Source organism: Elaeis guineensis, chromosome 8 (genome assembly GCF_000442705.2).
Source record: "Elaeis guineensis isolate ETL-2024a chromosome 8, EG11, whole genome shotgun sequence".
Classification (NCBI taxonomy): domain Eukaryota; kingdom Viridiplantae; phylum Streptophyta; class Magnoliopsida; order Arecales; family Arecaceae; genus Elaeis; species Elaeis guineensis.
In genome coordinates, this window is record NC_026000.2 from 7,321,879 (window position 1) to 7,393,967 (window position 72,089).

Here is a 72,089-nt window from a genome sequence, read left to right on the forward strand (position 1 = left end):
TTAAACGTGGTTATATTCTCACGATCGATTCTTTCCTAACTTTCCATGATCCTAAGTACCTTTTATCAACCCTTAAACGAGCATGGTTTGAAGTCGAGTGTTAGGGCAGTAAACCTATGAAAACCAATCCCAATATCCTTTCACCTCTTTCTTAACTCTTCGTGGTCCAAAGTATTTTTTTATTAACTCTTAAATAAGCACATTGTATATTAACGATTGATGATTATTCATGTATGCCTCTACTTGTTAATGTGCTCAAGCACAGATTATATGCAATCCCATCTACTTTCTGATGTGGATGCATGATTAAATTAATTTTTAAAAATTGTCAACATGATTAAATTTTCTTAGTTATTTCCTAACTCTTCATAGTCTTGAATACCATTTATTAATCCTTAACGAGCATTATTGATGATTGATGATTTTACTTGCTAATGAGCTTGTGCATGAGTTACCTGCACTCCCGTGTACTTACGGCAATGTATGATTGAAATTGACTTTTAAAGATTTTTAATAGGATTGTATTCTCTTAATGTTTTTTAAATTAAATGGCCCGTGACAAAAATATAACAATCATAATAAATTTATTTTTAACTTATGCTCCCCATTTTTCGCTCTACTTCATTCGTTGTCCCTGCCAGCATCATTAAGCAAATAGCCCCTAAGAATGGAGATCCTCTAGATATGGAGGAAAATTATAACATCGTACGCTTATATATCTCTCTCTTATTTTCTCCATTTTCTCTCAAAATTTTATCCAACTTAAGAATCAAAAATTCTCCAATTAAATATATTTTAATGGTCTAAATCATTTTTTTATGATTGCAAAATAGCTCAATAATGTACCCACTCCTCGGACTCGGTCGAGTAAAGCAACTCATACGTTAGATCAGATTTTGGGTAGTAACAAACTTCATTCAGATGGCCCGCCAAGACATGTTTATCACGTAAACCATGCTCTAACCTTTGGGTTAAAATGAGTAGTGAAAAAAAAAAAAAAAAAAAATCTTATTCTTCTTGTTATTACTTAATTCATTTTTCCCTCGCCTGACTGGCGGTGACGATACCGTGACCTCCATTCAGGTGCAACAGGAACTGGACACGTGTCGTCTTCACTGCGCAACTCCATTCAGAGCGCCAAAATCCTACACTTCAGCTGCTCGCTCTGCGGCCGGAACTCAAAAAAGTATCAACTGTTAATAATTTGCGTTTCGGAGTCCGCCCGTTTCTCCCGTTCTTCGAACCCCGACTGCGCTCTCTCCACCCCCACCCCACCCCCCCGGTGGCTTCCTCTCCCTACCGATCTCCACGAAGCTTCTCCTAATTCCCTCTGGCGTTTCGAATTCTCGATCAAATTCGCTTCCGGGCATCGAACTGGATCGGTTCTCACGGTAGTTGGGTAAAGAGTGATGTCAGAAAGGTAGATCGCTCGGTTCTTGATGCGTTCTCGGCCTAGCGGAGGAAAAGGCACGTTCTTTTCTCTTCTTCGAAGCGTTCGCAGCGTTTTCTAGGGTTTCCAACAGAAGAATTTTCTCTGTGGGAGGACCTGGCCATGGAGTATGATCCCTCCGATAGCAGCGGTAAGCGGCATCGACCTTTCTTGTGGTGTAATGGCAATTTCTCATGTGTTTCCTGGGTTTTTAGTGCAACGTTTGGAAGAGTTTCTTTTCAATTCTTACACTGGAAAGAAACTGGGCGTGGATTTGTTGCGCTAGCTCGGAAAGCTTGCGATTATTGCAAGATTGAAAAATTAGGGTTTAGAGATTGATTAGTTTAGAAATTGGGTGTAGCTTGTTCGATCTCTCATTTTGTGCATGAAAAGTTTCTCCTTTTGTCTGTGTATGCTAGCTAGGTGTTTGATTTGTAAGCCGGATGGATTGAGCACTGGGTTTTGGGAGAATTTGGGATTTTATGGGTTAGACTTCATGGTTTCGTGTTCCTTTTGCATCAGGTAGTGGCAGGAGACAAAATCAGATAAATATATTTTTATTTTTTGAGGACTAAGGATTTAGGACATTCTCACTTGATTGTGAAATCTGATCTGTGCTGGGATGTAAATATTTTGCATTGAAGGCATCTTGAACTTTAAGTTGGGTGCAGAGTGAAATATACTTGTATTCAGTTCCCGTGCGTTATAGCTGGAAGTATTAGAAGTGGGAATCGAAGCTGTATATGAAATTCAATCCGTAGCTCATAGTTTACAGACTCATTTTCCTATATTTAGAAGCTAGAAATAATTGTGCATTTCTATAATTTTCTATTGCAACCTGTGACAATGATGTGGTTACCATGATAAGAAGTGATTTTGGGAGCAGTGCGAGAAATAGACTTGATAAATCTTAAATTGTAGTTTGGATTGAAGTGAGAAATGTAGTATGTGAAGCAGGATTTCATAAATATTTTTGGGGAAATAGGTTTAGTGGTGAATAACCCTGGCTCATGTCATCCAAACAAACACGTGTCTGCATGTCCTTCAAAAGTTGATTTGCCCGATCCATGTTATTACATGATATGGTGGAAAATTAAGTCTGCCATAAAGGATGTGAGTAGTGTGATCTAAATATCACAGAACATGTTAGGCATAAGATAAATATCCAGAGTCATTGGCAATTGCAATAGCTTTAGGATCTTTTTTCCTCATCTCTAACCTACAGCAAGCTCCTCTATGGTTTCCTCATCTATGAATGACAATTTTCATGGGCTCAACTTCGTGGGTTTAACACATAACTAGCAGGTTATGCAAGCTTACTGTAGTAACATTTATAGTGCTTTCTCGTAGAATTTTTCCAAATGTTGGAGATAATGCAAGAAAATCGTATGTTAACATGGAAACAAATCTTCAGAGGCTTGACATCAGATTGGCAGTTGGTCTGTGAAATATGTTCATTTCTGGATATGGACTTAGTGTAGTACTTTTTAGGTGACTTCATCTGTTTGGAGGAAAGGCTTGGTTGTTTTTTCTAGGGTGAGACTATATGTTTCGAGAGTCTTAACAAACAATTTATTTGTGATCCAGACAGTATGATATTGAATAGAAGGATGAAATGGAACTTGTCACCTAGTAATGGATCAAGGATGTGGTTCCCTTTTAGACACCTATTTCATGTGTTATCATTTTCTTTTTGGAATCCAAGGGAAAAGCTGATACCGTCAATTAGTTGGACCTGAGGGTCGTTACACATTGTGTCTTGAACTAATCAACAAACAATTAATTTCTTGCCTGTGTGGCTGTTATCTTATGATTCACATTATCCACATGGTGGAGATTTTTCACCAGTTCTTTGAAAGTTAAGGTTGACCGGTCTTGTAAGTAAGTTTTAAGGACCTGCCATGTTAGGTAGGAATGAACACTTTATAAAAAGCTGACGCTGGGGAAAGAGTCCAACTAAGTTAGAAGACTATCTTCACTCAATAAGAGTGGCCTAGTTTCTCACGGTTTAGAACTATTCATGTTGCTAAAGGCGGTTATGAGGTCTTTTTATTTATAACATGTCATGGTACTTTCCATGTATTTGAGGGATGGTCATGACCACCGGATCTTGTCTCTGATACATTGCAAAGTAAGTACACAATCTGCCCATGTGAGATGCTGATATGTGCGATAATATGAAATGTGAGAAAGATGTGAATATTTGATTCATTTTATTTTCGATACTGCTAACTAATCATATTTTTGAGTTCACTGGGCCTATTTCATATATCAGTGAAGGAGACTAATTAACTGACATCTAATTGGGATTATTAGAATTTTATGTAGTTAACTGAAATCTAACTGGGATTATTAGAATTTTATGTAGCTAATCAACTAGTTTATTGACATTTTTAATTTGTTATAAGGTTCCAAGGTTTCCAGTTTTATTTAATCAAAGGTCTTTTCATCAAAGGATGCAATTAAATGTGGTTCTGTTGAACTAGAAGAAGCAGATGAATCATGTCCAAACCTTTAGAACGTCTTCCATGGGATAAGTTGCATCTAGTGATTTCTCTTAAAGGAACTTAAAATTTGCATTAATAAGTAACTTAATTGACAATCTGTCCTCCCATGAATATTGGGAGTTAATTCATTTAATTGGATGATGTACCACAGCATTAGAGAGTGGTGTAAAAGGGATGATGGAATTCAAAATGCTGCTTGAACAGTATCTTGCTCATGTTTCAGGTTCAGACATGATACTTCAATAAAAGTGAACAAATTCCTACAAGTACTAAGGACCTAAGGTCCAGCGATTTAAGGTGGATTTAAGATTTAAATTGGGTTCTAAGGCCTAATCATGAAGAACAAAAGAAATTACAGGTTGCCAATATTTACTTTGGCAAGGAACACTAGCAGTTTGTGTAAGCAGCAAGGTTATCAAACTGGCTAGGCAAGGCCAGGTGACCTCTTGTATGACCTAGGCAGGTGCCTAGGGTCTACATGACCACCTAAGGATGAAGATCCTCCGAGCTTTTCTTATACATGCCTTCAAACATAAATAATTATGTGCCCGTATCATTTATGAACACTCTTTTCTTAATATACATAATCATGAAACCTAATTTTCACACTTAAAATTTCAAAAAATCAAAATCTACTAGAAGGAGAGCAGCAATAGCATTGTTTCTCACTCCAGAAACCAGCAAGTCGCAGGACATACCCAAGTAGTCTTTACAAATGAGGAAGCAGGAGGAGGAGGAGGATGCCAGGGAGCAGCAGCCAATAGGCTGCATAGTGGGTGACAACCAATGGTTACCCATCAAGGAGGTAAGCAAAACAAAAGGGAAAACTTAGAAAACAGAAGGCTGAAGAACGGCCAGATGTAGAAGAGTAGGAGTAAGGAGAAAGAAATAAAAAAACAGAATAAGGAGAATAAGATGCTGAGATTGGTTGAAAGAAGAAGAAAGAAAAAAACATAAACTTGGCACTAATACTGCACACTGCAGCTGCATCTGCTACTTGTAGCTGCCGTTTGACCTGCCAGTAGACATTGATTAGTTTACTGGCTTCTACTAGGTTGGTCATGGCTTTCACTGTGTTGCCACATGCCACACATATGGATCAAGTAGGGAAAGAAGATATGAAAAGAAACCCTTAAAGTATGGTTTAAGTAGGCTTAGCCTAGGCAGCTCCACCAACTAAGCACCTAGGCTGCCACTTTTAAGAACACTGATAAGCACTGCAAGAAACCTTCATAATATTTATTGTTGCTTGTGGTTAATGCACTACAAGGAACATAAAATCAATGAATAAGGTAGGTGATGTACCTGTGGCCCCATACTATGCTTTGCAAGCTTATGTATGTCCATTGTGTAGAGGAACCATAGGATCCATCAAAGTTCAGTATAAAATATTATTGCATACAAAAGCAACCCTCTCCTTATAGCCTTCAGCCCTAATTCTAGCCTTTTACTGCAGGCAAGATCTTGTCACAACAAATGTGCAAAATTCTTAATACCACATAGTTCAGATTCCTGTGGGACCCCATACTTAAAAACATCAAAAGTACTTCGAAACAGCCAGATGACCTTAAAAACATTTCTGACCGATCGCATATATAAAGGACTTATAGACATTAATCCTACGCAAAATAAAACTTCAAAACTACTACTAATAGTTCTGAAGTTTGATCAAAGAAAAAACTTATATGTGCAAAAATTGCTTTTGCATCACTGGGATATCTGGAAATTATAGAAGCAATTTCTAGATTGATAGTGTGAAAATCTCATTTGCTGTATGTAGAATAAAACATCAACGCTTGTCACAAGTACCGGGGTTGGCTTTACAAGCCCTCCCCTCTCTAGCATTCTCGCATATAAGTCGGTGATAGCAAACAATATTAGGTTTTGTATATTCTGCTTTGATAGTAGAATCCATCAACTTGTCATGATTTCTGATTTGAATAAAGTCATATGTTTAATTCATGATCCATGCTACTACATATTGGAGTTTGAAACCCCCTAGCTTCTAGTGAGTTAGGTCAAATTAGCTACATAAATGATATATCATAGATACACTGCTTTGCTTGCTCTCTAACTGCCATTTTTTTATATTTTACCATGCTACCCTGCTCTTTGCCTTCAAGTCAATGTGGCATAACATTTTTTGCAGTTTCAGAGCACTTTTGGTTATGTGTTCATGTTTGTGTGGCAAGAGAGACAATTGTCAACCATTCAATGATAGAAGGTCTAATGCTGGTACTGACTTTTCAATGGAGGTATACAGTACGTATAGGGGCCTAATGACTGTAGAATATAGTTTATGGAGTAAGTCTCTTCAATGAAGGGAATTCAAATATTCTCATGGAGGTTGGCATTGGCAACTAGAGAGTTGTATTATATTTGCCACTTTTCCATGTTTTTGATTAGTTATGGAGTTGCAATAGGCTTCAATTGGTTAGCTTTTAGGGATATACTTCTCTAAGAATAAATGCTTAGTTTTAAGCTTTTACAGTCTAAGGTTTCCTAGTTGTGGAATGGAGAGCCTTTTTGACTAGAATTTTTCTAACATTTACTTTCGATGTGCAATCTGTGTTGGGAGACTTATGGTATAGTTATTATCATCTTTCAAGTTTTAAGCTTGTAGGCCTTTGATGCAGTAAAATTTAAACTTTGGTTTGAGCAATACTGTTTTGTGCATGCATTTGGAGAGCAGCAAGTTGCTAAGCTAAATCCTCAATAGTTATGACTTGACCTCTTGTAATCTGCAATTATGTGCAACTCCTCTTAGTCCTTACCTTTTTTTAGAAATCCAAAGATAAATACCACCTTAATTCAATTAGTAACTCCATTTTGCCATGCCCCTTGAGATTTCTTAGTATGATTGAAATTTTTTTTTCCTTACATACTTACACTGGTGTTTTTGATATTGTAATGTCCTTCAATTGATTGCAGGGACTGATGATGACCTTCCACCATCACATCAGAACAGGGGTGCAAGAGCAGGGCGTGTCACTGGAAATGGAAGAACTATCATTGCTGCTTTTTCATACCCCAGGGTACAGAATGATATGGAGACTCAAATACACCTGCTTGAGCAAGAAGCATACAGTTCAGTTCTTCGAGCATTTAAGGCTCAGTCGGATGCCATTACTTGGGTATCCATCCAACCATAGTCTTATCCAGATAATGTGTCTTTTACTTCTTCCTGCTGATATTTATTGGCAACCTAGTGAGATATTTGATTTCTACAGGAGAAGGAAAGTCTTATAACTGAACTGAGAAAGGAACTGAGAGTATCTGATGAGGAACACAGAGAACTGTTAAGCAGGGTTAATGCCGATGACATTATTAGGAGAATCAGGTTTGTAAATGAATGAATCTTATTAATTGAACCCAGAATCCACTTAGATACACAATATGTAACGATGAATTTTGTTCCTTTCACTAATTGTTAGTGTGAATTTTTTGACAAATTTTTTATAGGGAATGGAGGGCAAGTGGACACCAAACTGGCTTGCTTAATAGTGCTCAAGCCGCACATGATCCAGTACCCAGCCCCACTGTTTCAGCTTCTCGCAAGAGACAGAAAACATCTCAGCCTGTGCCCTCTCTATCTTTGGGTGCACCATCTCCTGGACTTCATGCACAACCAGTTGCCACTTCCATGCAGCCATCATCAGCAGCGTCAAAACGGGGAACTGCAGCAGGAGCAAGGGGCAAGAAGCCTAAATCAGTATGTTCATGATCCCAAGCATGAATGTAGTGTAAAGTAATCTGCATTCATTTTCTTGTTTTTTCATATACCTTGATATGTTAATTCCTCCAATTTTCAGGGCCAGACATTGCCAGGTGTATCTTCAATGAAGTCCATGCCATATCCTTCCACTGGTCCGAGTGGAAGGGGACAAGTTGCAAACAGGAGTTCTACAGGTGCTGTTGCAGAAGCACCACCATTCGATCCACTAATCGGACGGAAAGTCATGACAAGATGGCCTGAAGATAATAACTTCTATGAGGCTGTAATAACTGATCACAATCCAGTTGAGGTGTGTTCGATTATTTTAGTGCTCATCATCTCTGCGTTGCAGTTGTGTATTGCTAAGCTTACCCTATTCCAATTATTGTCAGGGTCTCCATGCTCTGGTTTATGATATAGGAACAAAGAATGAGACATGGGAATGGGTTAATCTCAAAGAGGTGATTCATATTCATTCATGGCAGAGATGATTAGAACCATAACAGACTAATTTGTTCTACAATTGCATGTTGCTTTGTAGCTCTTGACAATGCTCATATTTAGTTTGGTAAAATTTTAAATAGTAAAGTTCATGAAGTTTCTTTGTGTTATATCTTTGTGTGAACAACATACAATCACCAAAAGTTGCTCTCTCTGTAACTGAAATTATCAATGATGAGACACGCAAGAATGTATGCTGGGAGACTAACCCATAGGGATGGGTTAATGTTTATTGAAATTTAGGCATGGATTTAAGGAATTTCTTTGGAGATATTTGTAGTTGTAAATTTTAAGAAACTTATTGAAAAAGAATGTGGAAGATCTAATTCTTTTAAACATCAAAGAAAATCTAGAATTAATGCATGCTGGAGTTTTGCTGGTTATGCTGTTAACTCTCTGCTGTGGAGGCCATTTATTTTTTATTATTAAATTGCAGGTTCGTGCAACATGGTATTATGTTTTGTTACCCAGTTAGGAGAAAGACTGTAATTTTCTAGCATGTTATTTGAACTGAATTGGTGATTATTTGATAATGTATCATTTGCGCTACAAGACTTGCTAACATATTCCTATATCACAGTTTGTCCATGGCTACATTACTATGATTTTTGCAACAACGGCATATTATGTATCTCGTGGTCTATGTTGTTTGCTGCCATTTAGCATAATTTTTATATGCTTGTTGAATTATATTTTTGACTTAGCTGACATTATTAATGCATTTTATGTGAAAAAACTGATGGAGTTAGCAACTTGCCATAGGAAGCTTTTTTTTTCCTGGTGGATATAGGAAGCTTACTGTTGCTGAATCACAGCTAGTTAGCAAGCTCTGTTGTGTTGATTTGTTTGTTGAATTGATGGCATATGTGGATAGTGCAAAATAAGATACAGCTGGTAAGGTGCTGGATGATCGGAGGCTAACAATGAATGATCTTTGCTACATTAAAGTTTGACAAGATAATTTTTTTTTGAATGTGTCCAGCAAATGATTGCAGTTATGGGTCTCCACAGCTTGTTAGCTGAATCATATACCAAACCTGATAGCTAAAGGAATATAAATTGTTTTAACAAACAGAGGGTAACGGCAGGAAAACAAGGGATGGATTGGGAACAGTATTTTAAATGAGTAGATATATGCTTATGACTTTTAATTTGCATGCACTTGACAGGCGCTTGTCTATACTCAAGAAAGGTAGCTCTTGGTGCAATTTAATATTGAAAGGAGTCAAAGGACTAAGATGGTTGTTTTTTTTGTGTGTAGTAAGGATTAAGCTCTGACTGTTAAATCTTAAACCTCAGTATTTAAGAATTATAACAAAGATGGACCTGTGTCCAACTTCCTGCAGTTCGAGAATCATATGGATAAAGATGGTGGATTGGAAAGCAAATTCTGCTTTCATTACATCTCCCCAGAATATACAAGGAACACAGGAATTGTATTTCTGTCAGCTTCCTCATATGGGTTTTGGCCCCATCCATCATCCTTTTTAGAATTCCTCTTAATTTCGCATAAGCATTTGAATGCACTCTTCATTGCTGATAAGAAGGAATATGGCTATTGGTTTCCTTGTAAGGTGGTTATGGATAAAGCTTGTATTTAGTTGGTTTAATCCTTGGCAATATTATTCGCTCAGTTTTGTCCTTAGATGGAAGTGATGGATAAAACTTGCATTACTGTTTCCAGTTCTCCATGTTCTTTTATTGTTGCCATGTACATTATTTGAACTCCCAATGGTTTAGATCTTGTTCCTAGAGGAACACATCACAATTTAATCTCCACTTGGTAAGCGGCAGGGCATATGACTCCACAGGATCATCTTTAATCTTCTGCTCCCAAAAAAGTTTCTGATGGCATTCAGATTTTGATACATGCTCTCAGCATTACTGAGTTATCCAAGTATTGTATGGGGCTGCCTGAATATGCAGCTGTTTTCGCAAATTTGCCAGCTCTTCAAGTGATAAATCAATTTGAATTGGCTGCTTCATAATGGAACTTATATTGCTGGGTACAGAATTCATCATGGGGCAAATTAATGCTTTGAAGGGGGAAATTGTCTGTTGTATCTGGATTTGGAATAAAAATGGGCATCTGTTTATCAAATCTATCTGGAAGATACTTTTCCCTTCTTCTAGTTCTTTTAGTATCTGTGCCCAAAAAAATGTACATACAACAACATGAGATGGAGAGTATGACATGGGATTATGCAGTTTCAGATTTTGTAGATATGACTTGTGACTTGTCCAGTTCCTTTTTGGTATACAACAAAGCTAAGCCCAAAAATGGTACAGCCATGGATGACATTATGAGATGTGATTATGAGGCTAGCCCCACGCATCTCCATCTTTTTTGGGCACTTTTGGTGCAGAATTATTTTCTTCCTCAAAGTTTGAAAATAACTGCTACACTTGTCAAGAAATAAGTTTTCCTGTTCCGTCCTATGATCTGCTTCTATTTTAGCTGTTCTAGATGCTTGATTGTGAAACCAATAGATTTTCCACCACAGCTCTTGCTTTATCTCAAGCTTTTGCTTTCTCATGTTTCCTGGGCCATGAGGTAACGTACAGGGTAGAAGCTGAAAGAAATATTGACTTCCAACTGATTGCCAGTGTATAATTCAGTAGATACTAAAGGTTAGGCATTTTTATTATGTGATGGAATTTCTTTTCTTCATACATGATGTTCCATTTGTTAGTCATCCTGCTGGTAGAGTTTCTTACTAGCATCTCTTTGATGCTCGTAGCACTTGCATACCCTCCAACAGCTAGTATATAAAACATGCAGAATGTTTTCATGCTCCTATCAGAGCCATTTCATTTGTTGAATTTTGGTTTTGAGATTGAATCTGCATATATGCTACCTGTCACTGTACCAGCATAGCTCCATGAACATTATTCTATCAGCACTGTGGGTTTGGCTTTAACACCTTGAAGAACTTCAGTAATTTGCTTAAAATTCAGTTCATGTCATCTAGGTTCTTATAGTAGAACCTACTGTATAGGAGTGCGTTCTGTGAATCTATCTAGGGGCAAAGATGTTTTTTAATGTCTTATTAACAGGAGATATTGATTTGTATATGTACTTCATTCTGGTACAGGTTTCCATTAAAACTGAGCTAAGTGAAGAACCGTTAGATTTCAACACTGAAAAAAAAAAAGAAAAACAAAAGGAAAAGGAATACTCTTGAAATATTAAAAAAAGAGGAAAGGAACAATAGAAAAAAATTATCTTATTTATATTCCTACTATGTAGGATCATCTAGATATTGTTTCATCATTATCAAATCATGGGGGCTTCCTTATCACATTTAGCTTCTCCAAATGCTCTGCTAGAACTTGTCATTTTCTATTGTTGACATCTGCTGGGTTAGAGTATTTACGAGTCCTCATTAGCAAATGTTTCTTATATTGCAAGTCCATCTAAAACTGTTCGGTGAAGTATGTGATTTATTATGCAAGTAGTCACATGCAATTTTTTTCATTTGGTTTAAAAATTTCTCTAACGCAGATTTCACCTGAAGATATTAGATGGGAAGGTGAGGATCCAGGCATCAATCATCAGCCAGGTCGGGTTGCACCAGGTCGTGGGGCTAAAAAGTCTACAGGCCGTGGTGGTGCCATTCCAGGTGCAGGAAGGGGAAGAGGAACCTTGAAGAATCAGTCCAAGAAAGATTTTGCCCCATCGCAGAATGGCATTGGGAAGAAACGCACTGATGACATTGAAATACTTCATACAGACACTCTAATAAAGGAGGTATGCATTTGAGCAACCTAAAAGGCATTGTGGACTGCAAAAATATTTTGATTTAATTTCTGTTTTTCTGTTATTTCATTTCATGGTGTCAAGCAGGTGGAGAGGGTCTTTGGTGCAAGTCATCCTGATCCCTTTGAGATCGAAAAGGCAAAGAAAGCGTTGAAAGTAAGATAACTCTCATAAGCTGTTATTTCACAGATGATTATTGTATTTGCCAACAAATATGGAAGGTACTTGTTGTTATTGCAGGAACATGAACAATCACTAATCGATGCAATTGCAAGGCTTGCTGATGGCTCTGAGGGTGATAGTGGTAAATACTGATAGGCCCGTCTTTCTGTTCAATTTTACATGATTTCCAGAATATCAAGGCCTCTTGATAGAAGCTACTCACTTTCAGTTAATTCTAGATAGAAGCTTTGCACATGCCTTGTTGACATGATGAAATGTGGAAACAAAACTAGTTAATTTAATAATATTTTTCCTCAATGGTTTAAGCACTATAGCAATGTGTAAGAAAGTCTTTATACCATCAACTGAATGCATACTTTTCATTTGCTTGGGACTCCAACCTCACTTGTTGGTATGATTTTACTCTACCAAAAACAAGAATTGCCACATTTTTCTGTACCATTTAGAATCTGATGCATTGGTGAGATGGTTGCATATCGAATTTTGATTCAACTTATATACAGTGTTGCATCATGCTGAATGTGTTTTGCAGTGCGGAGGAAATAACCCGATGTCACATTGTGAAGGCAGCTTCTTGATAAGCCATCACAGATGCATTTTAAATCCAATATGTTACTACATTTGTAGGACATTTGACATTTATCTGATTGAGTTCTAATCGAACAATTTTCCATGATGCAGAAGAGGGAGGCCATCGGTACTTGCATGGGCTATCCATGGACCGAGATCAAGGATGGAGGAACCAGCAATATGCTGGGAACCAACATGGAGCAAACTATGTGGACATGGCAGGTGAAGGTAGAGAAGGTTCTGATGGTGACCACATGGTTGGGGATGGTGTTGCATCAGACTATCGGCATGATGGTGACGACGATGACATTTAACTTGTGGTCAACCAACCTTAAATTGACATCCAGGGAAGCCCCATGCTCTGTAAAATGCGGTCACTAATATTTATTTCTTACCACATGGAAAAGTAACAGCGCGGGAAGGATATCTCTGATCAGGGTCCAATCTTGGTTGTTATTATTTTAGTGAATAGGCTGTGACATGTAAATTGTTTCAGTAAGCTAGAGTTTTCATGTTGTAGGTTGCATCAAGCTGGTTCTGTAGGTTTTGTGTCATTCTGATTTTATGTTTTCATGCAAAGATTCGAGGAAAGAGCCATATATAACAATGAGGTTTACCCCGATGGAAGCTCGTGATATGCTTTGCAAATTTTTTTTTGACATAGTCAATTGGTGGCAGGAAATACTAACTTTTATGAATGATGTGAACTTGGCATGGGCTGAAATGAAGTCAAACTATTTTAGGATCATTAGCAGGTCACCAGTACTTGGAAATGACGCAGCTATTTTTGAACAAACGGTATATTGGAATGGCCATCTCCACATTTTAGCTCATCATGCAGTGATTGCATTCGGGTCCCGATTCTTTCCAATTCGGGTTCGAGAGGACAGGTCCAATCTTCTTATCATGGTTGTCCATGATCATGCAACAGCTCTGATTGAGTGGCCTCCATGCAGCGTGTAGAATGGCATATCCATGATATTGGATGTGATATGGTTTAATCAATCATGGATCCAATGAATCATGGTCATGTTGCGAAATGTACATTGCTGTGATTGGCCTGGACCTCCAGGTCAGTCCCAGTAGAAGATGGGATAAGCGGAAGATAGAATTCTCCTAATATAAAAGGGTAAACTAAGCTCACAAATCCAATGGTCCGTCTATCAAACTGATCCTGCAACTGGTACTCCTGCACGGTTGTTGAGAGAGTACCAGCACGGTTGTTGAGAGAAAAAGAATAGGTTCTGTATACAGTAACACTAGGGGTGATCTACATTATTTTTATCCAATAGAATAATCAACTTGTGAGATAATGTAAGGTAAGAAGATGCAATATTTTATCTAAAAAGGAATAATTTCTAGAGGAAATAGATCATCAATACTAAAATGCTATGTGCATCCTTAGAAGTTAAACTGCCCATCGCAAGAAACAAATCTAAGAATGGCGATTTTATGGTATAGTGGGTCCCCTCAAAATTTAACTCTGTTGATGGTGTTGCAGGAGAGACATTGCATGAATTCAATAGTGCATCCGCATTATTTTGAATCTTATAATTCCACCAATAGCCACTGTGCTTCCTAAAATTTCAGACAGTGGGGAATGACTAGCATGGCCTGGTGTTTCAGCGGAAATAATCATCGGATTTTCAGTCCATTATGAAGCAAAGAACATGTTAGCCGACACCTTGCAACCTTATGGTCCTACATGTTTCTGTATTCTTCTTATATTGTTTTGTTGGTTTTTCTGTTAAAAATATAAGTGCAAGTATGCTGGTTTGTCATCTTTTTGTGTGTGATCTCGTGCCCCAAAGGTATATACTAGTTCCTAAAACTGAATAACTCTCTTTTGACGAAGTTCCATACATAATCTATATTTCAGTTAGTTGTAGTGTGCGCAACATATAAAGAATCACCCTCATCATCTCCAAACTCAATCAAGTACCCAGGTTTAATACATCCTCTCATAATCAAAGGTCTTGAGTAGCTGTGACATCATTATGTGTTCTTTAAAACTATGTCTGACAATTCCTTCATAGATTAATAGATTACATAGAGCAAGACTTGCAATAGTATGTTAAAAGACCAACAAATTAGATGCTTTATTTCTTGAACAGATTTATCAAATTAGAATTATGATAATTTAGCACCCTTTCTTTTAGCCAGTAATCATTATGGATATCTCCCAATTCCTGTCATTATTCAAAATCCCTAGTGCTTATTTGAGAATGTCAAGTAGAATCTATCCATAGCAGCCGGAGTAATGATACCAATATCTAGTCTACCCACACATGTAGCAGGCATATCATTCCCAATTGAACCTCCTCAATCATGGATCTGGTCTTTGCTAGTTAAATCTTCAACCACATTTTTACAATATTTTGGAGATCACCAACATAACCATTGCTTATTGGCACAATCAAGACATCAAGACATTGAATTATATAGGTCCAAAAGAATGAAAATTATTTATTTTTCAGTCCTTTGTATCGGTTGAAACATGATATTAGTTGACATATGAGAAGTCCCACAAGAATTTTGAAGCTTCTAAAGGCACTGGATGTTGGCTTCTTTGGAGCCTTTCGTTACAGGTAACCTTAGGCTTTCATCTGCTAACCCCTTGACCAAAATCCTTTCAACTGCCTCTAGTTTTTATTGACAAGCAAATTTTGTCAATTGGAGTTGCATTGTCTTCTGAAAATGCCCGCTCAACATTGACTTCTAAACCCATAAATGGGACTTTCTTTGATCTAAGTCATTTTGTATTCCTGTATCGGGGTCCTGCCCCCTATCCACCTAAATATCCTGATATTTTCTTTTCTTCTGTGCTTATACCACCATCACTGTCCAACTGTCTGATTCATATTTGAAGTTCAACTTGAGTCTCATAGGGAAGCAATATTGACACGATGTTAAAAGTACAGCTTAATTTGTAAAGTTGAGTACGACCATTATATCTCCTCATGTTTATATAGTTAGCCTAAGTTTACAAGATGTTTAAGTAGAGGAAAACATTTCTGGTCGAAGAGATATCCCCTCTAGAATCTCACTTCATACACACTCCTTGAAGTGCATGCTATAACCAGGTTTCTTCTACTAATCAAATTATAACTAGTATACCATCTAATATTCACACAGATACGACAAAAAAATATATCACTAAAATCTTTTTAGAGAAGGAATCCAATCAGCACAAATCAATCCACTTATCCACATGCAATGTTACCAAAGAACCGAGGGAGACATAATAATTAATAAGTGCTGCAAATCCGTTCTGCACGAACTACAAACATAAGTTCGCACATAACTATTATGCTAAATGATGTCTCCATTTTGTTGACTCTCCACTATAAAAGAGTATTGATTATTATTATGACAAATCAACTCCAGAGTTTACTGGTTGAGTAAACTGATTATCCTGTAGATATAGTAAGCAAGTAGAACTAGAAGAACAAAGATTGGTGGGACGCAGGATTGAATATTAATAAAAGATCAACAATAGTTTGGAGTAAGGATTTATTCTAGATAATGAACTAAGCAATTTGGTTTGCAACTAGAGGACTAACTAATATGGAAAAAAAATGAGAAGGTATAGAAATTCATTCTCAGGCAAAAGTGCTATTAGAGAGATTCAGTGCCAAGATAAGAATCTAGTTACCTTGATTCCATGAAGACAGATGGTATGAGAAGTGCTAAAAATTTGACTTCATAGTTCTAGGTACAAGAATATCAAATGGCAAAACCAACCATTGTGAGGGAAGGAAAGGGGAAAAATGTTTGCTGATGAAAGAAGATAATAAGAATAGATGAAAGAGAAGAGAAGAAGAGAGGAATGTAGCATAATAGATGCATGGCATGCACACAAACATATATGAAGGATAAATTGATAAAGGTATTGTCTGGCCCCACTAACAATCATATTTATCAAGGCAGTAAAAGAAGGGCACAAAAATTCAAATTTGAGAAGATATATAGGTGGGTTGTGGTGTAGGGGGGAATAGATAATCACCCTAAACCTACCTGAAGAGGAATGCTGAATTTCCCCTCAAAGTCAGACAATGAAGTCACTACTTTGACTGCTCAGCCTAGTCATTCTAGATTCTTAATTTCCTTTGAAGATCCACCCATTTTATTCTTACCTATTCTCTTACATATAGCATGTCAAAGTAAATCTTTATTCAAGTATGTATTTTGATTATAACAAAGAGAGAATCAGGATGCAACTGATAATGGTAAAAATGATAACCCTTTTCAAATCCTCTTAAGAAGGTAGAAGAGATCATTAAGCGAGAGATCATCCTGTATTTTATAACAAATCTTGAACACCATATCCATATTAAATCCTCTTTTGTGAGGTTATTGCATGTAAGGATCTCTCAAGGGTGACAAGCCAAGCTAAGGTTTGGTTCTTAAACCCAAAAGGAAAGCTGCAAAACCCTTTTTCAAACTATAAATTTAATTTTTTCTATTTCATGAGATCTGAACAAAAAAACTTTGTGAATGAATCCCTTATAAATGCCCGCACCTCAAGCCTTCTTCTTTGGAAACAAGATTAAACCTCATAGGTTATACAAGGGGGAGGTAAGCTCCTCAGCTTTCTTATTTTCTGAGACTTCTTGGAAAAGGCAGTATAATATTCACTATCTGTGCCCTAACTACAGTCCTAAGGAGTGACAACTCTAGACTTTCTTATAACTTACTGAGATTAAACATCAATACGACAATTATTTTTTTAAAAATATAAAAATGACAAATAACAACATGAAAGATCTGATTTCCTATAAATCTTCAATTTAATGCATTTCAGATCAACCACAACTTAATTTTGATGATGATAAGTGCTATTCTAATCACAATTTCAAGAAGGGCAAATGACCAACACCTTGTTACCTACCACACATCTATGAGGTCACTTACAGAAAGGCCAGAAACAGAACAACTGGATGCATTTTTCTGAAATATTGCAAGACTCATGACCATTACCATCGATCCTCTTCAAATCCCTGGACACCAGAATAATATGCTCATATTCTATGGTAAACTGCACATTACGGCTTATTATGTTAACCGGTGTTAAAAAACTTCATGACAAATCTTCTAATAAATTTTCTGTTTCCCCATCTAAGTAGTCATTGTCTCACCGAGCAGTTCAGTTTTTAATTTTCTGAAATGCAGACACTCTAAATATTTATGTTTGTGTTTTTGTTTATCTACAAATTAGTGTAATTCCATGTGAGATTGACTTGGAGAACAGCATTAGCACAAAACTTCCGGCGTTCCTTCCATGTAGTTACACTCTTTTCTAAAAGCATTCCACAGGTTCCGGACGTTTTCACTTAAACAATTTTAAAATGTTGTAATTGCTACCCGAAACAATTAAAAAGACCAAAGAAATATGAAGCCCTAGTCAGTAAATTATGCCACAAATCACTCACCCAACTCAACGTAATACAATAAACAAAGTAAATTGCCAAGCCGTGATTGTATCCACCATAAATCTCTTTCGAAGATATCTAAATAAGCATCGATGAAAGATTAATATCCAAATTCGGGGCTTATCAAACATGAGAGGGGGCAAAAAGAAGACATCTCGAAGAGCACCATTTCAATTCTCCACAAAACAGTTCAAAATCTCAAAAGAGAGAGGGAGGAAGAGGAGAGAAGGCAATACCTGGGGAACAAAAACCCTGGGGAGAATCCCATCAGGAGATGGTGACGGCGTCGTGGATCAGGGAACCCAGAATGGAAGAGAAGGACTTCTCATGGCGGTGGATGGAATCAGATGCCGGTGAAATGGCGGAGCGCTCTGAGGGCCTGCGGTGCGGCCGGTGATTGGTATGCAATGCACGTGAAAGAAAGCATACATGACATGACCCAGAGAGATATTAAAAAAAAAAAAAAAAAAAGAAAAAAAAGGAAAAGAAGAATGTATTCTTACATGATAAGCAAGAATTAAATTAATAGTGGTGAATCTTTATCAAATAAAGAAAAAGGAAACATACATTTTTTTGACTCATTGTACTTTGCCTGGGTTTATCTGCATGGACCCATTCCAACGTCCGTCTGTGGTAACTCGGATCTTTACTGAAAAAACCACGTGACCATCACGTGAGTTAAAAGTATTTCAAAATTTCTAATAAACCCTCCCCCATATCTAATCACATGCACAACCGTCAGATCACACAGGCAACACAGCTGGCAGATTCTTTTTTTCTTCCTATAAAATTTAGACAGATCCACTCCAAAATTATTTTTAAATATTTATGAACATAGACCGAACGCGACCTATAACCTTATAATTTTATTGATTTTAGTAGCTCAACTTATGAATTTTATTAAATTTTCAGCTCAATAATTTTGTTGTCCATATACAATCAATTTAGAAAGGACCCATATTATTTGATTGATCTCAACATGTAATTTATTTCATATTTGAATACTAATTTTATTTTAATATATTTTATTTATCCAAAGTATCTAAACAATAGCATCATGCTAGGCATGCTAAGCGTTGCCGTGTGATCTTTACCACTTTTTTTCCCATCCTTTTAAATATGCACTTTACATGTTTTCCATGCCCGGGCAGCGGCCTGTCATCGATTATGCCCTGTTGGGCGAGGGGGTGCCGACCAACATTGTATGCTAAATTTTCCAGGAAAGGAACGATGGCCGAAGGTAGAGATAAATGGGCAGTACGCGAGATTAAGGAGGCAATGAAGTCTGGAAAATGACCGAGATGGATCAATTGTATTGACCTTGGGGTTCAATGGGATTGGCCTGCTGGACCCACTCACACTGGACTGCTTTGGAGTTTTGGTTCATGGAAACGAAGGGTCAATTATTTTTCTTGAGTGCAGAAGTTCGTTTGGAATTTTGGATGGTTTTGCCCGAACCTTGCACTATAAACTGCAATCACTATAAATTTAGAATTGGGATCAGAATCACAATAAAATTTGAATACTAAAAAAAAAAATATGAATTGAATTTTTTAGAATTAAGTTTTTTTTTTTTTTTTACTCTTAAAATTACAATACAAATGGAACTCCCTCCCACCAAATAGTTGAAATTGGAATAACCCATTCCCATTTCTATTTCGTAATCTCACTCCCCCTAACCTAAAGTATCCTAAATTCCCAAATTCTTTTTGGCTTACAAGAGCAACCTAAATTTGTGTGACCTCCCAAATAGGCTCTAACTTTTATATGTTGAGGTTATTTATCTAAGCTAACGTTAGTTTAGCATTTCCTCAGTCCACAATCCTCATTCTTCTGATTCACCAGGAACAAAACCTCTCCCTCATGCATATTTTTGCAAAATAACTAGCATATGCTACTTGGACTTCCATATAAAATGAATCTTGGCATTACATTGTTTCATACGGAAATGTCTGTTTTAGAAACGGGACTTCATATTCTATCTCACAAGCTGAAAGGCACCGTCGTTGATTTGAAGGAGACGATATGAAGATTATCTGGTCCAAATACTTAAAAATGCCTCCAGATTTTGAACCTGCTTCCAGTTAGAAGATACAGCTCAGGTTTTTCTGACTTCGTACATTAATTCTACTCTGCGGAGCCAACGGGACCGCCACACTTGCCAGGTGAGTCTGGATCCTCCCCACAAACAAGAGAATTCCAATTTTAAATCATGACTCATCCATGTATTATGCAATGGTCCGTGATTGGATGGGGCCTGCCATGTATGATTTGCGGAATAGGTGGGCATCGTTTCATCATTTCGATGAGACCTCTTCCGGTCAAACCCAAACAGGAGAGGATCCTGGTTCGAATTAATTTGTCAGATGTCATATTAGTGTTTTACCTAAATCAATACCGTGTAAGTACAGAGATATATGTAATTATTACAGAGTCCAATTAAGATTATCTATTATTTTTGCGTAAACCACCATTCAGTGCATCCAGGCAGAACATTCCATGTAGGTCCACAACCCTCAGCACCCACTTACACGTCGAACATCGGGTGGGGCCAAAACAAAAGAGGCCATGTTATTATAATAGCGCAGAGATCTGTTGCTTAGGTCAACTTTAATAGAAATAAATTTCAAACAATAGTGCTGCATCACAAAGGCCGTGCATATGACGTCCACAACCAAAATAACAGCATGGATCTGATGCATGAACTAGACCATAAAGCGCTATACAGCTTTCAATAATGGTCATGAGAAGATAAACGATCATCAAACAAAATTATCCATAAATATGTACCATATATATATATAATTGTCCATCTTTGATGATTGTCCATCTTCTTATGATAAAAAAGTTGTGCAGCACTTTACGGTGCGGTCCGGACATCCCAGTGTCGCAAAGTATACCACAACCTTGCGGGCGTCTGAGTGTGGTTCACGTAGCAGTCACCACGTAGCCCCCCACTCGACTGTGAAACACACCTAGGCCACTCAAAAAAAGTAATAATGCTAGCGCGACTTTATTCCACGTGACTCGCCATGCGAGACTCTAGATCCAGTTGTGTTGACAAACAGAAATAGTAGCCTTCAGAAACTACGCACCCGAGTTACACGTGGAGTCCGGTGACATGGAGTTAAACAGGTACTTTCCTGGCCCAAAGAGATACCCGATATTACAAGCTTTGAACTACAAAGTTGAGTTCTATGCTTTTGCGGATATAGTTAGCAATACGTATTTTTCAGAGCAAATTTTGGATAGAGCAATACCGTATGTTTAGAATCAGCTGAGGGCCGGATCGAAACCAAACCTTCGTCTCACTACATCAACTCAATCTCCCGGTACCTCCAATATCAATTTGACAATTGGCCAATTATCTTCAGCTTAATCCGACCAATAAAATAAAATATTAGGAACGAAAAACCAATAGAATGGAATAAAATAAAAAGATATCTTTTTCATAAAAAAATTACATAAAAAATAAAATAAAAGGATATCAGGAGACGGTTGCGACAAAACCAAGCCTTCAACACGGTACATAAATTTACATACTTTGCCACCCAGATACAGTCACCCTCTCGCTCGTTTCCGTAGCATCCTTCCCGCTTCTGCCTTAGCCTTCTTCGCCGGACGGGGAGGGGGCGAAGCAGCCGCCCTCCCGGGCGGCCTCCCCACGCTCCTCTTCGCTGGGGTGCTCAGCTTCGCCGCCCGCTTCGACGTCGCAGCGCCGGAAGAGTGACGGGAATAACGGTTTCTTCGATCCCCACGCCCGACATTCTTCACCTGCTCGGTCCCCTTCCCACCGTCATAGGAGGAGGCGCTGCTCCTCCGCGTATTCGGTAGCGCTCCGTTGGACGTCGGCAAGCTCCGCTTCATCCGATTCATGATCTCCCCCGCACCCTTTCTCTTCGACGCCGACACGGCTTCGCCACCTCCGTTATTCTTCTCTGATTTCGCCGTCGCTTCCGCTGAATTCTCGACAGCGATGGATTTAGTCGTCGAAGTGGAGATAGGATTGGGGCTCTTCGATACTCCGCTGCCCCTGTTTCCCGCATTCCCACCTTTTTTCTGGCTCCTCAGGCCTCTAGACCCGGACACGGCAGATATCTCCCTCTTCCTCTTCTTGGAAGGGGTCTCGTACTCCTCCACCTCTCGCTGCTTCCGAACAGTTCGGAGCTTCTCTTTGTCCTCCTCCCCCCTCTTCGTCTCCCCCGCCGCGCGGCCGGAAAGGGAGCTCCGTCTCCGGCAAGCAATAAAGTGACCCGATGAGGTCGGCTTCTCGAGTGGTTGGCTCACACGATCCGGATCCGATTGAAAACCAGAAACCGGCGGCGACGGCGGAGGAAGAAGATGCGTCGGTGGGGTGGGTTCATCCGCTTTCGGCGGCCGGGCCGGCTTCCGGATGGTTCTGGCCATCTCCTTGGAGACGAGCCCACGGAGACGGACGGCTGCGATGGACTCGGGGGAACTCTTCGGGTAGAAGACGATGGCGTTGTAGCAAAGCAGCAGCAGATCGCGGAAGAACTCCGCGCTCGTGTACGCCTCCGCGCACCCTCTGCGTTCCATCTTCGCGCGCACCATCTCCAAGTCAACGTGTTGTCGTATCAGGGTCTGGTAGTTGAGGCTCTCCTGAAATAAATTAAAAACCGTCTAAACAAACAATATGGAGTAAATATAAATACGCTCTTTTTGGATCAAGTCCACGCCCCGTTACATAGCCCTGACTCCGTTAGTCCGTCGATGTGCTCGCGGTGCATCTATTTAAACAAGAGATGTCCGTAACAACCGATAAGATTGCAAGAGTACGCGGGAATTGGAATACTCGGAGGGAATTTCGGAATCTGATGAAATGTTCTACATATTAGCAGGTTGAGTAAGGCACGGCTTCTGGCCTTCCATACTTCAGCTGTACACGATATGTAACCACCCCAAAGCCACGAGCGCACGAGCCAAACGAGACCAGGCTAGCGTGGCACGTTTAAACCTTGGAATGCCTCCGTATTGCATGCACCAGGTGCAATTGGACCGCACAAATCCCACGGTGGATGCATATGCTCCGGGATTTGTCCTGGTTCGTCCTGGTTCACTTGCACCATCTAATGCATGCAATAATTTCTCCCTTGGAACTTATCTGACGCGCTCCTGGGCTGACAGGGTAAATGGCTATACTCTTCCACCATAACCAGTCATCCGTGTAAATGCGTAAAAGAGAAAATCTACGGGGATGTAACGTCGAATATCCGTTCAGATGGTTCAAAAGATAACAAAAAAATCGTGGTATTTTTCAAGTTTATTTATTTTAAAAATTTATTTATGATATTTCGGTCTTTCAACTGCAGTCCCGCGCAAACCACGTGTTTTTTAATATTAATTTTGTCCCCCCTCAGATTTAGAAGGGGATATCCGATTAATCGCGAAACGAAACGCGACGAATTGGAGTTACCTGGCTCGCGAGCCGGCGCTCGAAAACGGATCCGTACTTGTGCGCCTGGATGACCTCGAGGAAGGCGATCAACGGCTGGGATTCAGCGGCAACACGCTTACCGACGGGGGACACGGCGTCCGCCTCCGGCTCGTTTCCGCCGTTGCTACAGCCGGAGACCACCTTCCTCCGCAGCCAGAGGCGCCGCGGCCGCCTCGACGGTCTCGCCGAGCTCTGCAAGTCGCTGGTCTCCTTCGCCCCCTCCGCTTCCGCCTCGCCGCCCTTTGACTCGGCTACGGACTCGCCGGACTCGCCCAGACCTGGCGGCCGCGGCGGGTTGGCCTCGACCGTGGCCTTCGCGATCGTGTCGGAGCTCCCGTTGCAGGACGCCTCCCCGGCAGACTTCGCGTCTGCGCCAGCGGCCGGATCGGCTATCTGGTCCTCGGCCCCCGGCGCCGCCTCCGTTTCCCCAAATCCCGCGGCGGGTTTCGCGTCCTCCTCTTTCTGATTGGTCGAGTTGGACGAACGGCTGGAATCTTCACCGGAGATCCGGTCTGAGACGTTCACATATCCCGGTGATTCGCCGTCCTTTCTCTCCTCCTTGTGGTTTAGATTCGGTTCGCCGTCCTCCCTCTCTCGGAGACTCCTTTCGCGCTCTTCGTTTAGATTTTTTAGCTTTAATTGCAAGGACCTGAATTAAAAAAACAATAGAAACCCTTGTTAATTTCCAAGATCACCATACGTAAAAAAGACCAGAACCGTCAGATCCTTATTCCACGGCTGATAAAAGCCTAACTAAAAATCTTTTAAAAAGAGACAAAACAAACGGGGAGATCGATTTATTTACACGATGCAAACATCGTGGCGCTGGACCTCGCGACGGAGCTCGGCGACGCGGAGCTTCCGCAGCTCCTCGAGCCAGGGGATCTCCATCGCCGGCCGGCCACACCCATCGCCGCCGTCTCTATCGACGCCGATCTCCCCGTCGGCGGCGGAGAAACGGCACTGGAGTTTGCGGTACCGTTTCCTACAACCCTCCGGCGTGAAGAGGAAGCGGTTGGTGGAGGGGCTCCGAGTCCGGACCTCCATGGCCACGGAGTCCCATCTCTGAGTCCCATGCCGACTCACGGCGAACGCGAGGAGGAGCTCCTCCAGCGTTCCCCAGATCTCCTCCGCTGCCTCTGGATCGGCCGACCTCGCCATGGTTCATCTCACCCGGCTCTCCAGACCCTAGGGTTTTCCCACCTGTTCTTCGTTCCTAGGCTTAGGGTCCGTGTTCTTATTTCCCGTAACCCTTTTCTTCCCTCTGTGAGGGGCCGCAGAGGTACATAAGCGGGGTTGAAAATGGGCACGCGATCGAAGCAACTTCCCCTGCCCTCTGGGTAGAGGACCTGTGGTTTTCAAAATTACCAAATACCCCATGGAATTGGGGCATTTTCACGCGGCCTACCTTATAATTTTTGGAAGGTTACCATCTCAAATGTCGGTATTGCCTCTGCTGGTGAATTATTTGTCGTTTTGTCATGGTAAGTAAAGATGAGCGTTTGCATTACGGAAGGCGAAAACGTGATATCCTCGTTCCGGATTTAGGTGGCCTGGTCGCTGGTGGAGGGATCGTGGCCGTTTGGTTGGGTCGTGTTTTGAGCCGTTGATATGTTTGGGTGGATATTTAGAGATCGGATCGGCTGGATGGGTTGAACACAGAGGTGAGATTTGCTCCCGGGAAGTGAGACTTTTTTTTTTTTTTTTTGGTAAAGCAAATGTGCCAAAGGCTATTGATTAATAGATAATCTGAACGCTTTGCAAAATTTCAGACATAAGATACAGGATAGGAGAGGTGAGATTGATTCGTAAAGGTTGTGTTGCATATAAATTTCAGGGTCGCTTTAGCTGATGTCATTGGAGAGAAATGATAAATTGTTGATGAAAGATGGAGAGATTAGGCAATCCTTATATTGAAAGGAAAACGAGAGAAGGTTAAACTCTTATCTATGCAAACCATAGATCCTCCATGATGTGCATATGGCATCACAGGGTGCAGTTCTCCTGTGAATGACATCCATCACAAGATAAATGGCCGAGCATGAGCATAAGCCTGCATCATGCATGTTATTTGATGGCCATCTATCTTTTGATGGATGCTACCCATGGATGCATCACATTCTGCAATGCTATACATGCACCGCAAGAGATTCATATTTATCTATACATATCTATAAGGCGAACAAACAAAAGAATGTAAATTTCAAAAATTTTTATATGAATTCAATAATTAAAAATAAGTTTAACAATTAAACTAGATTACCGGAATACAAAAGTCCTAGAAACATCCTGATGATTGCAATCAAATAATAAAAGCATATATAAAAACAAGGGATCAAATGTCATATATCAACATGAAGACGACGATCTGATAATTTTGAGATCTCCACAAGACTTCAAAGTAGAAGCCCTCCAATGGTGATCCACATGGGACTGATCAAGGCTCTTCCCAATTCGTCGTAGTACTGCAGCCTTCTTTACAAATTCGCTACCGATCGTCCTTTGCAAGAACGGATTGCACCATCACTTATATGCCTTCGAGACCTCCACTAGGTTCACTCTAGAAATCTTTCCTCAAATGATCTCACCACACAAATATCAAATTATATGTTCAATACATGAACAATCTGATTTTAGGACAAGCATCTCATGCTTTTCTTTTTTCTTCTCTTTTCCTTTCTATTTTTCTCTCCCTTTTCTCTTGCATTTTTTTCAGATTTTTTCTTGTCTTTATCCTCTCATTCTCATGCCAAAATCTCCCAGATGTAGAACGTGGAACCTAGGTGTAGCGCCTCCTTATTTATAAGATAAGAAGGGGTGCCAAATATATCCAAGAGACACCAACACTTGGCGTTAAAAATTTTCTATTAATTTGGTGTGGAATATAAGGTATTTCATAAGCAAAAGGACTCTCCTTTCTGCATCCAGAAACCAAGGCATCATTTGATGTCGCCCCCTTTAAGAATAAGCGTAGAATAAGAGAAGAAATAGGAAGGAAGTTAAGAGTTTTAAGAGAATTGGACACTTCCATTTCTAATCGCATAAATGTGTAGCATCCCAAATAAATTTTGGCGTGGAGTTCCTTTCAAGAGAAGGACTCTTCCTCCTCTTTCATGCCAACATATCCCAATAGTCATCAGATGGCGCATGGGATTAAGAGAATGCGTGAAATTAAAGGAAGGAACTAAGAAGCTTTGTTAAGAAGGACTCTCCTTCTTAACGCTTAATGCAAAAATTAAATGGGTGTGCCATTATTTTGTGCATGGCTTTTGGCATGGAGGAGGTTGATCTGATATGAAACACTTCCACAAAAATCAGATCAGCCATCTATTTAAATATAGGCTCAAACTCAATCACATTAGGTAAAGGCAATAAGTCAAGGGTTAGCACAAACACATTTGCACTGAACCCAATTGGAAACTTGGGTTAATTCATGTACTAGCAATTTAATTAACTCATTAGATTTATAATAAATCTAAATAGATTGGATCAAGACCAAATTTTTATTATGTGTGACTCATTGGATTTCAAATCTAGCCAGCAGTGGATCAAGACTCTCGATGTAACCCTAATCCAATTAGATTAGGTCAACTCAAGAGTCTTAATCAACTAAGACTCTTCCTAATTAATTCTTGAATTAAACTCTTTTAATTCTGACGAGTCCATAAGTCAAGATTTACGTTTAGCAATGTATCATGACTATCCGAAAGATTTAAAATTTGATGAAAATACTAAAATTATCCTTCCGTAGTGAGTTACTATATAATTCAATCCTTCGATTACACAACATCTCAGATAGGTCAAGAACATGAAAAATATGTCAAGCCCAAATACTTATCTATATGTATCTCGATCTAATGATGATGACTCAATTGATGAACTAGTTAAAATTTTTTCTATTGTTCATCCCTGCTCTGGCCAGAGACTCTCAGAGTCATTATCTTATGAGATCACATAGAATGTTCTCTCCTCCTACAAAGAGTGATCGATTTCTTATTGACCACTCACAACCTCTATGCATACTTCACCATATCCAGAATATCCCATACATATTTCAAAGTGACATGTCAGGGAATAAACCAAAGTAAAGATCCATATACATAAGGTACTATGGTGATCTCAGGTCAAAGGATCACATGCACTACTCCCAGTGGAGAATCATCTGTCGACATGCTGTAAGGCTCCATTAAATATTTTTTCTGTGGGTCAGTTTAGAGAACTTATTCTCTAATGAGCATCTATATTTTTGTATTAGTGTCACCACACAAGTGATTATGAGATCAACCACCCTCTCCATCGAGCATACATAAGATGTACCAGTCTTATCGGTATCATCGATCTCCGACTCGATGATCCAATGACTGAGAATATTTTAGATTAAGACTATCAAGATTTTAAATCTCACTAGCATGATCTCATCATGACCCTAAAATCATTACCCTTATCTATGATGTTTATTATAATCATAATAATATGATGTAGCAAATGATAAAACATAATATCTCATGAATAAAATAACTAATGTCATGCAAATGAGTAAGAAGATATCACAAAAAAATTTCTTTGCATTATCCATGCGATTGGCTTGTAGGACACTATTCTTTCAATCTCCCACTTACACTAAAACCAATCGCCCCTGTACCTGATGCCCATGCAATCAGGATGGCAAACACATTGCTGCTGTGTTACGGCTTAGTGAACTGGTCCATTATGTTATTTTTTATATAAATTTATTTTATGATCAAATCATGAATGAGGTCAAAGTGCCTTAGGATGTGCGTGGGTTTCTAGTGAGACCACACCCAATTCAGTGATGAATCCTTTCATCAGACGACTTTTTTTGACAATCTTTACTAACAGCAATTAACTGAGTCAAACTCAGTTTGCTGTTTGAAACTCTTTCAATTCACTACTCTTTTAGTACTTCTCAAGTACTTAAAAAATGTTTATCACAGTTTTCAAAAGATCCTATAATGGATCTGCCTGAAATCAATGACTATGCACAAGACATAAATCATATCAGGCTTAGTACATTAAATATATGGGTAAGTAAATACTTGTACATCCATTCATATTGAACCCCTTCAACATAAAATTCTTATACCTAGACTGGGACAAGCCTAACATCCATTTATATCTATCCTTATAGATGCCAAATATATTGGATGTTACACCCAAGTCTTTTTCATGAAAATTTTTATGATAAGCATGTCATTGACCGAGTACAATATCGAGACTACCTTTTCAATATGCTGTATGTCATCCACATACATAAGAAATTAGTAGGTCTCCCACTTGTCTTCTTGTGTACACATGGTTCATCCATATTTTAATAAAGACAAATATTTTGACTATCTTATCAAAAATAGAAGTACCAACTTCTCAATATCTGCTTTAATCCATAAATGAATTTGTCCTCCCACTAGAGACAAACTCTCTAAATGGTATGTGGCAATAGCAAGCAAAAATTCAAATTGATATTTCTGTTAGCAGCCCGTTGGGTCATACCCATAGGTGCTTCAATCATAATCCATACTTGGTTGATATACAAAGAGTTCATTTCGGATATCATACATCTGTCAGAGTCTCTACTCATGACTATTTCTAAATAGGTCAAGAAAACATCATTCTCAATGATGTATGGTGTATCGTCATTCTTAATGACAATCTCATAATTTTGAGTGGTATTTTACACACTCAAATTGACCTTCATAAGGAGGTGTGTGTTATGGTTGTGCCTCATCAATGGACACATCTGGTCGAGGATCAACTTGTGGACACTCCACAGGTTATGATAGGATAGTTCATGGGTCAAAAACTTCTCAAGTTCAATTATCCTCCCACTGACCATATCTTAGAAAAAAATTCAAAAAGTGGCATACCTACTGACAAAACAATTTTTATCTTGTAAGATGGTAGAAGTAGTATCACATACTACTCTTAGGATAACCTATAAACTTATACTAATCTGATCTAGCACAAAACTTATGTATATCAATTTTTTCACCTAAGTTGGGCAACCTGCCTCTTTCTATATCTCATATGGAGTGCTAGTAATAGATTTTGACGATATCTAAATCATAACATATGCAGCAATTTCTAGAGCATATTTCCAGAATGAGATTTGTGAAGCAAATTAGAGAACACACTATATCTCATATGTAGGATCCATTTTTGAATTGAAATATTATTTAACCTTTGAACATCCAAATGTACAAGACGTAATAATACGATTATGCCTTTTTTCATATCCAGTAAATAGAATCTTAGTCATTTTATCCATGAGACAAGATTTATAAGTTCTATATGATTCAATATCATACAGACAAAGAACTCTTCTTTGTATTACTTGTTTATCTTTGACTCACAAAAATGATTAAGTTGGCAATGTCAGAGATATACGACCATCACATATTCTTTTTTTGTTCTCATCAATATGAAGAACAATATCATTAAGTGATAGAAATATAAGACTATTATCATAAATTCATAGCCATAAAATTTACCAGAAGGAGAGTAACATTTACGCTTTACATTAATTTCAAAACAATGCTACAATAACAAAAAAATTAAAATAATATTTTTGACAAATTTAGGCATATAACAATAGTCTACTAGTTTCTAAACCTTGTTAGAAGGTTATATAGGTTCCTACAGCCTTAGCATGAATGGACTATCCATCAGTGCCAAAAAGTATGTAGTCACCTAACTTCAACTTTACAGGTCCAGCAATGCTTTGCATAAGTAAGACCTATATGAGGTATTACATATACAAAATTTTAAAGCTGAAATACTCAATGATAAATTAGTTTGTATCATATACAAACCATTAGCAGATGTAACTTTTGTATCTTACTACTACTTCACACTTGCAAGATAACTCTTGCAACTTTATCTCTAATGCTCATCAATGCTATAATAATAATAGATACCTATAGTGAAGACTATCTTCACATTTCTTCTCCTAAGAGATACTAAAGAAGGAATCCAGGAGAGTTAGTAGGATCAAATCCTAGATTAACTCACTATCCATGATAATGACTTAATCGTATGATTAAATTAATCAGGATATACTTTGACAGTTATACTATCATCCCCGTCATATCTCATATGCGATTTTTTTTTATAGTATCATCTTCGATCAAATCGAAATCAGGAGAATAGGAGACTATCTCCTATGTGAGAACTATTCTCAGGTTCCTCAACCATTTCATGAAGTTTGGTCAATTTAAAAAATATACTATGCAGTGATAGTGAAGATGCAAATGAATATATAAGAATATATTAGGACTATTCATGATGATATGTACAATTTAGATGAGATTTTTATCTAAATGTGTCTCCCACTATTTTAACAAATTTCATAGCCCTCAAGTATGAAAAATGAAGAAACCTATCATCTAGTTCCTTAGTGGGGTTGAGATCCCAATTTCTCATGAAAAATCTTGTGGATAGCACAATAAGCTCCTATGAGTTCAAGAGTAGGTAACTCTTTATCAATTTTATCTCATGCAACTCTCAACATAACTTTTGCCTCTAAAATACTTATAGTCTTGTGGATAGTATAACAAATTATAGTATTTTAGTTAAGTCATATCCTTCAATCTTATATGGTCATATCTGAATAATACTATTTTTGTAGATAGCACAACAAGATAGCACTATCAGAATATGCCATAAGCATCATTTAGTCAACATCATATCAATCTCTATAGCAAATTTTGTAGATAGCACAACAAACTCACTACAATTTTTGACATACTCTAATGACTTAGTATGAGCTAAGTACCATTAGCTTCATTATGCATCAAGATAGTATCAAATCAGTCCCTACAACAAGCCTTGTGGATAGCACAACAAGTCTACTATAGTTCTTGATATAATACTAGCTTAGCATGAAGGAAGACATGGATAGTGTTCTTAACACTTCACTATTATGACTTAATATAATTTAACAAGGGACTTAGGTCTCATACACATCCAAAATATATACATGCAATCATATGCAATTCTAATTTTAACTACCAGCATGTAAGAGCATATATAAAGAAAATATAATGGTTATGGATTTTTCAAAAATCATCTGAGCCACAGGATAATTTATGGGTCAAATCCTAGGTGCATCCTAGATTGAACCATCTCATGGTCAATTTTAATGCGCTTTTACTCTATAAATACCTGATAGTCTAGTCTTCATCTCCATGAAGACTACCATGAATGCTTGATCATTATAATTTTTTTTTATAATTTTACATCAATATGTAAAAATCTCAATTAACAGTTGGAAACATACAAAAAAAAAGATTCAACTGATAATACAATACATCGAGGCACCCAATCCCTATTGCAACTATTGCAGATATATTTATATAATCAGCTAACATGGAAGCATTCATACATACATCCATCACATGGATGTACCACAGTCTATAACCACTCAACATGTATTTTATAATAATTATAAAATAAGATAATTAACTACTCATGTTATCTTAATTGTGATATCATTCATAAACATGTCAATGAAGATGTTTAAATATTCGGACATAAGGTCCATCTAGAATTTTTGATTCGAGTTCAACACTTGATCTAATTTTAATTTTAAGTCAATCATTTATCATTGTTTTGAGTTACGTTGATCAATTTTTAGGTTAATCTAAATCAATTAGATTAGCATAGAGTCGGTCAAACATGACTCAAACCCTAATCAAATTAGGTAAATGATAATTTGATCAATCTAAATTAAACATAACTTCTAATCAAATTAAAACTATGAATTTAATTTAATCTATCATCATAAATTTTAATCATATTAGATCAATGAATTATAGTTAAACAAATTCATCGGCCAAAATTCTAATCCATGTTTGATGTATTTTTTCTATGACCAAATTTTTTTCGGTTCTACACATACCTTGGATAACAACCAAAATGGAAGACCCACAATAGTGAATGCCCAATAATATGGTGGTCGGTCCTTGGATCTTTGGTGAATGCATCAAATATAAAAATCCTAAGTCTTGACAATGTACATCCAATGTATTATTCAAAAGCTTCGCGCACCACATGCACTGGATTTACAATTTCATCGAAAATCAGATCATAGGATCTAATTTAAACTTATCTCATAAGTCTAAAAATCATGTAATTTCATATCCAAGATTTGATCATGAATTGATAATATTTTATCATTAACAAAAATGCATCAAGATCATTAACTAAACATCAATCAGAAAATCTGATTTTGACATAATATGAACTGGATCTAATCTATATCACAATAATAACATGATATTTGATTGACTCAATTAAGGGTGGCTCTGATACCACTATTGGATTTTGATGATGCAGCAAAACATAAATTTCAAAAGTTTTTATATGAATTCAATAATTAAAAATAAATTTAACAATTAAACTAGATTATCGAAATACAAAAGTCCTAGGAACACCCTGATGATTGCAATCAAATAACATAAGCATGTATAAAAGCAAGGGATCAGATGTCATATACCAATATGAAGACGACGATCTGATAATTTTGAGATCTCCACAAGACTCCAAAGTAGTGTCCTATCCAATTCGTCATAGTACTGCAGCCTTCTTCGCAAGTTCGCTGCCGATCGTCCTTCGCAAGAACGGATTACACCATCACTTGATGTCTTCGAGACCTCCATTAGGATCACTCTAGGAACCTTTCCTCAAATAATCTCACCACATAAATATCAGATTATATGTTCAACACATGAACAATCTGATTTTAGGATAAGCATCTCATACTTTCTTTTTTTCTTCTCCCTTCCTTTCTATTTTTCTCTCTCTTTTCTCTTATATTTTTTTCAGATTTTTTCTTGTCTTTATCCTTTCATTCTCACACCAAAATCACCCAGATATAGGATGTGAAACCTAGGTGTAGCATCCTCTTATTTATAAGATAAGAAGGGGCGCCAAACATATCCAAAGACGCCAACACTTGGCGTTAAAAATTCTCTATTAATTTGGAGTGGAATATAAGGTGTTTCATAAGCAGAAGAACTTTTTTTTCTACATCCAAAAATCAAGGCACCATCTATTGTCGCCCCTTTTAAGAATAAGCATGGAATAAGAGAAGAAATAAGAAGAAAGTTAAGAGTTTTAAGAGAATTGGACTCTTCCATTTCTCATCGCATAAATGTGTGGCATCCCAAATAAATTTTGGCATGGAGTTCCTTCCAAGAGAAGGACTCTTCCTTTTCTTTCATGCTAACATATCCCAATGGTCATTAGATGGCACGTGGGATTAAGAGAATGCGTGAAATTAAAGGAAGAAACTAAGAAGCTTTGTTAAGAAGGACTCTCCTTCTTAACGCAAAAATTAAATGGGCATGCCTTTATTTTGTGCGTGGCTTTTGGCATGGAGGAGGTTGATCTGGTATGAAATACTTTCATAAAAATTAGATCAGCCACCTATTTAAATATAGGTTCAAACCCAATCACATTAAGTCAAGGCAACAAGTCAAGGGTTAGCAGAAACACATTTGCACTAAATCCAATTAGGAACTTGGGTTAATTCATATGCTAGCAATTTAATTAACCCATTAAATTTATAATAAATCTAAATAGATTAGATCAAAATCAAATTTTTATTGTGTGTGACCTACTAGGTTTCAAATCTAGCCAGCGGTGGATTCAGACTCTCGATGTAACCCTAATCCGATTAGATTAGATCAGCTCAAGAGTCCCAATCAATTAAGACTCTTCCTAATTAATTTTTGAATTAATTTTTTTTAATTCTGACCAGTTCATAAGTCAAGATTGAGGTCTAGAAATGTGTCATGACTATTCGAAAGATTTAAAATTTGATGAAAATATCAAAATTATTCTTTCATGGTGAGTTACCGTGCAATTCAGTCCTTCGATCACACAACATCCCAAATAGACCAAGGGTATGAAAAAAATGTCAAGTCCAAATACCTATCCATATATATCTCGATCTAATAATGATGATTCAATTGTTAAATCAATAAAAATCTTTTCTATTGTTCATCCCTACTCTGGCTAGAGATTCTCAGAGTCATCATCCTATGAGATCACATAGGATGTTCTCTCTTCCTACAAAGAGTGACCGATTCTTTATTGACCACTCACAACCTCCATGCATACTTCACCATACCCAGAATATCTCACACATATCTCAAAATGGCATGCTAGAGAATAAATCAAAGTAAGAATCCATATACACAAGGTACCATGGTGATCTCAAGTCAAAGAATCACATACACTACTCTCAGTGGAGAATCATCTGTCGACATACTATAAGGCTCCATCAATTATTCATCCTGCAGATCAGTTCAGTGAATTCATTCTCTAATGAGCACCTACATCTTTGTATTAGTATCACCACACAATTTGATTGTGAGATCAATCATCCTCTCCATTAAGCATACATAGGATGTACCAGTCTTACCAGTACCATCGATCTCCGACTCGATGATCCAACGACTGTGAACATTTAGAGTGGGGCTATCAAGATTTTAGATCTCAATGGCATGATCTCATCATGGTCCTAAAATCATTATCCTAATCTATGAGGTTTATCATAATCATAATAATATGATGCAGCAAATGATAAAATACAATACCTCATGAATAAAATAACTAATATCACACAAATGAGTAAGAAGATATCATAGAAAAGTTCCTTCACATCACCCATGCGATTGGCTTGTAGGATACTTGTAATAACCCATATACAAAAAAAAAAAAAAGGGACGGAAGGAGGACTCCCGAAAGGAGTCTTCTTCTCCGATGAATCTCGATCGGAGAAGAACTCTAGGCCTCTTAGAACTCTAGGATTCCCTATAAATAAGCCTCTCCCTCTCTCAAGACCCTCCACCGGTGATCTTCGAGCCCGATTCCTCTTCTTTTCCCCGTAGAACCCGCGGCAACCTCTTCCCATGCCCGTCGGAAAATGGAGCCGACGACGCTGCTGAAGCTGGGGTAAACCCTTATGCTCCTTCCTCTCTTCCTTCCTCTCTTTTTCATGGTTTCATGCACCCTCTCCGGCCTTCGGGATCGCCGGAAAATTCATGAACAAGGTGACCCTGTTTTGCTCTGTTTGGCCGGGCCATCTTTCCTCTCTTTTCCGACCACCGGCGTCACCGTTTGTGACGTCTCACCCTAGGATAGGATCCTTACCTCTCTACTTGTCGTCCTCGGTAAGCCTTGGCCGCCGGCGACCGGCCAATGATCAGAATTCATGAAGAAAGGGGACAGATCCTCTGTTTTTCGAAAAAAAAAAAAAAAGAGCCGCCGGCCGAACCCCATCGCCGGTCGTTGTCGGATCTCCGGCCAGGCCGCCACCCCGTCGGAGCCCGAGCCACTGAGGGGGGGGACCTCACAGTCTTCCCCTATTTCAGCCAAGGGTGGCCGCGGGAAGAAAAGAAGAAGGAAGAAGAAGAAGAAAAGAAAAAGGAAAAAGAAAAAGAAAAGAAAAAAAGAAAAAGAAAAAGAGAAAAATAAAAATAAAAATAAAATAAAATAAAATAAAAAGAAGAAGAAGAGAAAAAAAAAAATTTTCTCTCTCTCCTTTCTCTCTTCTTTCTCTCTCTTTTCTCTCTCCTCACTCTACCTTCTCTCTCTATATTTTCTCTCTCTAGATTCTCTCTCTAGACTTTTCTCTCTCTTTACAGATTTTGTCTCTCTAGGATCTTTTCTTCCTCTCTGATTGCATCATGAACCCTAGAATAAACTTGGAGATAAAAATAAGATGATCTGAAATTGCTCCGAAATTCGTGTGGTAGATCTGATCCCAGCTGATCCTATTCAAAATTTGTAACACTTGATTCATATTGAGTCACCCTGATAGGACCTCGGATGGTCTCGACCATGATTGCCTCATCTGAAGGATACGAAAATTTCTCTCTCCATTTTCTCTCTCTACTTTTTCTCTCTAAAATTTTCTCTCTCTTCATGGATTTTCTCTCTCTAAAAGTCTTATAGATCAGTGGAGGATCCTAATACTTAGATAAATCCTAATTTTGATTAATCCTAAGAGAGATCCTCGATTTGTGTATTAGGATCAATTATCGGTAATTTCTATATATGTGATTTTTATATTTGATCAGGGTCATGAAGAGATACGATTGTCTGCATAAGATATCGAGTGGAATATCTTGTTAGAGAAATTTATAAATCAAAGAAGAACATTGATTTCTGTGTTTGGATCAGTCACCGGTAAAGGTAAGAATTTCTGTACATGATCATCATTATATATGTTATTTTATCGTTGATTTTATCTCCTTGATTTTGCAACGTTGGATTTGAGATCGATGAATTTGTTATATCTGAGACACTATTATTTATTTATGTGATTTTGAGCATGAGTATGTTATATCAATACATATGTATCAGCGATTGATGGTATGATTATGTGTATGACATATTTATTACACTGCAAAAGATGAATTAATTAATGAAGTCAAATATTATAATTTCATGAAAATGAAAAGAAAGAGAAATATGGTTTGGACTGGCCTTGTCATGTGGAATAGCTTGCCAGGAGCTTATGCCTGGGACAGCCCCCACAGGCTTATGTGTGGAAGAATATGATCCGAGAAAGATCATGAAGAATCTGATCCGAGAAAGATCATGAATGATTTGATTCGAGAAAGATCATGGCCACTTTGATCCGAGAAAGATCATGAATATTTCGATCCGAGGAAGATCACAGAAATCGATCCGAATAAAAGATCGTCGCATGATCCTGGTAGTCCAAAGCCAAAAGCCAAAGCTAAAGCTAAAGCGAAAAAGAAAAAGATTAAAGATGATGTGATAATAGAAGAAAATGGAAAGATAAGACATGAAACAATCGTTGAATAAAATTGTTTCACTTATTTAACATATGATGATGCATCTCTTTTGATAAAACAGATAATCTATAAATGTTTGCAGTATTCTGGACAGTGAACATCGACTTTTATGTGATATTGCCTATCATTATTTTCAGATTATATTATTATATTGGTGTGATATGGGAATTCTTACTGGACTGTAAAGCTCACACCCCTTCATTTTTTTTTTCTTCTCAGAGTTACAAGATGTCCATGATTGGCTATGGTATGGATTTGTGAGTGAGCGGATGCATAGATAGAGTACCATTGATACCTGATCAGAGGATTGAAGAAATATTAATTGTAATTATGCAAGTTTTATGAATTATTATTGAAATTAAATATTATGGTTGATAAGGTTGTAATGATTTAATTTGGCCTTGCATATTCTTTAGGGCTTGCTCTAAGGAGTGTGCGGCCATCACGTATCCGACCCGAGTGTTGGGTTCGGGGCGTGACAATACTATTCTTTCAAGATGAAGAGATTAGACAATCCTTATATTGAAAGAAAAATGAGAGAAGGTTGAACTCTTATCTATGCAAAGCATAGATCCTCCATGATGTGCATATGGCATCACAGGGTGCAGTCCCCTTGTGAATGGCATCCATCACAAGACAAATGGCCGAGCATGAGCCTGCATCGTGCATGTTATTTGATGGCCATCCATCATTTGATGGATGCCATTTATGGGTGCATCACATTCTGCAATGGTATACATACATCGCAAGGGATCCGTGTTTATCTATGCATATCTATAAGTCGAACAAACAAAAGAATACAAGGCCAATTTTATATAAAGAAAAAGAAATGTTAAATCTCCTCATTTTAAGATATATGATTATTTATCAGATAAATAATTAAAAATCATTTTTATAGTGAAATCATGGTAGCTGTTGTTGGACTTTCAATCTGGTATAATAGTATAAGATTAGTATAAACACCACTAGCCATAACAAGATAAATAATTTTCTTGGTTACATCTAATTCTAAACCAAACTATATTCGATCTAATCCTATCCTGCAACCTAAACCAATTCCAAACCATGACCTATCCTAGTCCATCACTTTTGTTGACCTAAATTGGTTTATTTGAGCCTAGTTGACACATATCATAGCATCAGATCAACCTAATCCTATCAACTCCAATCCAATTATATCCGATGCAATCTAAACCTAACCACCTGATCGCATCGCATCCAATCACATGCAAAATCTTAACATGCTCAATAAAATTCAATTAAACCTAAGAATGACCATCCAATCATACTCAATTACACCAGATTATATCCATTCATACCTAAAACAACCCAAACCTGGCTACTTGATCAAACAATGATCATGCTTTATCACACTTGATCATCAATGTCCCCCAACTCGACTAAATGTCACAAGATTGCATCCAATTTGAAACATTATTTTGCAATCAAGAAACAAGAAGAAGCATCAAAGAGGACATTGGCTACTACATCTCTTACCACCCTCTCTCTCTTTTTTAAAATTTTTTTCTTCATTTTATTCAGTATGAAACCCTAGTTTGAAAATAAAAAATCTATTTTGCATCTAAGACCTCCTTCAAAGAGGGATGGTGATGTATGCCATGGCCTCTTTCTCCATCATAATCCCAAAGCTAATCCCAAAATTTTATCCTTTTAAGTTCCTAGCCTACCCTAAGCTAGATGACAAAACTCTCGACACGTAGGATTGCCCATAACTACAATGTCATTAGATACTCTGAATTAGAAATGAGAAGGGTCGAAAAAGTATTTTGATAACGACATCGGCAAGAAGAGATTTGGATATTTGCATATGCATGCAACACAAGAAACGATAGAAAAATCTTGTTATTTAAGCACGTTGTTAAATATTCTCTCTCCATCTTATTGGTATCATGCCCTCTCCCTCTTATCCATTGCCCACGCCTTCTCCATCCTCCTCCCACCATTTTCTCATCACCCCAAGGTCTTGAATACCATTGCTACTACTGAAAGTTATTGTCACTACTACTGCCATTCGCGGTACTTTTCACTCTATCAACCTAAGAACTCTATCTCTCCTCTCTCTTATAAATCCCTCTCCATTAATGATAGAAACTAAGCCCTGCAACCCTTTGCTCCTCAGTATTGACCATTGCGTTGTCGCCTACCGATTAGCTCGATTCCCTCTCCCTCTGTCCCTCACCTTAATCCTCCATTGAACCCCATTATGTTTCTTGCCGTCTGGACAATTTAGGAGGCTAAAAGCCAGCCAGCTGATTTATTGAAAAAAGCTACTAATATGTACCCAAAGGCTTAGTCAGAAGTTGACTAAGCCTGAAAAAAAGAAAAGAATATAGGTGATGCTTCGTGGGAGTAGAACAAGGACAGAATAACAAGTCCTTGACAGCAAGAATCTGAAACAGAGGCTTTAGCTGTGAGTACCCACAAACAAGAGAGAGCGAGATGGAATAAAAAGGAGCTGTAGAGCTCAATCTGAGAGTTGAAAGAGGAGATGGGTAGTTGCAAACCGACAGGGAGTTGTTGTAGTTGAGGAGGAGCAAGAACCTGCTGGACTTTCCACGAATCCCTCGAGACTCTGTGACTCTGTCAAGCTCTGCCATGGGAGGGTATTAGCTTAGAGCTGCATAGGATCGACCAGTCCTTGAAGAAATGGAGACAGGCTGCGCCGATAGCCGAAACAGATGAACGCTTGTTCAAAAAAATCCAAGCATTCCGCTCATTCCATACTGCCCAAATCATAGCTGCAATCAACACTAGGATGACTGTGTGAGTTTTTCTCAAAGTTTTTCCTTCTCCAATCCAGGCAAAGGCTTTCAAATGATGCGAAAGAGTACAGGACATCCAACCGATTACAAACCCCCATCTAGATCTCTTTAAACTTGTACCGGTCTACAAAAATATGGTTCACTGATTCGATTAAGTGGGGACAAAATATACATCCTCCAAGATCCTTGTTGGGCTTCTTGCTTAGAATTACACTACTGTTATTCAACTTCTGCTTCCAGCACAACTAGAGAAAACATTTGATTTTCAGAGGTATAGATAGGTTCGAAAACGATGAGGCGAAGTAGCATTTGATCCCTTTGGCATTCAGAAAAGATACATAGACTTAGTGGTAAAAGCTCCATTGGAGGTTGGCATCCAGTTTTTCTGATCTTCATCATTGTTTTAAAATATATATATATATATATATATATATATATATATATTGGACTGAAGAAGATGCTGCTAAGTCGGCGTAGAAGTTAATCTGATTCGCCAAGAGTTAATATCTCTTTCGAAAAAAAAAATCTGCCATCAAGACATTTTTATGATGACCACATGAGTAGAGGGATGAGAAGAGCTTCTGAAGTGGTGCATCTCCCAACCAATTATCTTCCCAAAAAAGTGTTTGACATCCATTTCCAATCTGAAAATCCACTTTGTTCTAGAAGGCAAGGAGATATTGAATCACACCTTTCCAAAGAGAGGAACATCTCCTTGTCGGTCTCCAAAGCATAGAGAGCTTAACCCTCTTGTGATAAGCAAACTCAATATGATTTCTCCATAGCCCCCGAGTCCTTATTGATGAATCTCCCACCCATTTGACGAGAAGGGAGTTATTGAAAAGAGAGATGTCTTTGATACCCAAACCACCTTCCTCCTTGCTCAAATACACAGTCTTCCGGTTGGCAGAAGTGGCTCCAGTCCATAGGAAGGACCTGTGAACTTTATCAATTTTCTGTATCACCCAACCAGGAAGCTTAAAGAGAGACATGAAGGGCCAAGGAAGCAAGCATTGAGTTAATCAAGGTAAGCCCATCGCCGAAAGAAAGATATCTACATTTCTAAGAACTCGGTCTGTTTTCAAATCGCCATAGCAAAAAGTACCAATCGGATTTAAACAGTTTTCTTCCACTCAAAAGGAGGCAAGATACTTCAAAGGAGGCGAAAACCAAAGGGCGGTTTAGCCAAGATGCAACAACTGGTCCATCTTGAAAGCTTCTACCCACAATCGAGATGGAGCTTTTTTGAAAATTAATTTTCAATCCTAAGAGCATCTCGAAGTAGTAGAGGATGACTTTAAAGACCACACAAAATTTCTTTTTAGCTCTAAGAAACACCAAAGTGTCATCAGCATATCGAAAAATTTTGATCCCTTCGGAAACCCAAGGATTTCTCAATCTCTTGTAGATCTCGGTGGTTGCAGCAGCATTTAACATTTTGCAGAGCAGATCTATGGCAAGTATGAACAGGAAGGGAGAAAATGGGTCATCTTGTCTGAGCCCTCACCTACAGAGGATCTAATTTTCAAGTTCACCATTGACATTAATAACAATTTTTGCAGAAAGGAGCATATTCTTCACCGAGTCCACTTAAGATGGAAACCCTGAGTTGAGAGCAGGCGCATTAGATAAGAAGAACCGACCCTAGCAAAAGCCTTCATAAAATCAAGCTTACAAATAGCACTATTGATGTTGGTCTTTCTAGTCAGATGAAAAAATTCATTAGCACATAAGAAATTATCAAAGAAAGATCTACCCTTGATGTAAACAGTCAGCATCCATATAGGGTCAACCAGCGAATCAATGAACAGGTTATGTGTGTAAGAACCTTTGACGCAGTCAGCAATTTTGGTGAATCTTGCCTCGTCACAGAATTTTTTCTGCGGTAGCTATTTCTCTACTCCGAGATGTCGTGTAGACCTTTGGAACCATGCATCGCGATCTCAACCTTGTTGGAAAGGCCATCACGGAATCTGCTGCGGTGCTGCCAAGAAAGTTCTCCTTGGTGCTGGATTTGGGTCTTAATCTTATCAGAAAAGTCATCGGAGACTTGCTGTTTGAAACGTTCCATCGAAGATCGCATTGGTATCGATATGCCGTAGACGACCGAGAGCAAAGGAAATTAACAACTTTAATTACGTTCGGACATGGCAATGGTTGATCCACCCACCGTACAAAGCACGTTAACAGTAACACATAGCCATATATATACATACACATGGGAATATCATTACTTTTAACTGAATTTTATAGCATGCAATAAAATTGAATTTTTAACTGAGTTTATAACCTGAAATAAAGTTGAATGCACCATATTTTACTTTAGGATATGTGTGCCACGTCAGAATGCTAGTTATCAGAATATGCATTTTATTAGGATGGGAATTAATTATTTACTCCCGCTAGATAATGATGGAGAGGCTCTCTTGGCTCCGCATTAAAAACAACTTTCAACTTTCAACGAGTTCTCATGGAAGTTTCCTTCCTATCCTACTGTTATCATGGTCAAACGCCCAATAATTACCACATAATAACAGTATTAATCGGCCAGGGCCGTGAAAGCCATGAATACGAAGTTACCACCCAACAGTTCGCCCACGGTCGGAGATTACAAAAAAGAGAAGGGAATCAAAAAATCCTCATTTTTCAAGAGAATATTTAAACAACTTATCAATATACAAAACCATTTAATCTCACCGTCTCGCGTACGCATTCCCGTCACGCTCTCTCTCCATTTCTTGAGACTCTCCTTGAAACTTCTATATAAGACTGGGTGCCTGGGACCGGTTTTCCTGCAACTATGATTTAATTTCGAAAAATATATAGAGTAATTAACAAATGTGCATGGGGTATTTTAAATTTGTGTATGACTTGTCTCATACCGAGGTTCAGAGAGAAAAATGATGCAAAAATTAATATGTAACTTTAACACAAAAAAAAAAATAAATCTTTTATTGCAAAAAATCAATAATTAGGTGAACTTTGTATGCAAAATTTAAGATGATCAAATATCATTAACCAGACCATGTAAATAAATGAAGAGGGTGCTTGATCCGGGGAAATGAGAGTCTGGAATCGGAATAGAAATGGATAACTCTCATCCAATTGTTTGGTTGGGAGAAGTTCCATTTCAATTCCAATTTTGAAGTGGAATAGGAATAGTCCAATCTACATAGAACTCAATCCCTACTCTCCTTTATAGATTAAAATTTTTATTTCAATTTTAATTTCGATTTCGATCACAAACCAAGTATTTCGGAAGATTTGACCATTCCGATTCCGATTTCAATGCCAAGCCATTCAAATTTTTATTTCAATTTCGATTCTACTCGCGAAGCAAGTACCTCCTAAGATTCCTTATCATTTGTATGTTCTTGGATTTCATTGTCCTTTTTTCTCTTCGTGTGGCTTTGTGGTATGGATGCATTGCTGGACTACTAGAAGACACGGTCCAACTTATAATTTCCCCTCTTTAATCATCCCAATAATGTATTTTAAGATAAAAGAAGGATACTTCAACTTAAAAAGAAAAGGGCCAAAATTAGAGTTGTCCATATAGAGATTAGTTCTAATATTTAAAAATAAAAGCAACAAAAATTAAAAAAAGTCTAAAAATAGATTGGAGGGATCATTATCATCCCATCTAGATAAGGGTAAAAAGGGACGTTTGGGAGGCATTTGATATGAGATAATCTATTCAAGATCAAAGATAATGTGCATGGAGATAATGAGATCATCTTAGTTGGTTGCATGTGGTGATCCTATGTGGCAATAATCTCAAATCACATCCACTTCTCAAATTATCCTCTAACTCAAAGATAGGATATATGTCCTTGAGATCGAAAATACAAGATCATCCTCAGACAACAATCTTGAGACGAAATATAAGGATAAAAATATCCCTCAATCTAATAAGAAGATTGATATATCAATATCCCGTTACTATATTATATCAATATTGTATATCAATATTATATTATATTTGATATTATTATATATTTATGATATATATTAAATTATAATATATTATCAATCATATTACTGTCATATTATGATTCATTGATATTTTAATTAGAGTAAAAATATCTTATTATGCTTTATATTTATATAATAAATATGTCTAATATATTACTTTTATTTTCTTTTTTTTTATAATCAAAATAAGTATTCATATTAATAAATAATATATCAAAAATATAAATATTAATATTAATTCTATAATAATAATTAATATATTTTTATTAGAATAATAAGTTATAGAAATAATAAATATATTTTTCTAAAAACTATTAATTATTAATATATTAATAAATATACCAATATTTTTATTTATAATATATTATACATGATGAATAAATATATTTTTATGGAATATATTATAGACACTTTGTGATCTTAGATTTCTATGGAACACCGAACACGTTATCCATGAATATTCGAAGATTTTCAATCACTACATCATGGCCTACCAAATGTAATGATCTTAAATCACCATAGGATTTGGATCATCGATGATCTTAGATTACTCTAATGATCCCATTTAGATGAGCAAATACTGTCTTAAAGCTTTTCTCTCTTTTTGATGGTAATGGAGGTAGAAAAAGCCATCAAATTTATTTAAGCATTAGAAATTTACAGGTGCGAAGAGGATTACAAGTCTGAATAGAAATACATATGACATAAAGGTCAAAAAAATAGGTCTGAAAACAGAAGATGACAAGGAGAACCAAGACAGAACACCAACGAAAAAAAAACAAGGAAGCAGTCTAAAACTAAGAGAGGATTTACAGGTCCATTTAACAACTTCCCAAACTTTTCCGAACTCCGACAATGCAAACTACTTACAAATTACCGACCATTCATTGAATAGATTTATGGCATTTGAGGCTATTTTAGAAACAGATGAGCATTTATGTCTAAACAAATAATCATTACGTTCCCTCTAGCAAGACCAGGCCACCGCAGCGAGGAGCATCAGAATTATAGATTGGGATTTTTGCCGAAGTTCCTTAGAGTCCAATCCAAACAAAGATCTATACCTAAATGATGGTTAAGGATGAAGAACCCGAAGTCTAAAGCAAACAGCCTTCCAAATTTCCAAGAAAAGGCTGCAATTTGAGAAGAGATGATTGACGAACTCGGGAGTGCTGTTGCAGGTTACACAACCTCCTAAATTCATTCCAAGCTTCTTACCAAGGACGTTCGAGTGTTTAATTTATTTCTCTAGCAAAGCCATATGAAACATTTAATCTTCAAGGTAGTGAACGGAGCCCAAAGAGTAGAGGTGAATTTGCATTTCACGCCAGTAGAGTTGAGGAAAAGATACATAGAGAAAGTAGTGAAGGAACCTGAGTTCTCAGCCTTCCGGCAGATCTGGTCGTCTTTAGAGTTGATGGTGACCAAATTTAGTAGGTTGGTTAGCTGACTTAATTCCTCTCGAGCGTGAAAGTTGAGGTTTGAGGAGGCAGTAATTTTCTATCTTGGAGTTTTTCGATTGAAGAGCGGTGCTATCGAGCTGTTTCTGAATCTGCTGAGGAAATAGAGTGAGAGAAATAGAACATAGAGAGGTACCTCGCACAGTCTTTTTCAAAAGAATATGTATTTACTGTTGGGGCAATCGAATCTGCTTCACCATATTTCATATCAGCTTCCCAACTTATTATCGATCATCTTGATTATGGGTCGGTGACAAACGATGGACTGTCAAAATCAAGTTGCCAAAGAAAATCTGATTCGACTACAGCTTCTACGGCTCACAACATCCGATTTTCTATCAGCACCAAGAGACAAATAGTCGACTATTAACTGGCAAACCGACTCACAGATTCGATAACATTTGTTCGGCTTCCCTGATAGATATGACATAATGATTTGATTAACTGCATAATCGCTGATCAGTCGGTATATCGGAGTTACCGACTAATGGTCAATCGGAATATCAATAGTACTGACATAAAGTTTGTCACACCCCGAACCCAACACCCGGGTCGGATACGTGATGGCCGCACACTCCTTAGAGTAAGCCCTAAAGAATATGCAAGGCCAAAATAAATATTACAACCTTAACATCCATAATAATTAATTTCAAATATAATTCATAAAACCTTGCATAATTACAATTTAAATTTCTTCAATTCTCTGATCAGATACTATGACACTCTATTTATCCTTCTGCTCACCCGTAAATCCAAGCCATAGCCAATCTAAGTCATCCTGTAACTGAGAAGAAAAAAGAAAGATGAAGGGTGTGAGTTTTACAGCCCAGTAAGAATTTCCATATCACACTGATATAGTAATATAATCTGAAAATAAGAATAAACAATAAAATATAAAATCACATGTTCAATGTCCAGAATAATGCAAACATTCATAAATTTTCTGTCTTGTTAAAATAGATGCATCATCATATATTAACAGGTGAAACACTTTTGTTCAACAATTGTTTTGTAACATCCTGGCCCAGGATCAAGCCCAAAACCCAAACAAAAAAAAAAAAAACAGAGCGGAAGGAGACTCCCGAAGGGAGTCTTCTTCCTCGATGAATCCCGGATGGAAGGGGAGTCCTAGGATCACCCGAGCCCTAGGGACCCCTATAAATAAGCCTCTCCCTCTCTCAAGACCCTCCACCGGTGATCTTCGAGCCCGATTCCTCTCCTTTTCTCCGTAGAAGCCGCGGCAGCCTCTTCTCATGTTCGTCGGAAATTGAAGGTCGAAGAGGCTACCGGAGTTCAAGTAAGGGTTTAATCTTTCTTCCTCTCTCTCTTCTCTTTCTTCCCATGTTTTTAAACTCCTCGCCGGCCGTCAAGATCGTCGAAAAATCCTTGAAAATAGTGAATCCTGTTTTGCTCTGTTTCGGCCGGACCTTTTCCTCTCTTTTCCGGCCACCGGCGCCGCCGGTTGCGGCGTCCCATCCCCGAGACCGGACTCCCATATATCTCTCTTCCTTCCCTGAAAGCCTTGGCCGTCGGCGACCGACCAATGGTCGGAGTTCATGAAGAAAGGGGACGGATCCCCTGTTTTTCGAAAAAAAAAAAAAAAAAAAAGAGCCGCCGGCCGAACCCCATCGCCGGTCGTTGTTGGATTTCCGGCCAGGCCGCCACCCCGCCGGAGCCCGAGCCACCGGGGGGGACCTCACGGTCCTCCCCTGTTTCAGCCAAAGGAGGCCGCAGGAGAAGGAAGAAGAAGAAGAAGAAGAAAAGAAAAGAAAAGAAAAAGGAAAAAGAAAAAGAAAAAGAAAAGAAAAAGGAAAAAGAGAAAGAGAAAAATAAAAATAAAAATAAAATAAAAAGAAGAAGAAGAGAGAAAAATCTTTCCTCTCTCCTCTCTCTACTTTCTCTCTCTAGTTTCTCTCTCTAGATTTTCTTTCTATTTTCTCTCTCTAGATCTTTCTCTCTTTTTATGGATTTTATCTCTCTAGAATCTTTCTACTCTCTCTGATTACATCACAGACCCTAGGATAAATTTGAAATAAAAATATGATGATTTGAGATTGCTCCGAAATTCGTGCGATAGATCTGATCCCAGCTGATCCTATTCGAAATTTATAACACTTGATTCATATTGAGTCACCCTGATAGGACCTTTGATGATCTCGATCATGATTGCCTCATCGAAAGAATACGAAGATTCTCTCTCCACTTTCTCTCTCTACTTTCTCTCTCTAAAATTTTCTCTCTCTTCATGGATTTTCTCTCTCTAGAAGTCTTATGGATCAGTGGAGGATCTAGATACTTAGATAAATCCTAATTTTGATTAATCCTAAGAGAGGTCCTCGATCTGTGTTATTAGGATCGATTATTGGTAATTTTCTCCATATATGATCTTTATATTTGATCAGGGTTATGAAGAGATGATTGTCTGCAAATGATATCGAGTGGAATATTTTGTTAAAGAATTCATAAATCAAAGAAGAACATTGATTTTTGTGCTTGGATCAGTCATCGGTAAAGGTAAGAATCCCTGTACATGATCATCATTATATATGTTATTTTATCGTTGGTTTTATCTCATTGGTTTTGCATCGTTGGATTTGAGATCGATGAATTTGTTATATCTGAGATATTGTTATTTATTTATGTGATATTGAGCATGAGTATGCTATATCAATACAAATGTATCAGCGATTGATGGCATGATTATGTGTATGACATATTTATTTCACTGTAAAAGATGAATTGATTAATGAAGTTAAATATCATAATTTCATGAATATGAAAAGAAAGAGAATTATGGTTTGGACTGGCCTTGTCATGTGGAATAGCTTGCCAGGAGCTTATGCCTGGGACAGCCCCCACAGGCTTATGTGTGGAAGAATATGATCCGAGAAAGATCATGAAGAATCTGATCCGAGAAAAATCATGAATGATTTGATCCGAGAAAGATCATGGCCACTTTGATCCGAGAAAGATCATGAATATTTCGATCCGAGGAAGATCACAGAAATCGATCCGAATAAAAGATCGTCGCATGATCCTGGTAGTCCAAAGCCAAAGCCAAAGCTAAAGCTAAAGCGAAAAAGAAAAGGATTACAGATGATGTGATAATAGAAGAAAATGAAAAGATAAGACATGAAACAATCGTTGAATAAAATTGTTTCACTTATTTAACATATGATGATGCATCTCTTTTGATAAAACAGATAATCTATAAATGTTTGTAGTATTCTGGACAGTAAACATCGACTTTTATGTGATATTGCCTATCATTATTTTCAGATTATATTATTATATTGGTGTGATATGGGAATTCTTACTGGGCTGTAAAGCTCACACCCCTTCATTTTCTTTTTCTTCTCAGAGTTACAAGATGTCCATGGTTGACTATGGTATGGATTTGTGAGTGAGCGGATGCATAGATAGAGTACCGTTGATACCTGATCAGAGGATTGAAGGAATGTTAATTGTAATTATGCAAGTTTTATGAATTATTATTGAAATTAAATATTATGGTTGATAAGGTTGTAATGATTTAATTTGGCCTTGCATATTCTTTAGGGCTTGCTCTAAGGAGTGTGCGGCCATCACGTATCCGACCCGGGTGTTGGGTTCGGGGCGTGACATGTTTCATGTCTTATCTTTCATTTCTCCTTTCATAATCACATGATTTTTAACAGTTTTCTTCTGGCTCTGGACTATCCAAATCTATACCTCAGTCATCATCCGGATCGAATCCACTTTAAAAAGTCTTTCAAGACTGTCCCAAGATGAGCTCCTGGCCGGCTGTCCCACGTACGAAAGCCCGTGAGAGGCTGTCCCAGGCATAAGCTCCTGGCGGGCTGTCCCAAGCAAGAGCTCCTGGCCGGCTGATCCACCTGTAAGCCAGTGGGGGCTGTCCTAGGCATAAGCTCCTGGCGGGCTGTCCCAGGCATAAGCTCCTGACCGGCTGTTCCACATGACAAGGCTAGTCCATACCATATATCTCTTTCTTTTCATTTAATCATTATGTGTTGATTTCATCAATCAATTCTGTCTTGCATTATGATCAATTCAGATATGTCATATCCATATAATCATGCCATCAATCTCTGATACATATATATTGACATAACATACTCATGCTCAAAATCAAATAACAGTATTTCAGGTATAATAAATTCATCGATCTCAAATCCGACGATGCAAAACCAACGATGCAAGACCAACAGCAAAATAGTATATACATAATAGTGATCATGTACAGGGATTCTTACCTTTACCGGTGACTGATCCAAACACAGAAATCAATGTTCTTCTTTGATTTATGAATTTCTTTAACACAACATTCCACTCGATATCATTTGCAGACAATCATCTCTTCGTAACCCTGATCAAATATAAAGATCATATATGGAGAAAATTATCGATAATCGATCCTAATAATACAGATCGAAGATCTCTCTTAGGGTTAACCAAAATTAGGACTTGTCTATGTATCTGAATCCTCCAATGATCCATAAGACTTCTAGAGAGAGAAAATTCATGAAGAGAGAGAAAATTCTAGAGAGAGAAAGTAGAGAGAGAAAGTGGAGAGAGAAACCTTCGTATCCTTTCGATGAGGCAATCATGGTCGAGATCATCAGAGGTCCTATCAGGGTGACTTAATATGAATCAAGTGTTACAAATTTCAAATAGGATTGGATTGAGATCAGACCTACTGCACGAATTTCAGAGCAACCTCAATTCATCATATTTTTAATTCAAATATATCCTAGGGTCTGTGATGTAATCAGAGAGAGAGTAGAAAGATTCTAGAGAGATAAAATCCACAAAAAGAGAGAAAGATCTAGAGAGAGAAAATAGAAAGAGAATCTAGAGAGAGAAACTAGAGAGAGAAAGTAGAGAGAAGAGAGAGGAAAGATTTTTCTCTCTTCTTCTTCTTTTTTTTATTTTATTTTATTTTTTATTTTCCTCTTTCTTTTTTTTTTCTTTTCTTTTCTTTTTCCTTTTTCTTTTCTTTTTCTTTTTCTTTTTCCTTTTTCTTTTCTTTTCTTTTCTTCTTCTTCTTCTTCCTTCTTCTTTTCTTCCCGCGGCCTCCCTTGGCTGAAACAAGGGAAGACCGTGAGGTCCCCCCCCTCGATGGCTCGGGCTCCGACGGCTTGATCGAAGGTCCGGCAACGACGGCGATGGGCAATGAACGGCCGGTGGCAAGGTTCGGCCGGCGAGAATCAAAAAGAGATCGAAAAACAGGAGATTTCTTGTTCATGGATTTTCCAGCGAAGACGGTGGCCGGCGGCGAGGCTTTGGGCCAGAGGAGAAAGGGAAGAGGGAGAGGAAGAAGGGGAGGGGCTTACCTTGCTCCAGCGGTTGAGAAGAGCTCCGGCGAACCCCTTTTCTTCCTGTTCAAAGAACTTGTAGAAAATCTTGGAAAAATCCCTCTAAACTCTTAATAATCTCTCAAAATCCCATGTTAAAGACCTAAAGGGAGGGGAAAGGGGTTTTATAGAGGAGGAATCTGGTTTTTACTCGGATTCCCTACTCCTTTTCACGGTGGGAAGAAGACTCTTAACGGGAGTCTTCTTCCTCCCGATTCCTCTGTTTTCTTTTTTTTTTTTTTTTTTTTTTTTTTGTAATGCTTTGGGCTTTTTGGGCTGATTTGGGCCGGGGTGTTACATTCTCCCCCTTCAAATAATTTCATCCTCGAAATTAAGTTATATTGTTTAAAATATATTTCGAAGTATACATTCTTCATGTCATTCTCAAGCTTACAATAATGTCTTTTATTTCTCATGATCTTGTTATAACAAAAATTATTTGAAATCTCAAACTCATCCCTTCTTATTGATTTCTCAACTTTTTTAAGAACTGTAATATTTTGGACTTGTATTAATATACCATCATTATTTGTCTAATACATTCCACTCAACTTCATAATTATCTCAGACTACCCTTGATAGAAAAATAAATAAACGTCAAACATCGATCACTCTTCACAATCATCGATTTCTTTCTTCACTTGATCTTCCAACAAATTTTATATATAGACTCTCATCTTAAAAAAAAATCTCAATCTTCTATATCAGTTCAAGTAACAATATTAAATTTAAAAAATATATATATATGAGATCTATGTCAAGACATTCTAAGTTTGAACTAATATCAAAGTTTCTTGACATTATCTACAATGAAACAACCTACTGACAAAATTATCCGGCCATGATCAGATTAAAATCATTCTTTGTTTACAACTAATGTATTCCATAATATCTTCAGAATCAAAGAATTAATATTTCTAATCAAATTAACCCACCATGCTTTTGCTGCGCACTCTGATATTAATTTATCAAATTATTTAAGTCTATCAAAGATAAAAATATTCTTATATGTTAGATCAATTCAGGATAGATCCAACCTTCAAATTTTATATAAGACTTAGGACAACATTTTAAGTTTCTTCATCTTTACTACCTTTGGGCATAGCATATAAAAATTAAATCTTAATCTACTTTCTATGTTTGAAATCATTGCATAAGTTTCATCACTCTTCAAGAATCCAACATATCTAGAATCAGTTGGAGTTAACCTTAGATTTACCTTACAATCATTTAGATAATTTCTAAATCAATCTTTCTTTTTAAAAGAATTAATTCTAACTTGACAACTAAAAGAACTCAAGCCAACATCCTTAAGTAGAATCAACTTGATTATTTCTTATAGAACTCCCTTCATCACAACCCTTAATATTAATCAATAAATCTATACAAAATCTTGTTCCTTGTATAAGTCATTCAAAATTTAACACTAGCAAGATGTCTTGGTTCAATCCAAACTTTGACTTGAATAATTAATACACTTCACCATCTTCAATAATCACAAGAAAAATTAAAATATAATCCAAAGATAGTAATACGAATTATTAAAGATTTCATCATAACCTATATATCATACTCTGACAAAATCAATTTTCTTCTTTTAATTTAACAACAATATCAAAATACTTTTGATCCACTTAGAAAAATAAACTTTTGACTTGAAATTCAATGCAACTTGAAAGATCAAAGAATCATATTCAGAATATGATATTTTGAGTAACCAAAGATTTTACCAAGATGTGTATCTCATATTCTCATAATAAAAATTCAAATATATTTTTCATCTAAGATTGAGTTTCATATATGATCCTCTTATAGGTTTAATGCTCAAAAATATTTCTCTCTCATATGATGAAATTTCTTCTTAGACCATACCCTAATTAATTTTTCTTTTGGTAAGTCCAAAAATTTGTAATGCTCAAATAATTAACATCAAAGTCAGAAAAATTTTCATGATTTCTTTCCATATAAGTTTAGCATTCCAAAATCATCGAGTATACTCAATATAACATATCAATATCTCCCGCTTCCTTCCAGGGTCAATTCTTCTTATATTCAGGCCACCCTACTAATTGAAATCCAAGATATAACTCGTCAATTTTATTATAGATATCATATACTACTTATGCGTAATTTCATCTTAATATCTATTGATTCGAAATCTAAATATTGAATCATCTCTTTTATATCTATCATATTCCTCATGATCATAACCTAAGTTCAGATATCACTAGAATTACAATTCTGAATAATTATAACCTTAAACTCAAATACCACTTAAATCATATTTTCTAGTGATCATAACCTAAACTCTAATATCATTCTATCATACCTTTAATGATCAAAATCTTAAACTCTGATATTATCAATCATACTCTAGTGATTATAATCCCAAAGTTTTGATATCACTTATATGACAATCCCTAGTGACCTTAAACTTGGGCTCTAGTACTGTTCTGTCATATCCTAATCACTTGTATCATTGTCTCCAAATGAACGTAACCTAAGCTCTAAGCTCAGATGCCACTCTGTCACATCCTACTGATCTTACATAAAGTTTTAATATCTCTTCATAATCTCTAGTGATCTTAAACCTAAGCTTTGATATTATTCTATCACATCCAAATCATTTATATTGTAATCTCCAATGATCATAATTTAAGCTCTGATACCATTCTGTCACGCTCCGAACCCAACACCCGGGTCGGATACGTGATGGCCGCACACTCCTTAGAGCAAGCCCTAAAGAATATGCAAGGCCAAAATAAATATTACAACCTTAACATCCATAATAATTAATTTCAAATATAATTCATAAAATCTTGCATAACTACAATTTAAATTTCTTCAATTCTCTGATCAGATACTATGACACTCTATTTATCCTTCTGCTCACCCGTAAATCCAAGCCATAGCCAATCTAAGTCATCCTGTAACTCTGAGAAGAAAAAAGAAAGATGAAGGGTGTGAGCTTTACAGCCCAGTAAGAATTCCCATATCACACTGATATAGTAATATAATCTGAAAATAAGAATAAATAATAAAATATAAAATCTCATGTTCAATATCCAGAATAATGCAAACATTCATAAATTTTCTGTCTTGTTAAAATAGATACATCATCATATATTAACAGGTGAAACACTTTTGTTCAACAATTGTTTCATGTCTTATCTTTCATTTCTCCTTTCATAATCACATGATTTTTAACAGTTTTCTTCTGGCTCTGGACTATCCAAGTCTATACCTCAGTCATCATCCGGATCGAATCCACTTTAAAAAGTCTTTCAAGACTGTCCTAGGATGAGCTCCTGGCCGGCTGTCCCACGTACGAAAGCCCGTGAGAGGCTGTCCCAGGCATAAGCTCCTGGCGGGCTGTCCCAAGCATGAGCTCCTGGCCGGCTGATCCACCTGTAAGCCAGTGGGGACTGTCCCAGGCATAAACTCCTGGCGGGCTGTCCCAGACATAGCTCCTGGCCGGCTGTTCCACATGACAAGACTAGTCCATACCATATATCTCTTTCTTTTCATTTAATCATTATGTGTTGATTTCATCAATCAATTCTGTCTTGCATTATGATCAATTCAGATATGTCATATCCATATAATCATGCCATCAATCTCTGATACATATATATTGACATAACATACTCATGCTCAAAATCAAATAACAGTATCTCAGGTATAATAAATTCATCGATCTCAAATCCGACGATGCAAAACCAACGATGCAAGACCAACAGCAAAATAGCATATACATAATAGTGATCATGTACAGGGATTCTTACCTTTACCGGTGACTGATCCAAACACAGAAATCAATATTCTTCTTTGATTTATGAATTTCTTTAACAAAATATTCCACTCGATATCATTTGCAGACAATCATCTCTTCGTAACCCTGATCAAATATAAAGATCATATATGGAGAAAATTACCGATAATCGATCCTAATAATACAGATCGAGGATCTCTCTTAGGGTTAACCAAAATTAGGACTTGTCTATGTATCTGGATCCTCCACTGATCCATAAGACTTTTAGAGAGAGAAAATTCATGAAGAGAGAGAAAATTCTAGAGAGAGAAAGTAGAGAGAGAAAGTAGAGAGAGAAACTTTCGTATCCTTCCGATGAGGCAATCATGATCGAGATCATCAGAGGTCCTATCAGGGTGACTTAATATGAATCAAGTGTTACAAATTTCAAATAGGATTGGATTGGGATCAGACCTACTGCACGAATTTCAGAGCAACCTCAATTCATCATATTTTTAATTCAAATATATCCTAGGGTCTGTGATGTAATCAGAGAGAGAGTAGAAAGATTCTAGAGAGATAAAATCCATAAAAAGAGAGAAAGATCTAGAGAGAGAAAATAGAAAGAGAATTTAGAGAGAGAAAGTAGAGAGAGAAAGTAGAGAGAAGAGAGAGGAAAGATTTTTCTCTCTTCTTCTTCTTCTTTTTATTTTATTTTATTTTTTATTTTCCTCTTTCTTTTTTTTTTCTTTTCTTTTCTTTTTCCTTTTTCTTTTCTTTTTCTTTTTCTTTTTCCTTTTTCTTTTCTTCTTCTTCTTCTTCCTTCTTCTTTTCTTCCCGCGGCCTCCCTTGGCTGAAACAGGGGAAGACCGTGAGGTCCCCCCCTCGGTGGCTTGGGCTGCGGCGGCTTGACCGGAGGTCCGGCAACGACGGCGATGGGCAATGAACGGCCGGTGGCAAGGTTCGGCCGGCGAGAATCAAAAAGAGATCGGAAAACAGGAGATTTCTTGTTCATGGATTTTTCGGCGAAGACGGTGGCCGGCGGCGAGGCTTTGGGCCAGAGGAGAAAGGGAAGAGGGAGAGGAAGAAGGGGAGGGGCTTACCTTGCTCCAGCGGTTGAGAAGAGCTCCGGCGAACCCCTTTTCTTCCTGTTCAAAGAACTTGTAGAAAATCTTGGAAAAATCCCTCTAAACTCTTAATAATCTCTCAAAATCCCATGTTAAAGACCTAAAGGGAGGGGAAAGGGGTTTTATAGAGGAGGAATCCGATTTTTACTCGGATTCCCCACTTCTTTTCACGGTGGGAAGAAGACTCTCAACGGGAGTCTTCTTCCTCCCGATTCCTCTGTTTTCTTTTTTTCTTTTTTTCTTTTTTTTGTAATGCTTTGGGCTTTTTGGGCTGATTTGGGCCGGGGTGTTACAAGGTTGGTGTGCCATGCTTATCGTTATAAAGTCGGCATATCAGAAACCGCCAGCACATAAAGCACGTAACGACTACATACCACGATCGTCGGTGGACATTAACTGCCCGCCGCATAATCACATGGTGCCGAAATAAGCGAAATCCACATGCCTAACCATTACAAATAGTTACCAATAATTTATTTATAAAATGGAGGCAAATGAACAGTGTAGGTGAGGTACTTCGGGACTGATACTCTGTCAATTTTGATATTCTATTTCTTGTTCGATCACTCTCTACTGATTTAAACATCGAAGGATCTCCGTCGGATACAATTTCAGTCAGTAAAAATTTTTTTGCAGGTACTTTTCACCGGCATCAGATGCTTCGGAAGATTGGCTGCAATATTTATCACTACCAATCATATGCTGAATTTTGTTCTACAAAACCGATAATGCATAAACTACGTCACACCATAAGCTCGAGTATCGGCGAATCGGCAACCAATTACAAGCAAGTCTCATCTTTCGGCGGTAGGAAGGCTGAACCTGTCTTTTCTAAAGGCCAGACACATTTGACAGCATCCTCCAACCCCACTTAGGTACAAGGGATCGTGTTGAGCTGTGTTAAATCCTTCACACCTATACCTCCTTTATCATTTTACAAACATACGATTTCTCAGTTCACTTTACAATTGAGACCATTGGTAGAGGGAGTACCGCTCCAAAGAAAAGATCGGTGAAGGAAGTCAATCCTCTTAGAGACCCAAAAGATAATCTGAACAAAGATAAATAATATAACAGGAGAGAGAGGTAACAACAGAATTTATTCTCATCTCCGTTCTATTTCCCTTTTCATATGTTTCACGTGCATTCGACATGGTGGTTTGGCTCAAGATTTTTTACGAACACATTATCACATCCTCCTCCGCAGACAAATAGCAAGAAAAAAATCTGCCGCGACCAGAACATTGCATAAGCAAACGTGCAATACATTATCTAAATTGTCATGCAACTCTTATCAAAGGAAAGGAAGGTTGATGTTAAACAGCATGTGAGTACTGATGGGCACAGCTACAAGAATTATTCATCTTCTTCATCACAGACTTTTATTTGCTATACGTTATCTGCACCAAATGATGACTCACTGCTACAAATTACTGATGGGATTGGTCATGTTTATATACATATGGTCACTCTTGACAGCTTCTTCTGGCTTATTTCTTATCTTCTATTTACTGTGGATGTTATGCTTTGGATATTATATCTTTGCATCAAACTTTGGTACAAAAGCATGATGCTGGATCATCACTATATATATGCTAGTATGTGGAATCAGCTGCAGAAAGGACGCAAAATCTATCATATTATGCACTGGTTTACTGGAGCATTGTTTTGTCTGAAGGGTAATTCTCGTCCAACAGCTCTATCATGGGGATTTGTTTGCTGTACATATTACACTAATGTTGTTCTAAGTCAAACTGCTGTTTTCCTGTTCATCGGGTTGTTTTGGCTCGTACATGTAATAACTATGGTGCCTTTCAGACACTTGTATTTTTGACTTTTAATACTTAAGCGACAGCTCCTCTTATTACCAAAAAAAAAAGAAGAAGAGAGGAAAGGATGGTTATGTCGGAGTTATGTAATTCTTATCAGCCTAGCCAGCTAGCCAATAAGATAGACTGCCAAAAATATTCGCTAATACACTTAGGAGATGTTTGATTGGGAAAAGTGGAAATCTGAAATCGAAATCAGAAGGGGTGATTCTCATTCTAACCATTTAGTTGGAAGGAGTCTCATTCCGATTTCGATTTCAGGGTAAAATGGGAGTGGCTCAATATACATAGAACTCAATCCCTACTCTTCTTTATGGATTCAATTTTTCATTTCAATTTCGATTCCGGTCACGAATCAAATACTTCGGAGGATTTGACTATTCCGAATCCAATTCCAAACCATTTCGATTCTCATTTCTATTTTGATTTCAGTTGCGAACCAAACACGTTTTTATACACATACAAACTGAAGTTCGTGGTCTCGAAACTGCCACGAGGGGCATCATAAGCAGCCGCTAATGGCACGAGGATTGCACAAAGCAAAATGATAAGAGCTAAGAAGGCGGCACGTTAGCCCGGTGGGCTGTGGCTTGTGGGGTTCCCGTCTGCAAAAATTATGCAAGATAGTAAGTTCGTCACCTTAAAATTAATTCGCTCTTATAGTTATACGTGGATGTAAAGCCCTAAAGCCAGTCTAAGATCTTTATTTATCTTTAATAGAAATTTACTTCTGGAAGGCAGAAGCAGACCCACTCCCCGCACTAGTTCCCCGCGCCCGCCAAAAGTTTACCGGGGGAGAGCGTGTCACGCCCCGAACCCAACACCCGGGTCGGATACATGATGGCCGCACACTCCTTAGAGCAAGCCCTAAAGAATATGCAAGGCCAAAATAAATATTACAATATTAACATCCATAACAATTAATTGCAAATATAATTCATAAAACCTTGCATAATTACAATTTAAATTTCTACAATGCTCTGATCAGGTACTATAACACTCTATCTATCCATTTGCTCACCCATAAATCTAAGCCATAGCCAATCATGAACATCCTGTATCTCTGAAAAGAAAAGAAAGATGAAGGGGTGTGAGCTTTACAGCCCAGTAAGAATTCCCATATCACACTGATATAGTAATATAGTCTGAAAATAAAGAATAGCAATAAAATATAAAATCTCATGTTCAATGTCCAGAATAATGCAAACATTCATAAATTTGCTGTCTTGTCAAAATAGATGCATCATCATATGTTAACAGATAAAACACTTTTGTTCAACAATTGTTTCATGCCTTATCTTTCATTTCTCTTTTCATAATCACATGATTTTTAACATTTTCTTTCTGGCTCTGGACTATCCAAGTCTATACCTCAGTCATCATCCGGATCGAATCCACTTTAAAAAGTCTTTCAAGACTGTCCCAGGATGAGCTCCTGGCCGGCTGTCCCACGTATCAAAGCCCGTGAGAGGCTGTCCCAGGCATAAGCTCCTGGCGGGCTGTCCCAGGCATGAGCTCCTGGCCGGCTGATCCACCTGTAAGCCAGTGGGGGCTGTCCCAGGCATAAGCTCCTGGCGGGCTGTCCCAGGCATAAGCTCCTGACCGGCTGTTCCACATGACAAGGCTAGTCCATACCATATATCTCTTTCTTTTCATTTAATCATTATGTGTTGATTTCATCAATCAATTCTGTCTTGCATTATGATCAATTCAGATATGTCATATCCATATAATCATGCCATCAATCTCTAATACATATATATTGACATAACATACTCATGCTCAAAATCAAATAACAATATCTCAGGTATAATAAATTCATCGATCTCAAATCCGACGATGCAAAAACCAACGATGCAAGACCAACAGTAAAATAGCATATATATAATAGTGATCATGTACAGGGATTCTTACCTTTACCGGTGACTGATCCAAATACAGAAATCAATGTTCTTCTTTGATTTATGAATTTTTTTAACAAAATATTCCACTCGATATCATTTGCAGACAATCATCTCTTCATAACCCTGATCAATATAAAAATCACATATGGAGAAAATTACCGATAATCGACCTGATAACACAAATCTAGGATCTCTCTTAGGATTAACCAAAATTAGGATTTACCTAAGTATCTGGATCCTCCACTGATCCATAAGACTTCTAGAGAGAAAAAATCCATGAAGAGAGAGAAAATTCTAGAGAGAGAAAGTAGAGAGAGAAAGTGGAGAGAGAAACATTCGTATCCTTCCGATGAGGCACTCATGATCGAGATCATCAGAAGTCCTATCAGGGTGACTCAATATGAATCAAGTGTTACAATTTTGAATAGAATCGGACTGGGATCAGATCTACCGCATGAATTTTGGAGCAATCTCAAATCATCCTATTTTCATCTTCAAGTTTATTCTAGGATTCATGATGTAATCAGAGAGGAAGAAAAGATCCTAGAGAGACAAAATCCGTAAAGAGAGAGAAAAGTCTAGAGAGAAAATCTAGAGAGAGAAAATGTAGAGAGAGAAGATAGAGAGAGGAGAGAGAAAAGAGAGAGAAAGAAGAGAGAAAGGAGAGAGAGAAAAATTCTCTCCTTCTTCTTATTATTTTATTTTATTTTATTTTATTTTTATTTTTCTCTTTCTCTTTTTCCCTTTTTTTTTTTTTTTCTTTTCTTTTTCTTTTTCCTTTTTCTTTTCTTTTCTTTTCTTCTTCTTCTTCTTCCTTCTTCTTTTCTTCCCGCGGTTTCCTTTGGGGCAAAACAGGGCATCGTGCCCCTCCATCTCCTCTCACCCTCAAGCAGCCAAAGAGGGCCGACTCCGACCACCCTCCGACAGCAGCCGACGGCGATGCATCCACAGCCTCGGTGACAGCCCCAACGGTGGCTGTTGCCGGCGGCACACGGGGAGAAAAAAATAAAACGTAAACAGGGGTGTCTCTGTTTGAGCTCGAACCGGCATCTCGCCGGCTTCCAAAAAAAAACCGATGACCAGAGGATCGAAAGGAGAAGAGAAATACCTTGCTCCGACGTCCAAAGATAGCTCCGACGACCCCCCCTCTCTTCCGATCAACCACCCACGGTATTCCTTGAGAAAATCTCTCAAATCCCTCGAATTTCTTTGAAATTTTTGTCGTAAAATCCTAAGGGAGGACGGGGGATCTTTATAGAAGAGATTTCCTACCCTAGTCGGACTCTTTGAGTCCGATTCCGCAGGTAACGGAGAGGAAGAAGACTCCGGTTAGGAGTCTTCCTCCTCCTCTATTTTTTTTTTTTTTTTTTTTTTAATCTGGGTTATTACAGAGCGCGCGGGAACTCAAATGGTTTCCGTACTCGAAGTATCAAACGGCCCTACTCGCCATCTCCCTCCTGTTCTCTCCCTCCAAACCCCAACTCCTCGCCTTCTTTCCTACCAGCTCTCAGGTTTTGGACCGCCTGTTGGATTCTCCATCGAGATAAAAAAAAACTCGAGTGCTAGATTTCCAGGTGTCCTAGCCTCTCTCGAGGGAATCTCAGGGCTGGGGCGTTAAATTCCGTAATCAGGGTTTCTTGCGCTGGAATCCATGGCTAGAGCGGTGCAACGGGAGTCCGGAACGAGAAGCGGGGTGGGGAAGGAGAGAAGACAACCAGGGGAGAGCAGCAATGGCGTGCCAGTAGAGCAAGGTGCGGCAGAGCGTCGCATCCTCTCGTTATCTGGCCGTCAAGAGTCTCATCAGCGGTATGGATTCTACCATCTCTGTTAACCTAAACGGTTCTGAACGAATCTTTCATTTTGTTTGATTGCCTTATTCTTTTATGTTTTGTAGACGAAAGAGATGATCTTTCGAGGGTGGACGTGGAGAAGTTTAGGTCCATCATCACCGAAGTGGAAAGCCTCCATCATCTTGGTAAATTCTTGTTAAAATTCTCAAGATCCAACCTTTTTACGCCTAGTTGTCGGGTTCTTTATTTATATTTGTTGGAAAATTCCGTGTAAAGTTGGAAAATTGTGTTTGAAAAGTTTCAAACTTGATATATTTGTCCGAGACTATAAACAAAAACTGGTTTTTCTTCAATCATAATTTCACGGCGGTTGTAATTTATTGGCATGTTGATGCATTAAGACAATTTCTACATGGTTGATATTAGAATTTTAAATTAGTGATGACTTCTCCCGGAGAACAAATCAGTTGTGACAATAATCTGTTGATCTGCTGTAACTATTGCAGTTATTATCAGAACTCAGTTGTACTAGTAATCCGTTGATCTATTGTAACCATTGCAGTCATTGTCTGCAAACATCTCTTTATATATATTCTCATACATTAAAGGAACAACAACAATTTCACACTATCCTTGTCAATTGATTGCAATAACCCAGAACAAGATTTTGAAATTTTGGTAGTCTCACTTTAGGCTGCTTACACTTAAGAGCTTCAAGAAAAAATATAGCAATATATGGGTATTAGGATTGCTTGGTGACTCTAAGATAATTTTGCTGCATGAGTCTACAAATGACCCTACTTGTATGAGAGCTGAGAAGCAACGTGCCCTTCCTTTCTTTTGTTTTCTCGACCATACTATTTTAATGTATGCTTTGCTATTAATTTGGTGCACTGCTCTTGTTGTTGTCAATTAAATCAACAGTCATTTCCATTGCTATGCTTTGTAGCTGCAACCTTATTTGTGACCACGGAGAATATGTGGAGCAAATGCTGGATACAGCTGCTTACTTGTAGGTACCGCCAACAGCTTAGCAATAGATTTTTGTCTTGTCTAGACTGCACTGGTGATTCATGGACATTTCATATTGTTATTACTGAGTGATTTCAGTGACCCTAGTCATAAGCTTTATAGAGCGATTGCAATGATTTGACTCTGAATTTAGCAATCACGACTAAATTACAGGTTCTTGGCTATTTGCCTTTGCCTGCTCAACGATGCAGCAATGTCTGGGCCAGTCTTTCTGTTATGCTATTCTGTGATATTGAGTAGAAAATATTCTTATTAGAGCTTGGGTAAAGAACATCCTGACCCGACATGCATTTTTTTTTCCTGTTGCTTTCATTCAATTTTTGGTGATGATACTATTCTATGTTATTTGAAGTTTAAGCAATTAAAATGTTGTCAAGAGTTCTGGGAACAGGGTGATTGTTGTTTGCTCTTAGCTGTTACACTTTATTATTGTTGTGCTTGAGATGAAATCAAGAATCATTATTACTTGGTTTCTTCCTGCTATCATACGTCTTTGATGCTCTGATTTGATTTAGTTTTCTGCTCTTCTAGCTCCTGGAGTAACTCATTCTCCTCTTTCTTGTTCATTTACTGTGGTCATAGTTCAGAAGCCTAGGGAACAAGTGGCTGATGCAGAGGCTTTATTAGACATAATCAACACCTTGGTGGCATCTGTCAGGTCTCAATCAATCGGAGGAGTAACCCCTTCTGATTTTGTAACTGCAATGCTAAGGAACTTTGGGCAACAAGGTGGAGGAGCACATTTGGATAGTGCTCCCAACATGCTTTCCTGGGTGGATGTTGGTCTTGCTGTCTCTGACATTTTCATGGAACTGCCTGGATGCTGCACTATGTGAAGAATCTTTCCATCTCTGCTTATTCAGTAATTTGTATTTGAATATTTTGTTGTCTCTCTCTCTCTTTTGGTGGATTCAGTCTGTTGGCTTGGACTTTGAAACAGTACATAGGCAGGTTAATTCCTGTGTACATGTGCAATTCTATCTAACTTTTATCTTGTCGTTTATAATGCCAGGGTTGGTCCCATGAATACGGAAATGAAGCACCGGAAGGCTGTGGTACACAGAAAGCGGACAAGGCCGACTGAAAGTACTCTTCCCCAAGTGGTCTGTATCTGTACCCGAGATGCCGTAATGTTTTAGACTTTTAGTCAAAAGGTTTATGCTCTGTTCTTAAAAAAAAGGGTTTTATATTCTAATCGTTTTCTATGGAACATGTCCGTAACTTGTGATATTGATAATTGTGGCGTTCCTTTGTTCTGGAAGTAGTTGTGGTTCAAATTATAGTGTTTTTTCTGATATAACTGTCCAAATTATAGTTGATCCTTGACTCAAGTGGCCTTGAAAAAAAAATAAAACTTAAATCTTGCTTTGGTTTCTAGTTCTGTTTATTTCAGTTTTTGCTTAGTCTGAAACTGAAATCCAGGTTTTAGTATGATCTTGATTAATGTTGTTTATTTGATCATGTTTATCTGTTCTGCCTTACAGCAAGCTACATTTATTATTCTCCTGTTTGTGTTTTCTTTTATGCTTGTGGTTGATACAAATCAAGCTGCGGGAGACATTGGGTTAATGATAGTTTCCATCACCGATAATGGCCAGAAAGAGTAGTAGTTATTTCACATGTTCAAATGCAAAGAAAAGTTCCTGAATTCTTTTTATAAGCAATACCTGCGAAATTATCGTCCTATGCTCTATCAAACTCAGTGACATACCACGAGGGGCAAGCATGTTAGGGAGCATATTCGTAGTCTAGTTGAAGTCCCTCTGAATGACCTTTTCTCTTCCAATACCGCAGTTCTGTACGGTTTTTGATTTCACCTTTAAATGCCATATCCTTCGAAATGGTTTTTATGTTTGACTGCATACAGCTTGCTGATATTGAGGCCGAAGCAAAAGCAGATACTGACAGAAATATGTCGATTATGTTTGATAGCTTGAGAAAGAAGAAAAATATAAAACTTAAAAATCTGGTGCTGAACAGAACATCTTTTGCACAGACTGTAGAGAACATATTTGCTCTATCATTTTTAGTGAAAGATGGCAGAGCTGAAATTATCATGAACGAAAGTGGGCATCATCTAGTATGTAAGTTTCTCTTCTTGGAATGCCTGCTATTCTCTTAAACTCTATGCAATATTCGGTTACAATAATCTTAACTAATGGGTGTGCGATTTTGCATACTAGCCCTAAGAAATGCTCCTTCAGCAACTGCAGTAACCTCAGGCAATGTTTCCTACAACCATTTTGTCTTCAGATTTGATTATAAGGATTGGAAGGTATGCATTGGGACCATATAATTCAGTGTCAATCTCCATTTTTCTTGTCCATTTCATTCCAAATGTTTTGTTCTATATGAAAGTATAATAAGATATTTTGATGGTTTAATTCATTGTATATATGCTATTTGTCTTAAGTATTTCTCAAGCAAAACTGTTTGTCATAAAACAATAACAGCAAAACACCAGCCTGTCTATTACTCTTCTATTAGGATTTGACGTTTCGAGATTTAGCCCATATTGAGCCTACAGCGAGGTTTGTGGTGAAAAACGGAGTCCAACGAGACCAAGATCATCTGAAACGGAGCTCGGATGGAGGAGATAAGAATTTTTGAAGTCGGCACGAGAATCAAGGCGGCGGAGGACCGCCGGTGACCGACAGCGGGCGGCAGCGGCGCGGCCGCAGGCGGCGGCGCGCGGGATGCGCGACCCAAGCCTGCGGCCTAGGCGGGCGCGCGGCCCAGCGAGGTGCGCGGCCCAGCCGGGCGCGTGGCCCAGGCGGGCGTAGGAACGCGCGCAGGCCGGCCCAGGCCCAGGCGGCCTGTTGGCCCCTTTGCCTTGGTCCACCGTTGATCAGGCGGTCCACGGCTGGGCCTGTGGACCGCGTGGGCGTTTTCCACGCATTTCTCATGGTCCACGATACTATTTCGTGGATCGGAGTGCGATCGGAGGGCTCAGGTGATTTTCGGTGACGATCCGACGATTGAGGAGGTTGATTTGACTTGTTTAGGACTCTTAAACCTAATCTAATTAGGTTTAAACCCTGTTTAACCTTTTAAAAGAATCCTGTGATGAACAGTGAAGCAGTGGCTCGGTTTTTCGCACTATACGAAGCCCGTACGGAACCCAAGAGAAGAGAGAGGCGGAAGCGCTGAGAGAGAAGCAGGAGGCTCCTGGAAAGCGATCGCCAGGCACTTCAGGGGTTCAGGGGGTCTTCCAAGAGAGAGAATTTTTGTGAGGGAAACTTCAGGTGAGAGAGAATTGGGTGTACAAGGGTTGAGGGTGAGGTCTCCTCTTGTAAAATTTTCTTTTTCATAGTGAAGTTTGCATGCCCCTTGGAGACGAGCCCTTTTGTGGCTGATCCACGTATTTTGATTGTTTTTCTTTTGTTTTGTTTCTTCTTTCTTCCTGCTGCATCGCGTGGTACTGAAAAGATCTTGGGAGGTGGTGTCCTGGTCAGACATCCACCCAACAAGTGGTATCAGAGTAAGGCGGTACAAGGACGTAGATTGCAGTGGTGGTGAGCAAGACTGAAGATGGAGAAAATAGGAACAATCAAAATGGAGATCAACAAGTTCGATGGTAAGAGAAATTTCTCTTTGTGGCAGGTAAGGATGAAGGACGTGCTCATCCAACAGGGGTTGATCGATGCTCTCTTGTGCGATGAGAAGCCAACCACCATGGAGGTGCAGGATTGGAAACGGCTACAGATGCAGGCGGTGAGTACCATCCGCATGTACCTGGTGGATGAGGTGGTGATTCATGTGCTGAGTGAGACTTCCCCGACGGTGCTGTGGTCGAAGTTCGAGGAGTTGTACATGGCGAAGTCTCTCACCAACACTCTTTTCTTTTGGAGGCAATTTTACCAACTACGGATGATTGAGGGATAGAGCGTGCAGGAGCATCTCAACCACTTCCAGAAGATCCTCACCGACCTTCTCAGCATTAGCGAGAATGTTGAGGAGAAGACCAGGGCGCTGGTTTTGCTGGCGTCGCTTTCCCTTTCGTACGAGTCCTTGGTGACTGCTCTTTTAGTGGGGAAGAGCACTATCAAGATGGACGAGATCACCGCGGCGATACTCCAGAACGAGGTTCTCAGGAGGGAGAACCCAGCTTCGAGCTCAGGTGGCGGTAGCTCAGCTTTGGTGGCTTCTGGAAGAGCAGGAGGCGGTAGACGAAGCGACAGGAGATCGCAACGAGGGCGGTCTAAGTCCAGGAGGGACTTGAGCAAAATCAGGTGTTATCGGTGTGAGGAGTTGGGGCATCTAGCCAGAGATTGTCCTTAACTGAAAAATCGGATGGTGGCTGCTGTAGTGATGGCTGGCAACGATTTAGATGGAGATGTCCTGGAGATATCTGATGAGGTATCTACTTCTTTTTAGCAGTGGATATTAAATTCTGCATGCCCCTATCATGTGTGTTGCAGAGAGGAGCAGCTTGATTCTCTGGAGAATAGTGAGAGCACTATATATCTGTCGGATGGATCGAGCTGTGCGATCAGAGGCATTGGGACAGTCAGCTGGAGGACACATGACGATGCAGTGAGGAGATTGGAGAAGGTTCGATACATATCCGATTTCAGACGGAATCTTATCTCACTTAGCAGACTGGATTCAAGAGACTACAGGACGGTAACTGGTGGAGGAATCTTGAGGGTGCTACGCGGCGATAGGATTGTGCTAGAGAGGAAGAAGGGAAGCAGAGGACGTTATTACCTGGCAGGGGGCCCAGTGCGAGGTAGAACTTCGGGAGTCAGGTGGAGCCCAAAGCGAGGTGGAGCTCCAAGAGGTGGATCGGGCACGAGACAGGAGACTCGGGAGGACGAGAGGCGACGTCGTAAGGTGAGATTCCTATTATCGCAGGACGATGCCCCGAGCAGGTCTCAAGTCAGGAGGAGCACAGCATACGATGGAGATGGGATCGAGTAGCCTGGCTCGACTCCCATATTTGTCCATCCATGATCAGCAGGCGATTGCCCCAGGGCATGGGGGCGAGGAGATCCAGAAGCTCTCAGAGTTTGGAGGAGGTCGAATATCGAGTCAAGATGGAGATTGTTAGGATTTGATGCCTCGAGATTCAGCCCACATTAAGTCCATAGCGAGGTTCGTGGTGAAAAACGAAGTCCAACGAGACCAAGATCACCTGAAACGGAGCTCGGATGGAGGAGATACGAGCTTTTGAAGTCAGTACAAGAATCGAGACGATGGAGGACCGCCGGCGGACGGCAGCAGTGCGGCCGCAGATGGGCGGCAGCGGTGCGGCCGTAGGTGGCGGTGCGCGGGACGCGCGACCCAGGCCCGTGGCCCAGGCGCGCGCAGGTCCGCGCGTGCGGGCCAACCCTGGCCTAGGCGGCCTGCTAGCCCCTTTCCGGGCAGTCCACGGTTGGTCCTGTGGACCGCGTGGGCGTTTCCCACGTGTTTCTCGCGGTCCATGGCACTATTTTATGGATCAGAGCACGATCGGAGGGCGCAGGTGATTTTCGATGACGATCCGACGGTTGAGGAGATTGATTTGGCTTGTTTAGGACTCTTAAACCTAATCTAATTAGGTTTAAACCATGTTTAATCCTTTAAAAGGATCCTGTGACGAACAATGAAGTAGTGGCTCGATTTTTCGCACCGTACGAAGCCCGTACGGAACCCAAAAGAAGAGAGAGGCGGAAGCATTGAGAGAGAAGGAGCAGGAGGCTCCTGGACAGCAGTCGCCAGGCACTTCAGAGGTTCAGGGGGTCTTCCAAGAGAGAGAGAACTTTTGTGAGGGAAACTTCAGGTGAGAGAGAATTGGATGTACAAGGGTTGAGGGTGAGGTCTCCTCTTGTAAAATTTTCTTTTTCTTTGTGAAGTTTGCATGTCCCATGGAGGCGAGTCCTTTTGTAGTTGATCCACGTATTTTAATTATTTTTCTTTTGTTTTGTTTCTTCTTTCTTCTTGCTGCATCGTGTGGTACTGAAAAGATCTTGAGAGGTGGTGTCCTGACCAGACATCCACCCAATATCTTCTAATCTTTATTATTTTTTATCAGAATACTTCATTATTTTTTTTTTTGATGTAATGGAATACTTCATTATCAAGTTGTGAAATGCTCAGAGTAGCAAAATTCTTGAAACTGTGAAAGCCTGTTGTGGTTTTTGCAGTAATTCCTGTTTAGTCAATTTGATTTATTGTGCCATTACCACACACTGTCATAATTTAATAGGTTCGTGGTGGTATTCCTTGACATTGTTGACCTATTGTTATGATATATAATCAAATTATTTAGTTCCCAGTTATATTTACAAGGTCATCAGTTTCTTTTTTTTTCCTTTTCAGTGGCTTCTTAATTCCATCATTTTTGTATTATGATTTACAGTTGATGATGGATACTATTACTATTGGTGAGGAGTTGATGCCACATAGGAGAGGCATTACTATACCAGGCATCTCAGTCTATGATGAGTTTGAGTCTGTTGCAGCTACAACATAGATCAAAAAGTTGACTCGGAATCGTGGTTGGGTCTTGCATGAGCAATCACTCGTTGATGACTCATCAGAAAATATTTTTGATGAAAGTCAAAAAGACAAGCGCCTGTATCTTGGTTGGATAGATACTTGATCATGTTTCACCCATTCAATTTTTGTGGTCAACAACGTCAAGGAATATTTCTTTGGTGAACAATGTCAACAATGTCAAGGAATATCAATGACAATGACAATGTCATCTTTCAAGTGGATGACATTATCAAGAAAATGTATGTAATCTTTCAAGAGGATGCGGTACTGAGGATTATTATCATTTTCTTTGGTGTTTTCAAAAGTGGTTAATTTGTATAAGATCTCATTTATATTATCATTTTCTTGGTGCATTAGATGGTGTAATTCGTGCAGTGAGAATCTTGTAACACCCCAGCCCATTTGGGTCCTGGACCAAGCCCATATAAAAGCCCAAATCCAATAAAAAAAAAAAAAGAAGAAAGAAACGAAGAAGACTCCTGTTGGGAGTCTTCTTCCACCTGAGTCACTGGAGGAGAAGTTGGAATCTGAGGGGGATTCGACCTCTCCTCCACTCTATAAGACGCCTCTCTCCCTCCTTCAGCAATCCAAGATGATCACCGGTCACTCACTCTTTTCTTTCTCCTTGTTTTCTCCAATTGAAGTCGAGGCCTCCTGTACCCATGCTTGCCAAAAATTAGAGTCAGTGATGCTGCTGAAGCATGAGGTAAATTCTTCTCCTCCTTCCTCTTTTCCTTCTCCTCCTTTCCACGGTGCTGTGCATCCCCGTCGGCCGTCAGATTTGCCGAAAAATCCACAAAAGATAGATGCCTTGTTTTCTCTATTTTGAATGAGTTCTTTTCCTCTCTTTTCGGCCACCGACACCGTCGGTTATGGTGTCTCTCCCCGAGATCGGACCCCCATCTCTTTCTCTTCCTTCCCTATGGGTCTTGGTTGTCGGCAACCGACCAATGATCGGAAAACAAGAGGTAAGGAGTGGATCCCCTATTTTTTTTTCTGATTTTCTCTAAGATTCTCGTCGGTCGAACCTCGTCGCCACCTCTCCTTGCTCTGTTGCCGTCGATTAGACATCGTCGCCCCTCGTCGGAGCTCGTGCCATCGAGTCTCTTTCCCTCTGGTTCTCCCACTGTTCGGCCAAGGAAGAGGAAAGGAAGAAGAAAACAGGAAAGAAAGAGAAAGAAAAAAAAGAAGAAAAAGAAAAAGAAAAAAAAAGGAAAAAGAAAAAAAGAAAAAAAAAAGAACAAAGAACAAAGAAAAAATAAAAATAAAGGAAACAAAAATAGAAAAAAAATAGAAGAAGAAGAGAGAGAATTTTCTCTCTCTCCTCTCCCTCTTTTCTTCCTCTTTCCTCTCTCTACCTTCTCTCTTCAGTTTCTCTCTCTAGATTCTCTCTCTAGATTCTCTCTCTAGACTTTTTTCTCTCTTTATGAATTTTATCTCTCTAGAGTTTTTCTCTCTCTAACTGCATCACAGATCCTAGAATAAACTTGAGATGAAAATAAAATGATTTGAGATTGCTCCGAAATTCGTGCGGTAGATCTGATCCCAATTCGATCCTATTCAAAATTTATAACACATGATTCATATTAAGTCACCTTGATAGGACCTCTGATGATCTCGACCATGATTGCCTCATCTGAAGGATATGAGGATTTTCTCTTCATTTTCTCTCTCTACTTTCTCTCTCTAGTATTTTCTCTCTCTTTATGAATTTTTTCTCTCTAGAAGTCTTATGGATCAGTGGAGGATCCAGATACTTAGACAAATCCTAATTTTGATTAATCCTAAGAGAGGTTCTCGATCTGTGTTATTAGAATCGATTATCAGTAATTTCTCTATATGTGATTTTTATATTGATCAGGGTCATGAAGAGATGATTGTCTGCATATGATATCGAGTGAAATATTTTGTTAAAGAAATTCATAAATCAAAGAAGAACATTGATTTCTATGCTTGGATCAGTCACCGGTAAAGGTAAGAATCTCTGTACATGATCATCATTATATATGTTATTTTATCGTTGGTTTATTTCATTGATTTTGCATCGTTGAATTTGAGATCTATGAAATTGTTATATCTGAGACACTGTTATATTATTTATGTGATTTTGAGCATGAAGTATGTTATATCAAAACATATGTATCAGTGATTGATGGCATGATTATATGGGTATGACATATTTATTACATTGCAAAATTTGAATTGATTAATGAAGTAAAATATTATAATTTCATGAAAATAAAAAGAAAAAGAAATATGGTTTGGACTGACCTTGTCATGTGGAATAGCTTGCCAGAAGCTTATGCTTGGGACAGCCCCCACAAGCTTATGTGTGGAAGAATCTGATCCGAGAAAGATCATGAATAATTTGATTCGAGAAAGATCATGGCCATTTTGATTTGAGAAAGATCATGAATATTTCGATCTAAGGAAGATCATAGAAATCGATCCGAATAAAAGATCGTCGCATGATCCTGGTAGTCCAAAGTCAAAGCCAAAGCCAAAGCCAAAAAGAAAAGAATTAAAGAAGATGTGATAATAAAAGAATATAGAAAGATAAGACATGAAACAATCGTTGAATAAAATTGTTTCACTTATTAACATATGATAATACATCTCTTTTTAAAACAGATAATCTATAAATATTTACAATATTCTGGACATTGAATATCGGCTTTTATGTGTTATTGCTTATCTTTATTTTCAGATTATATTATTATATTGATGTGATATGAGAATTCTTACTGGGTTGTAAAGCTCACACCCTTTTATCTTTCTTTTTTTCTCAGAGTTACAAGATGTCCATGGTTGGTTATGGTATGGATTTGTGAGTGAGCGGATGCATAGATAGAGTACCGTTGATACCTAATCAGAAGATTGAAGGAATGTTAATTGTAATTATGTAAGTTTCATGAATTATTATTAAAATTAAATATTATGATTGATAAGATTGTAATGATTTAATTTGGTCTTGCATATTCTTTAGGGCTTGCTCTAAGGAGTGTGCGGTCATCACGTATCTGATCCGGATGTTGGGTTCGGGGCATGACAAAGCCATGCTTCTTTTTTGGCGATGGTTGTGAATATTGTTCCAGTGCAACTTGGAGGGCCAGAGCAACTGCAAGTTTCTTGTTAATTTTTTTTAATAGTTTATTTAGATTATAATTTGGAGTTACTTGTTGGTGCTTTACGTGGGAAGACC

The 72,089-nt window shown here is 38.4% G+C and overlaps 3 protein-coding genes and 1 long non-coding RNA gene across 6 annotated transcripts; 2 read left to right on the top strand and 2 right to left on the bottom strand.

Annotated features, from left to right (window-relative positions):
* The first annotated feature begins 1,279 nt into the window (after window positions 1-1,279).
* On the top strand, window positions 1,280-13,287 carry LOC105050482 (protein EMSY-LIKE 3). Of its 3 annotated transcripts, XM_010930528.2 has the most exons (10): window positions 1,280-1,580; window positions 6,868-7,070; window positions 7,167-7,276; window positions 7,399-7,648; window positions 7,749-7,961; window positions 8,044-8,112; window positions 11,658-11,903; window positions 12,000-12,068; window positions 12,153-12,216; window positions 12,777-13,287. In XM_010930528.2, the coding sequence occupies exons 1-10, from the start codon at window positions 1,553-1,555 to the stop codon at window positions 12,977-12,979; spliced, it is 1,455 nt and encodes a 484-aa protein (XP_010928830.1). In that variant the 5' UTR covers window positions 1,280-1,552; the 3' UTR covers window positions 12,980-13,287. The 3 variants fall into 3 exon arrangements, with proteins under 3 accessions (XP_010928830.1, XP_010928831.1, XP_019708027.1); XM_010930529.2 differs by lacking the exon at window positions 8,044-8,112 and having other exon boundaries at window positions 1,314-1,580; XM_019852468.2 differs by lacking the exon at window positions 12,153-12,216 and having other exon boundaries at window positions 1,314-1,580; window positions 12,777-13,191.
* A 7,689-nt stretch (window positions 13,288-20,976) lies between these two features.
* Window positions 20,977-24,930, bottom strand: LOC105050481 (uncharacterized). The gene is made up of 4 exons (XM_010930527.4): window positions 24,358-24,930; window positions 23,532-24,201; window positions 21,358-22,717; window positions 20,977-21,240 (listed from the first exon to the last, which is right to left on the bottom strand). Exons 1-3 carry the CDS (start codon window positions 24,711-24,713, stop codon window positions 21,659-21,661), a joined length of 2,085 nt encoding a protein of 694 aa, XP_010928829.1. The 5' UTR covers window positions 24,714-24,930; the 3' UTR covers window positions 20,977-21,240; window positions 21,358-21,658.
* A 33,684-nt stretch (window positions 24,931-58,614) lies between these two features.
* On the bottom strand, window positions 58,615-60,888 carry LOC140851290 (uncharacterized). The gene is made up of 3 exons (XR_012134043.1): window positions 60,691-60,888; window positions 59,593-60,557; window positions 58,615-58,741 (listed from the first exon to the last, which is right to left on the bottom strand). It is a non-coding gene; the product is annotated as an uncharacterized lncRNA (long non-coding RNA).
* Window positions 60,889-60,976: 88 nt separating this feature from the next.
* LOC105050480 (non-structural maintenance of chromosomes element 4 homolog A) lies at window positions 60,977-70,065 on the top strand. Its single transcript, XM_029266218.2, is given in 8 exon segments — window positions 60,977-61,352; window positions 61,354-61,388; window positions 61,477-61,557; window positions 62,987-63,236; window positions 63,417-63,507; window positions 64,272-64,488; window positions 64,588-64,679; window positions 68,748-70,065. Coding segments are annotated over 8 exon segments (1,128 nt in total). The 5' UTR covers window positions 60,977-61,233; the 3' UTR covers window positions 68,991-70,065.
* The last annotated feature ends 2,024 nt before the right edge of the window (window positions 70,066-72,089 follow it).

Coding starts and splice junctions, on each gene's coding strand:
- LOC105050482 (XM_019852468.2), top strand. CDS start 1,553: ATGGAGTATGATCCCTCCGATAGCAGCG. Junction 7,649..7,748: donor GGGGCAAGAAGCCTAAATCA/GTATGTTCATGA, acceptor TCCAATTTTCAG/GGCCAGACATTGCCAGGTGT. Junction 8,113..11,657: donor AATGGGTTAATCTCAAAGAG/GTGATTCATATT, acceptor TCTCTAACGCAG/ATTTCACCTGAAGATATTAG.
- LOC105050481 (XM_010930527.4), bottom strand. CDS start 24,713: ATGGCGAGGTCGGCCGATCCAGAGGCAGCGGAGGAGATCTGGGGAACG. Junction 24,202..24,357: donor CGCCACGATGTTTGCATCGT/GTAAATAAATCG, acceptor TTTTTAATTCAG/GTCCTTGCAATTAAAGCTAA. Junction 22,718..23,531: donor AGCGCCGGCTCGCGAGCCAG/GTAACTCCAATT, acceptor AATTTATTTCAG/GAGAGCCTCAACTACCAGAC.